At 43.8% G+C, this 70,942-nt stretch overlaps 3 protein-coding genes across 9 annotated transcripts in view; all 3 read left to right on the top strand.

The window, feature by feature from the left end:
• The window catches only part of LOC144098664 (fibroblast growth factor 9-like), an 83,939-nt gene extending 71,511 nt beyond the window's left edge, over positions 1-12,428 (top strand). The window contains exon 3 of the mRNA XM_077631473.1: positions 4,919-12,428. Within this exon, the coding sequence (XP_077487599.1) occupies positions 4,919-5,122 (204 nt within the window). The 3' untranslated portion in view covers positions 5,123-12,428. The remainder of the gene's footprint in view (positions 1-4,918) is intronic.
• Positions 12,429-17,739: 5,311 nt separating this feature from the next.
• MICU3 (Mitochondrial calcium uptake 3) lies at positions 17,740-40,432 on the top strand. 5 transcript variants are annotated; one of them, XM_077631467.1, is made up of 13 exons: positions 17,740-18,001; positions 18,070-18,214; positions 18,403-18,513; positions 18,619-18,666; positions 18,724-18,806; positions 22,101-22,181; positions 23,298-23,369; positions 25,744-25,773; positions 28,018-28,121; positions 30,443-30,620; positions 34,537-34,645; positions 36,879-37,036; positions 40,149-40,432. In XM_077631467.1, the coding sequence occupies exons 1-13, from the start codon at positions 17,768-17,770 to the stop codon at positions 40,218-40,220; spliced, it is 1,425 nt and encodes a 474-aa protein (XP_077487593.1). In that variant the 5' UTR covers positions 17,740-17,767; the 3' UTR covers positions 40,221-40,432. The 5 variants fall into 5 exon arrangements, with proteins under 5 accessions (XP_077487593.1, XP_077487595.1, XP_077487594.1 ...); XM_077631469.1 differs by lacking the exon at positions 22,101-22,181; XM_077631468.1 differs by lacking the exon at positions 25,744-25,773.
• A 4,125-nt stretch (positions 40,433-44,557) lies between these two features.
• LOC144098660 (uncharacterized) lies at positions 44,558-69,959 on the top strand. Of its 3 annotated transcripts, XM_077631464.1 has the most exons (12): positions 44,558-44,875; positions 45,478-45,580; positions 46,571-46,759; positions 49,665-49,987; positions 50,619-50,763; positions 50,963-51,129; positions 53,039-53,227; positions 59,122-59,224; positions 62,090-62,146; positions 63,977-64,222; positions 66,211-66,931; positions 69,614-69,959. In XM_077631464.1, exons 2-11 carry the CDS (start codon positions 45,502-45,504, stop codon positions 66,915-66,917), a joined length of 2,205 nt encoding a protein of 734 aa, XP_077487590.1. In that variant the 5' UTR covers positions 44,558-44,875; positions 45,478-45,501; the 3' UTR covers positions 66,918-66,931; positions 69,614-69,959. The 3 variants fall into 3 exon arrangements, with proteins under 3 accessions (XP_077487590.1, XP_077487591.1, XP_077487592.1); XM_077631465.1 differs by lacking the exon at positions 45,478-45,580 and having other exon boundaries at positions 44,632-44,875; XM_077631466.1 differs by lacking the exon at positions 44,558-44,875 and having other exon boundaries at positions 45,478-46,108; positions 46,152-46,759.
• Positions 69,960-70,942: the final 983 nt, after the last annotated feature.

Here is a 70,942-nt window from a genome sequence, read left to right as displayed (position 1 = left end):
TTACGACTGTTTGCTGCCATGATATGCGAGCGTTTCCATACAGTCTCGCGTCGGTTTATTTTCTGCTCGTGGCATGGTCGCATAAACACTGGAGTTGCTTTGGAGCGCTGTAGAGTTGCGTTGCGCAAAACTACGCAACCACCACCGCTGGCATCGCTACTTCAGTTTATGTCAACATAAGCATTTGCAAAGGAAACGAGTGTATACCCCGGTAGGCACTGAAACTCCCTTGGACGTCATGTGGACGTTTAGAACATTCATGGGACGTTCAAGGGAGTTTCAATTCCCATTGGCTAGGTAATAAAATCTTAGCGAGCTTTACTGGTTGGCCTTCATGCAGATATGATTACATGTCTTCGTATCACCACATTATCAGCTTAACCTTGGTTAATGAAGTCTCGGTGCGGTAAAAAGCCAGGCTTCTGCGCAATTGTCAGAAGGTCCCAGCTGGGTGTCAAGGTTATTGTCTCGCTTTGTCGTTTTCAAAAATGTGTTTTTATCTCGTAACTTGGATTTCTCTCACTACCGCTGGTACATTGGGTACGTCGTCCACAGCCGGTTCTTATACTTCCAAGTGGAATTTGTATGGAGGGCAATGTCCGTGGGAAGTCCACATATCCCTCACGTGCAAAACAGCCACCATGAGGGTATTCAGTGTGTTCCTTGCATCGGCGCAGTGCAAGGCGCAAGCCTTTAGCGATGCTCGCACTCGCGTGCTTTCCTGCTTCGTTCCTACTTTTTTTTAACTACGCGTAGTTCTTGGTAATGGTTCTCGGCTTTCCTGTTTTTGTCGACAACGGTGTTTTTCGCTTCGACGACGCTCGTGCCCTCATCCACCCCCCGTCGCGTATGTAATATACTGGGCGTGTCTACAGATCAGCGACCTTATTTTTTTTTTTTAGAGGCTGCGGTGGTCCATTGCCGTTCTGTGCCGCCGTCGTGCGCCGAGGCAGTCCTGGTGAATTAAATCGGTGTCAGATGCTTCGACGACGCGTGGCTTAAATGTGTGCTCTGACAGCACTTTCGCGACGTTATTAGTACGACCTTCCATTTGTTTATAACACAATAGTAAACAATATATAAGCAAACAAGAACAGACATAAAAGCAACAGCAGCGACAAGGGATTGTTCATTGTTGTTTCACCCAGTGTTGACCTGTCGCGAAAATGCATTTCGCATCGCCCTGTCAACATCAAGTTCGATGGAGCATGATCCTGGTTACGTAGTGTTTACGTCGTGTTGTCTGTCGTGAGGATACGGGCGTCACGCTGGCCGTCGGAACAAAAACTACGCGCTGTCGCTAGAACAGGCTTCACCTGCCTGCCAGCCGTCGTTATAAATAGGGACGCGCATCCTGCGAGTGCCGCTTCGCCTTCGCACAGCAAAGCATTGCCGCGCTGCCCATCTCGCGGGGGGACTACACCTCTCGAATCTCTGTCGCGTCTCTTCCGACAACAAACACCGCGGGGCGTTCTGCGCCACGCCGGCGCCGACGCGGACCACCTGTCTCGCCTCGCCTCACCCCTTTGCTTCCCGTCGGCGCCGAGCCCGGGTGCCGGCCCGCAGTTCTCCGCGACAGTGTGCGGGACGCGGAAGAACCGTCGCCGCCGACCACGTGTGTGTTTGTCGCGCGCTGCAGACATTGTTGTCTCGTCGCAGGGGGAGGGCCCCCCGCGTTGACATTGGCGGCTATGCCGCGCCGTCGAGCGCGCTCCCGACGGCGCTCCTGACGGCTGCGTGAAGGCAGTTGGCGCACACCAGCCGTCGTCGCTGCTGGTGCTGTAGGTAAACGGCCCTCGCCGTATGCAAACGGGCGAGAGATGGTTGCTGCGCTCCCGTGCCGCCTTTTTCCATCGCATTCAGTGCTTCCTGGTTGGGCCCTCGCTCGCTCTTATACTTTCCTCTTCTGCCGATGCGCGCGGCTGAAAGAAACAAAGCATTGAAAACGCAAGTTTTGAATTTCGAGCCGTTAGCCTGTCTCGGAATAAGGGCGGTTAACGTTAAGGAAATTTGTCCTGCAGTGCACTCAAGTGCAATGGTGATTCCGATGACCATGAATTTTAAGCCGTGCAGTTTCGTGCTTAGTGTAAGCAAACGCCGTGATTCGAAATGTCGGCTTCCTTTCTGAACGATATGTAAGCGTCAGTCACGTGTTTTAAACTTGTCATTCGTTACACGGAGCGATAGAGCCACGATATGCGATGGATTAGTGTTATAACGCTTAAGGTTGCGAAGGATGCCCTTCAGTAGACAAGCACAATTCAAAATACTTTCTGGAGCTACGGAGATGTTACGCAATGTAACGCCAGTGGCACTAAGGCAAGAAGGACGATTTCTTGCCCTAACACGTCCTAGATAATTAGTTTCCATAAAACTAACCCACATTCCAAATGAGCTTCTAAACGATGAACGGTGCTTTGTGAAGCGAATTACTTTCCACTCTGGTAATTGTCAACTAATTTATAATTACTATCGTTAATATACAGCTATTAATGGGGTTAATTAAGTGACATCGCCATTAGAGCCTATAGGCGGCCACCCTTTACTCGCAAATTTTTTAATCTCATCTCTCCGCTTAATTATCTTCACTTCGCTACGCCGTGGCAAGGTTTAAGGTAGTTAATATACAACGTTGCTAGTTCGGCTCCTTTGATTGTGTATAACAAGCCTCATGACCACATGTGTGTCGTAGGGGGAACACGGTTTTTATCATGCACCAAAAGGAACATAATCTTGACTTCTTAACCAAATGCACAAGCTCAAAGTAATCGATGAGATTTCAGAACACGCAGCCACAGAGAAGACGCTATAGTGACCTAGCGACCTATACCCACAGCATCGCCGCTTCATCAAGGAGAGAGTCGTGAGAGTATCTTGAGCCGCTATCTCCGGAAATCAGCGTTCGGTGGTAGCCAAAGGCATGAGCCGGTCGTTTATGTCCGGGTACGCGATTCAGAGAACCTGTTTGCGCACACTACAGGTCCGAAGCATTTGTAGCGAACAAAGCCGCCCACCAAAGCTCGTCGCGACAAATTAGAGATCGCTTGGATGGCGAAGGGAAATGTTCCATGTAATCCGCAGCAAACTGGTACGGCTACTTTCACGCGCAGACCCGCCTGACCAGCCTTTGACCCGCATTTGGTCGAACGAACTACCTGCCCGCGAAAACTGCGAAAAAGTGAAAAGAAAAAAGATACACGATCTTCTGCGGCATTTTGGCGGATGTGCATGTCGTTTCGTGGAGTTACGAAGGCCATGGGGCCGTACTACTAGCCTTAATTTTTTCTAACCTTTTTTTTTTCTTTTGTCGGCACTCTCTAAGAAAAGATGCCCTGGGAGATGTAGATGGTGCATGTTTCACTGTCTCAAACGAAGCTTGTATTTAAAAAAAAAAGGGGGGGGGGGGCTATAGAAAAAATTAAGCTTTGCAAACAACTTTATCCAAAGCCCCCCTCCCTCGATGGGTTCCGGGCAGGTTCCGGCGTGTCGCCGCTTGAAGACGTCTTTTTGTTATTCCTAACTCAACTAAACCACTACATGACTCGCTTCCGGCCTTTTGTTCCTGCATCAATTTTCTTGTTTTTGATGGTTTGAATGCACGGTTTACGCCGCAGTAAAAGCAAGGGCTGTCGAATTCGGCTGTTTTCCATGACGTCTGACTCGCATGTACAATAAGTAGCGGGGAGAGTGATAGAGTGGCAAGGACCTGTGTAGCCGGTGTGTTGGGTTGTAAACAAATGTTGTTTTGTTTTTGTTTTGGACACCATAAAAAGGGGGGGGGGGGGTGTAGACGGGAGGTGGCGCCGTAGACCTCTGGTTACATTGTTGCAACTGACACAGCAGGTACGATGAGTGATCAAGGCGCTATTGTTTCCATTCTGGACACACTTCCCATGTCACCAGTGCCACAGCCACGCCATTGTTCCAGCTTGCAGTGGGGACAACTGTTTGGAAAATCTTAAAACTCGAACATGTGTGCGCGCGCATATGTGTGTGTGAAGAGGGAGAGAGTATGTGCATGTGTGCGAGGGAGACGAGACTGGCTCGAACTGCTGAGAAATCTGTCCGAAGTGTGTGTCACTGAACTTGACAAATTCGTCGCGTGATGCTTTTGTTTAAAACGGCACGCTTAAACTAGTCAGCAAACTTTTCTGCATAGAATTTTCTTGGGAACTGATGTGGCCGCGTCGTAAAATCCCGAAAGTTAGCCCAGTATTGTTTTTGTCACGGTTTTTCCGTTTTTATTAGAACATCGAAAGGTAACACGCCGCCTTACAAAATATTTCTTTAGACAGTCTATAGACTGTCCATATACTTCTGTCAATAAAGTCTATAGGCTCTATATAGACCAACCCTAGGGAACAGTCTATAGGCAATAAAAAATCTATAGACAGTTCATAGAAAATCTATAGATTTATGGCCATACGCTTTTAGTAGACTTTTGTCTGTAGACTGTGAAAGACAAAAAGAAATATCTATAGGAAGGCAATAGAGCCTATAAGAAGTCTATACACTGTCTGTAGACCATTTTTGTAAGGGATAACTTGTAAGATATTGTCCGCAGTTTCAAATAAGTTTGCCTAACGGACGGCGGTCCTTCTCGGCAGATGGTATGAGGTAACGGCTGACGTAATCTTGGAATGGGCGCGACGGATGTGCGGTCTGCAGCTTCAGGTGATATCCGGCGCATGGCTGCCATCCTCAAAGCCGATAACATCTGCAGGGCTTATAAGTCGATAGGCCTGTGAGTGTGGGGTGTAGAGATAAAAACACACCAAACAAAACGTAATTTGAAGGCTGAATTCGCTGGACGAAAGTACAGTGTTCGTGCAAGGTCCGTGCTTAAAGAAAATATATTAAGAAGAGACAGACTTACTCACAGTTCTTTGCTCTTTCTTTTTTTTATCTCACCTCGCAGAAGCGGCGCTCGGAGAAGTGCATCTTCCAGCTGACCGAACTTCCAAACTCGTACACCACGCTCTCATCGATGCGTTACTCCCGCGGAACGCGCTGGCGCTGGTACCTGTCCATCGGCAAGAACGGACACGTCAAGAGGGGCCGCCGGCCCCGCCAGAAGGGCACCAACTTCTTGCCGCGCAGCGTCAAGGACTTCAAGCCCTGAGGCCCCACACCACGTGCTACGCAGTGCAGCATCAACCGTCGATAGAACCCAAATGAAGACCTTCCCGACGATGGGACTCCTCGATGTGACTGTTTTCCCGCGCGGCGTGCTTTCAGCCGCTTGTTTACGCCAGCGTATGCTTGCTAAAGAACGTTCAGCGCCACTCGGCGCCGACCGTGAAAGAAAACCGAGCGCACGGTCCTTCGCAATAACGTCGCATCCACAGTGCTCGAGCTTGGGGGCGTCAACTGGCGTCAACACTGCCCGCCGTCATGCCACTGTGCTCCGTGACACCAACTTGCCGGAGCCGACGGCAGGCTGCTGATTGATTGTCTTCAACGGCAGGTCGTCTAGCTAAGCCTAACCGCTTGTGCTCGCGTCGTCTGTAAACGTGCGCGACTTCTTCCAAAAAACGGCGCCGTACCTCAGCAGCGCTTTGTGCAAGATTCCTCTACACCTTCGTGCGCACTGCACCTCGCTACTGGCTTTGTTGCCTCTCGCTCTAGAGCCGCGCGTTTCACACACCTCGCTAGTTCTCTCGCTGAGCGCCGATTGGCGCCCGATTATACCGTTGACGAACGCCGAAACGCACGCACTGCTGTAGCTCCGGTTCTAGTGCGATGAAAGAAGTGAACTCGAGCGAACCTCTAGACATGACAAAAGCGGGGAGATGGCTCGTGGAAATGCTACTCTATCCGCATGAGGATGTGCATTGCGGCCACCCCAACTGCATCAGGTGCTGATTCGCTGATGGCACCCTGAAATGACGCAGGGCAAATCATATGTCGAGCCTTTCCTGACAATGACATTGTTTATGCACTATCCAGTTCTCGAAGCTGGTAATAGTTAACAAATTACTCACTTTTCTTCTGGGACAGGAGTCGTGCCGTCCCTAGTTGAATAGTTGGCTTATTGAGGCTCCGTAAGTAGCTCTGTTTCACAAACTAAGCAGGAAAAAGCAAACAAAAGCTATCAGTGCTTGCAGACTGACACTCGACTATTTCCATTTGCTGCCGTGCGTTAATTGCTTGTACTGAACGACTGAGGACTTTTGGTATGGACCGCGGTGTGGTGCCGAGACACCGAGACTGTGACTGCCTGGACATCGACTCACTGCTTGACGTCTGGACTGTACCCTTCTACGTCGCTCGAAGAACGTCGCAAAGTGAAGTGAACATGTAGTCTATATGCTGATGGTACGAACTAAGGCTGCGTTTTGTTGAATTGCTGCAGTGCCGCTTTTGTGCTTGTTTTATTTCTTTTATATTCTCTGTGAGACACGCAAAAGCTCCGCACTGTTTTGAAGGGGACTTTGGCGACCTCTCCTGGGCATGCATTGTTGCTCGACGAGTTGTGACAAGGCGCCGACGCGACACGGCGCCCCTTCGTAGCGAGCGTTTTGTGATGTTTCCACCGTTCCTTGCAACTCGGCTGTATGAAGCCTTACTTTCGTCACTGTAATGAAGGAGCCTTCACGTGACGTCAGGGTCAGCCGTGTGGTGGACCACACTCTTCCTATAACGAGACTCTCTCGCATTAAGGTTGTGCGAGGTTGTGGGGACTTTATGCAGAATACGTGCTCAGAGACGCGAGTGCGTTCGTGGGAGCTGGGTACGAGGCTATAAGTGATTCGGCGTGTTACGTCCGAGCCGACGCAGTGGTCTACCAGGCGCTTATCTTGGCCGTACTTGAGAGCTCCTTACAAGAGCGGGCGGTCTCAGTCGCGGTGTCACCGTTCCCGCTCTGTACTACTACTACTATTACTACTCACAATGCATTTTGACCTTTCTACTGCCATAGCTAGATGTCGTAGTCTTGAGCACAGTGCTGTGTTTTGTACATACAGGTTGAAAGGCACGCCACACGATGAGCAACGTAACGGCGGCTAAAGTGGGTTTCCTTGGTGTTCATTTTTTGTGTGTATGTGCGTTGCACGTTTGAACATTTCTAGCGTTCTGCTTTTTTTGTTTTAACCGCTCTTGCGCGTAACGAGGTGCAGGAGTTCTGGCGCTAGCAAATGTTCAAAAGATCTGAAAGTCGAAAGTACGCGAGCGCCAACGCGAAGTCTTAATCTTGTTTCTCTTTGTCTTGTTCTCATGTACTACAAATCAAGAGAGAAACCATCTCCTTGTAAGCGTCGTGTCAGTGTTGTAAGAGTTTATACTTGCGAGGCGCTTAAATGTGTAATTGTGTGTTACCGAGACCTTAATTTAACCTACAACGATCGATAGTGTTCATTTCATGAGTTCGGAGATGGAAGAACTTGTTTTTCTTCCTTCACACAATGTTATCCTCAACTGAATACAGGCTCACTTACTAAAAAAAAAAAGCAAATGTGCCTGGTCACGTGAACAGCACGTGCGCGCGACATGTATGGTATGTGAACTGTTCCAAGGATCCCAACTTCACGCGCCTTCAACACTTGCAAGAATTCGACGCTTGTATCATCCTATTTATTATTACCCAAACTTGTGCATTCAAAATCTGTACCGGGACGAGCTCTGATCCTCCCCAGTTCCAAAGGAAAGCTAACTTATTTGTTGCATAATTATGTCTTCCCCGAGTTTCACTCGCTGAACATCTGAATCGGTTGCAGCCTACGGCTCATCCGGCAAACCTTCACCCGCTTCATACACGAAGAAACTTGTTCAACTAAAAACGCTGCTGCAAATAACCTTTGTACTCGTTATTTATTAACATCATTTCATTGGTAGTGTCCTGCTTTAAAAAAATGAAAAGAAAGAAAAAAGCATCTCCTGTCGTCTGCCGCTATTTCCGTGTCGTTTCTCGTTAAGTGAAAATATCGCCTCGCTCGACGAAGCGAACATGTTCCTAACCAAAGGCCACGCAGAACCACACCGAGACGCTCATTTGAGATAGCACCCAACGTTCTTTAAACCATACACGTTACAAAGCAAGCGCCTACAGTACGAGCACCTCCTGCAACCGGTGTAAGGAAAGAGGTACTGGATTTATGGATAGAAGATACTAGCGTCCCCTTTGAAACGGGGTGGTGGCAGTTGCCACCATGATCGGCTTTTTTATTTTTGTTTGCGTTGCACTGACGATTTTGTCCAGCGCCAGCTATCGGCAGCGCCTGAAACTCTTGATCACCCTAAGCAGTCCATGTTACACACGTTACACTGCCACAGGTTCGCAGACGTCTAAAATTTCGACGAGTGGGTGTGCAGGATATTTAAGCATGATGTCTACTGGATGTTTCCCGACCGGTATGATTACAGAGCTCTGGCCGCACCAGCCGCTTGCCTGCCGCATAAACCACTAGAATGGCTGCTCGTTTACTCCGATGTAAAGCAGCCGAGCGACTATTCCCACAACTCCCTGTCGCCTCTTCTCTTTTGCTAGCCTTTCTATATACCTTTAGGCTAATTGCTCTGTCCATCTAGTATAAACGCGGGCACTAGCATCGACAAAGCTATCGCAAGAATAGAGGCATTTAGACAGTTCCTCAGTCAGGAACGTTGTACGCAGTCAATCGTTACCTACCTCACCAGCTTTTGTCGACCGCGTTGTTTCTGATCCCGTGTCCGATAAATGTCTTTCGCGGCGGGCGTTGTTTCCCACTCTCATATAGTCCTGCTTAGCGGCTTCTGCGGCATAGTTCTTCCAGTCCAGGCCCACCCTACTGCAATACGCTTACATGTATTTCCCTCGCCACTTGAGCCAGTAGTCGTAGGCCAACTTTTGACCAAACTTTGCTTTGGCCGTACTTTGTTGAACCACGAAAGTTTACAACGGAGGGTTTAGGCGCCGAGAAAGCAAGCGGTGGTGAGATGAGATCTCAGACGATTTAAGGTATGGCTGGAGTGCAGTCTCAACTGCAAGAGGGAGAGAGCTAAGCTAAGATAAAAAACGCCGCTGAAGGATGCTAGGGGAAGCCTCAAACTCTATCTGAGAGGATATGGGTGAGGTGGAACGATAAGGCCGATAAATAATAACCACGCCGTCTCCTTAGTGCTCAACGTAGAGCGGTTCAAGAAAATTTTCAAACTGGCTGTTGCACAGTCTCAATGTTTAGTAGGCACAGTAGAGCCGTACAATGCGGCCACTAGCATTTGCAGGCAGTCATCAAACTATCTGAAAAAATGTCTTCTCTTGTCCAATTGATCTTTACAAGAAAGGCAAGTTAGATGCACATTTTCCAGTGAAAGCAGCAGAAGAAAAAATACAGAACACCTTGGAGGCTTTTTGCGTCGCCTTTGAGTGTCATGTCATGGGTCCAGGGTTGAACGTGCAGAGATCGAGTGTTCGCAAAGATAATTTCTGTCTCAACAGGATGTACATGTTCTGCTTCTCATTAGCCCCTCTACAACACGCCTTCTGGCACTCCTTAATAATGTGCTTTTGCGTCTTAGGACGATTCATTTCCAAAAAAAAAAAGGCTGCAGCTACATTCTTCGCGTTTTTCGTCCCTGAGAAGCTGCTGTGACGTTATTGGCAGGGTTTGGCTGTACGCAATCGTAATGCCCCAAGTTGGAAAGAAAAATACGCAGATAATCAGCGAACAAATGTTGACATGACGCGTGACTGTCGCACTATTACTCTTTGAACATGACGTCATATCGACAAGCTGTACGCGCTTGTGCCATTTAGGGCTTTGTCGCTCACCCATTCAGTATTACTTTTCCAAAAAGGCTCAAACGCCGCGTTTGATTGCTAGTATTTAATTAACATGCTCGTGCCTTAACTTGGCTTGAGAGCAACAAATTGCCTAGTAGAAGACGCACTTTTGGCTTCTACGCATCTGCGAGCAATACTCAGGTAACGTCATCGCATCTTTGACACATTACACTTCATGTAAGCGTTTCGACGCGTATTTAATGCACTGATAATCGAGCTTGCATTCACTTAATAGCTATAAGCCTTCGAGGTCTTACTGCCATTTTGATAACTTTAGGCTTTTTTTTTTGTTTTGAGCAAATCCCGACCACGGTGGCAGCATTTCCATGATGATGAAATGCAAAATATCCCGTGTGTTGTGATCAAAACAAACCGGAGCCCTACATTACGGCGCCTCTCGCAGCCGATGTCCAGCTTTGGGGCGCTAAACCCCGCGTACAATAATCTTTTTGTAAATGCAACGACGCGTGCAGACTGTCTGAAAAACAACAACAAAAAGTTGCTGAGAAAACGTGGCAAAGTGCGTCCCGCAGAGTTCCCACTGCGAATGTATTAAAAGTACGTATTCTTTTTTTTTTTAATCAGAAATTTTGAGGACGGAAGCAGACCTCGACGCTGTGTAAGCTGCGAGTGCATTTGGGCGCCTGCTGAAAAGCCGTGCTCTCAGCAATAACAGTGCAAAGAGGTGTTAGAGACCCTGTTTTCTTACAGATCTGTCCAAAAATTCCACTAAGTCATTGCAGCTGCGTCAAAAGAGTAACGCTGGCACAGACGTCATGATGCCCGTGGTCATGGTTTCTCATGCCAAGCTGTTTTATGACCAGGACCTGAAACACGTTTCTGAGTGTCCTATTTCCGAAAGGGATCCTCGCAAGCAGTCCAATCGCGCATCTGACCTGCTGCTGCTGTTTTTACTGAGCGAACAGCAAAGCACGGATTAACTTGACGGAGCAAGCAAAATTAAATACTATTCAGGCTGACTCATAATGGCGAGTACAAATAAAGGCACGTAGGTCGAAGATAGTTGTCTAAAAGCTCGTAAAGCGAGCTTAGAGTGAAATTTTGGTGTCCGGATATGTATGAAGTGAGAGGAACGCTTGAGATGAATTTTGAGAGTTTTACATGTGAAAGGGCTTCCTGTGTGCAAGTGATAAACGTGTGAGTATGTGTGAGAGAGGCAAAGGTTCATTGCACTCTTGGCCACGCCCATCATGGTGCCTTTCCTTGCCAGAAGCAGTTAACAACGTTGCGATTTCAAACAACTCCGCCTCGTTTGATTTGATAATCCTGCCCACACGTTGAGCCGGAAAAGTCTAAGAACCCGTCTTTTTTTTCCCAAAGCGCACAAACTGTCAAGCTTGAAAAGCTGCACCATGATGCCGTCGTGACGAAGGCTGCAAGACTGCATTGTACAGCTACGCAGAGCGCTTAAAAAGATGGCTATGCAAGCTTACAGCGACGGTCTGTAAGCGGCGATGGATGTTTTCAGCGTGGTTTTTCACTTTTGTACTTTTATACTTTTTTACTGGCTGTTCAAGCCCGTTGCTGCTCGCTGTTGGTATTTACACAAGCCTATAGTGCTCGCACTGGATGTAGGCAGCTGAAAGTTCACCATGTAATTAAGCCGTTCCTTTAGCCAGACTTCGACTCCTTTAAGACTTCAGTGATACACAAGAGGAAACTGTTTCGGTACGGAGGTCTCCGACCGTGGGCGAATTTTCCGCTCCCACGGATGTATTGCAGTGTCACCATCGCGAAGCGATAATGTGTCTCATGTTTGTGAGCTCGTAAACGCAATAAACGCTCGTGTTCTTCGCTTGGAGACTGCCAAATTACCGGCTTCGACACAATTTCTTCTTGTGCATCTATATCTAGGCTCATAGCTTTAAGTGTAGATAGTCCACATATGCCAAGCTCGCTCATCGAATGTAAAGCATGCACATGTCTTGTACATATACTAGATATTGTTTCATACCGTACAGTTCTTTTTCCTTCCTTTTTCACGTTATGTGCTCAATCTTTCGAGCGCTGTGTAGATTCCTACGCTGTCTACACGTCATTTGTCTGAATGCGAAATTTCCTAGGGAAACAAATGCACAATAACAATGTGTACATTCGTGGAAACACGAACACCTGTCAAAAACAAGTTTTCCGCATAATAGAAAGGGGAATCGGATTTTACGGGTACGCATCGGACCTTCGCTTTCGATGTACTTGGCATTCGGCATGGAAATTGAATTGGGGTTACCAAATTTATTTCGTGAAATGTGGTCGCAAGTCACAGAAGGCCAAAGCGTTCTATAGATCACGCGAACTGCGGTAGAGGAAAAATTCATGGGTCAGAGACGCATGAAGCCGTCAGTTGAGTTGTCTCACGCATTCTGTCTTCTTCGCCATCTAGTTTATTTTATTTTTATTGTTCTTTCAAGCGCTGCCAGGTGTTGAAACTGCGTTTTGACCAGTGAAAGGGTCAAGCTGTTACTGTAGCATAGATGTGCATATAGTGATGCATCATTTTCCGTCGTTTTCACTTATACTGTGTTCACATTATGACATAATATTATTGTATTAAATCTGTGTTCTTCGTCCTATGTGTACAAGATGTGCTGTAGAACTCTCCAAAGCTTTGCAGTGAAAAATTCAACGAAATAAACACTTCTTTCGCAGCTCACTACGATTTGTCTTCGGCTTTTTAACAATAACAGCCACACACTAACACAACCGTGATTGGTTACCTGCATGCTGCGACAGATTGCCTTGACCGATACACGATTATCGCCGACTCACAAGCAGAGCAACAGATACGAAGCTCCTTGAAGGCGTCCCGTACCCAACACGTGGAACTATGAGTGATACAAAAGTCTGAGGCCTGAAATTTGTCGCGCCACCTGCGGAATTTAAAAAGAACTGTAAAACGTAGCTCAAAACAGATAGACTGACACCATCCGCTGATTCAAGAAATCACAGGCGGCGGCTACATCTGCGGGTATAGGCATAAGAGATGCCTGAACTTAGAAAGGACTGCTGTAGCAATGTCCTAGTGGTTTGTACATCCGCCTAGAATGTGGGAAGTACAGACGGACCCTTAGTGCCGCCGGGTAACCACCGGTTATCAGGTACATATACAAACCTTCCCCTGACCTGGCGCTGTTCTCTGGGTTCACGAAAGGCTGAGAAAACGGGCCTTTGTCCCTGCGTTGTGTAGACCAAGCAGACTTTAGCAGTGGTACTCTGATTATAAGCTGTCCTTGCACCATTTAAATCAAATAAAATCATCATATTCAACTTTGAAAGAGCTTTGCAACTAGCAATATTAAGAATTTGCATTGAGCGGATATATACCCGCATGGCAAACCTAAAGGCTCCCCTGAAGTGAAGTCACAGCGACGGCTGTACGTCACCACCGACCCTCCCCCAATCCTCATATATTGGTCCATATGCACTGGGTGTTTCAGTGGGTCCCACCACTAAAGTTTAAAGGTTTTATGAGGCACAGGGTGGCTTCCGCTGCGTAGTAATTCCTATGCTGCCGGTCATCAGAAAACGGGTGAATAGTTTTAATTATGGTAAGCTGGTTGACTAAATTCTAATAAACTTTTAACGTTTACGGTTAGGAGCCTGGTTCTCTGTTCTGCCAGCGTTGTGGTGCTCGCCGCTGTCCGCTGCACCAACCCACGAGGAAGGGAGAAGGTCACATGACATGTGCGCCGTGGAGTGACGTATAATTGTGGACGCTGCTGCACGTGGTTTTTGAAAGGAGCGCGGATGGCCAAAATTGGTTGAGCCACAGTGCCCAGGATATATTACCAAGTTCTCGAAACTCTAAAACTTATGTGGCTATTTATAACGGTCAGCTACAAACCTCTGATTGCAACGAAGCTCCTAACAGCAATAGTTAAAATTTTATCTATTAGAACTTAGTTGACCAGCTTATTAATGAACATGATTCAGCTGTTTCCTGTCCGGTAACATAGGAACTATACTGTGCCGCAGAAGCCATCTTTGTATCCGGTGTTGGTTCCCAAAGTGCCTTGTCATGGACGTATTGAACCTCCACACGCCACCCAGTCACCGCCACTATAGCTCTCAAGCAAATTCCTCCTCTCCCTCTTTCCCAGCTCTGGGAGAGCTGGACTGCTCCTGCAGCTACGCTCCGCCCAACACTGTGGCTGCTTCTGGTATCTCAAATCACCCACGTGTTGGGTAACTACACAACAACGCGCCGAGCTACCCACCTACTTCAACCATCAACGCAGACCTGGGACGCAGAAAAAAAAAAATTATCTATTTCTCTCCCCCTCCCCCTCCTCCTTGCCAACTATGAAGCCTACATGAGCCAGTGGCCTCACAAGTGAAAAGAGCGACATTTACACCGCAGGACCACACAAGAGATTAGAAAACAAGTATCCAGGATGCCCGCTTGCACAGCCCAATAACATGCTCTCGGGCTAACACGTGACCGAGATGGTTTCTTTCAAGTTACGACACTCAGCAATGCCGATGCCGTCTATCACCGTCGTCTTCGTCGTCGTCGTCGTCGTCGTCATCATCATCATCATCATCATAATCATCATCATCAGTTATTGAGCATTAAAGGTTTGGTTAGGGACATTACATAAAGGGATGAGAGGAAGTTGTGTTCAGCGATGCATCAAATGGCAAATAATTAACAGAACAAAAAGTAAGGTAAACAAGACTATAAAAAGAGATAGCAAATCCAAAACAATCATGTGAAAACAAAAAAGCAAACACACTTAGCAGTACAAACTAAACAGGAAGTAGTTCCGTAATACACGCTAATTACATTGCAGTGCACGGTAGTCGAGGAAAAAGCGGCTGTAAACGTTGCTGCTGGTGGTTGAAGTGTTCACTTAGTCACTGCCTCAATATGGAAGGGTCAGCCTCAGTGACAATGCATTCGGGAAGATTATTCTATACTTCTGTGGCACTACAGGAAGAAAAGATCTCGTGAAGGCATTGGTTGAACCATGCAAATGCTCTGTGCCCACGGAGGTAAAAAAACGGCAAGACGATCGTGAAGGGGAGTCTTGAAGGTTGTCACGACGTGCTGGAAAGCTAAAGAACAATTTGTGCAGGAGATGAAGCATTGATATTTTTGGGCGGAGCGCTAAATGTTTAGGACCCGAGAGATGGTTTCATGTTCGTAGCGCAGAGCCTAAATGTATACTGGGGCGTGATGAAACGTTCTGCCTGGCTCTGGATGGCTTCAAGAGATTGATTTCAATATAGGCTTGGTGAGGAGTTCGTACTGCTAAGGCCTTATTCTGGTTTAGCGCGAATGTAAATTTCATGTGTAGATGGAGGTAGGAAGTGATCTCCCGATAAAGCCAAGGGATCTGGAAGCAGTAGCACAACGCTTCACATCTGTTTGAGTCTTGTATGTGTATGAATTAGTTTGAGATAGCTGTATAAGGGAAATCAAGATCTGGAGCGTTTGCGTGAGATGTGCATAAATTTACATATCGGAATATTAAGCTGCGTGAAACAGTCTAAACACTATGTCTGGATTTGGTGCAGGTCATTCTGGGATATTTCCCGATCGAATTTATTGTTTATCATTGATGATGCGGCAATAAATGACGCAATTAATCTTCCGCAAAATAACACATGGATGGCGAAATACAGGACGACAGGTCACTGATAAAAATTAATAAGAACAACAGGAGTAAGAACAGGTACTAGTGGGTCTCCAAAGGTTACTGTGGTAGTTTCAGAAGCATAGCGTAGCTTCATAGCATATAGTTTCAGGTGCATAGCTGGCGATGACTATGAGCTGTGAGCGGTCATACAATTAAACAGGTATATCGAACCCGGATATTTCGAATTATTGGCTATATCGAACACACAGATTATCCACTTCAAAATCCCGCGCAAAAGTGTAGGAAAGCCGCACTGTATGTCGAATTCCGATCTTGCCGGTCGTCCAATACATCGAACGACGACCGCTCCCCTGCAAAAGGCGCCTCTCCTACCGGCGATCTTGAATCACTTTTCGCGCGCAACCCGCCGCGGTGGCTCAGTGATTAGGGCGCTCGGCTATTGCGCCGGAGTTCCCGGGTTCGAACCCGGCCGCGTTTCAATAGAGGCGAAACGCAAAGGCGCCCGTGTGCTGTGCGATGTCAGTGCATGTTAAAGATCCCCAGGTGGTCGAAATTATTCCGGAGCCCTCCACATCTTCCTTTCTTCTTTCACTCCCTCGTTCATACCTTCCCTTACGGCGCGGTTCGGGTGTCCGCCGAGATATGTGAGGAAATTACTGCGCCATTTCCGTTCCTCAAACACCAATTTTTATTTTCTTTTCGAAGCGCGGAGACGGGTGGGCTGCGTGACCTTGGGCACCTACTGGAAGCGCTAGCACTGTGAAACCGCGTGACGACATGGTGGGGTGTGCTTGCGGTTGCGGGTGGCCTTCGGTCTCGTGTGCTCATTACCCACGCTACGTTGCTGTCATGCGGTGAAGCCAGCCTAACTAACTAAAGTCCACCGGCGGCCCTCGCGTAGGGTGCTGCGATCGTTTTCTTCGCTGGCGAAAGCGTGGCGGGAACAGACTGTGCCTTAATTTTAATAGCATTCTTCTATGTTAACTTATGCGGTTATAATTCAGCAAAGGTTTGTCCTCGGCTAGTCGGAATATGCTAGCCCTGGACAAGTTAGTTCGCTTAGGGGCTTTAGGGGAAGCTATGCGCTGTGCGCGTAACGAGGTGCGTCGCTCTTTTTACATTTCTAACGCAATTTTTTGCGCGGTTATATGACGTGACCACCGCAGCGACTCTGCTGTGCGGAGGAATAGATGTGCTGTAACTATAGTACTATAGCTGTGGAAAATAAGCTTCGGACACAATTGTTGATTTACGCAGAAAAAAAAATGCAGAGTTAGTGCAAAGTATGAATCTGTCATCGATCATCTTTAAGACCATTCAAAAAGCTTCCAAAGTTGCCCTTGATAAGAAATTAGCGGCTTTCAAAAAGATGCGAGAGCTTCCCTTAAAAAGAATTCCGAGGCACTCGCTTGAAGATAGCTCATTTTTCACCATCCGTCAAATTGTGTGCGATGATGCAGAGCTAATTCATTTCCGTGGAGGCTGAATCATAAAACGCGCGATTACATAAAAACGCGCGTAAAGCACAAGGTCATCCCTGCGACCGAATAACGTGACGAGAAAGACGGTGGTTTGTGATTTGTATGGCTCACTTCCGGATCTCTTTTGCCGCCTTGAAGGATGATGAAACCTGTTTGGCGCGAAAACTCATTTCGTGAGTGATTGCTGAAATGGCGGCGAAACACATTTTCTCGTGCATAAACCGGATGCGGTAGCTCCGCAGCGTACGTTACTCGTGCCTTTATGTGAAACCTGTCAAAGTCCCGATAAACTCAAAATTACAAACTGAACGCGCTCATAATGCGTTGGAGGCTTGGGGCTTTTACTAAGCCTTACGTTGAAGCGCGTGCAATGAGAACGCAGTTCCTCGTTAGGCTTGTTTCACTTCACAGCACGAGGACAAGGGCAAAGTAAAAAAAAAAAAGAAACACCTGCTAGACCGACGGCTGCGCTCTTTTTTACTCTGTCATTATCTTTTGATGTAAGCGTCGTCATCATCATCACCATCATCCTGACTACGCCCACTGCAGGACAAAGTAGAAAGGCATTTCCTCCTTGTTTGCCAATCCGTTACCCTTAACGACCATCGGTTATCTCGCCGCATTACATGTTTCCTCTTCCTACTTCCTCTTCTTGTGAGGCCGTTTACATTGGCCCGCGAAGCGCTCTGCTCGGTTAGCTCGGTGATGTCAACACAGCATTCGCATTTTTACACATTATATTTTTACCAGCCACAGGAAAAAGGGCGAGATAGGACGGGACTGGAAAACACACAAATATTTTGAATGTGCGAAGTGTATTTCATACCGCCAATATTGACTGCAATGCAAAAAGCTGTCAATGCAGTCTGGCAACTTGATTCAAACCGAAACTTGTCGCAGGAATGGCGACGCCCATTTTGCGTAGTATTTCGCTACAGTTAATCGGACGAAGCGTAACGCGACAGCCGTCAAGATGTATCTCCCACAAGCGTTTAGTCGACAAAACCCTTCGCTTTGGCATCCCTGCCAGCATAGTTGCGTCCGCGTCGATGGCCGCCTACTTGCTGGTGCGCAAACGGCAGGTTACAGTGCTGGCGAAGAGACCAACCAAGGAGGTCAGGGATGCAGCGATTCGGGTACGCTACAGTCCATATTCCTCCGTGTCCTCTGTTCTGTCGGTCATGCAAGCATTCCTAACGTTCAGGAGGACCGGGAGGAAGCCGAACACACAATGCATTTGACGCAGCGCGAACGACGTTTCATCCGATTCGCCTCGGTCGAGTATGATGGCCAGCTGTACATGACGCCAGAAGATTTTCTTGAATCGCTGACAGAGTCGGAACCAAGGCGTGAGTATGCCGGTGTTACTCTAACGATTTAGAAGTAGATCGGCATCATGATTGTTGCTTTGTTTTTGTTTTAATGTCTCTATTCGATTCCATGCCACGAATATCTTTTTCACATCTATGAATATATGCGATGAGCAATGTTTTTATTGTGCCTGTGAATCCATTTTCTGCATCTTGCTCTCTCACAGCCCGACTGCATAGGCGTCAGCTTTCCAAAAAAGAGCTCGACCACATTGTGGATCAAACACCAGCGAGAAAATACGGATCCACAAAGCTGTTTAGAGACTTGAGGGAGCGCGGTGAGTTGCCATTCCCGAAAACATAACTCAACCTGCTGGAATGAAACAGGCTCGACATTCTTGAACGGTCATGAATGCTGTTTTTCATTTATTTGGGTTTTTCAGGAATTATATCGTACACAGAGTACCTGTTCCTGCTGTCTGTGCTGACAAGTAAGTGCATTATGTGTGTTCACATAGATAGACATAATCATGTCATCTTTCTTGCAGAACCTCAGTCAGGATTCAGAATCGCTTTCAACATGTTTGACACGGACGGTAACCAGAGAGTTGATAAGCAGGAGTTCTTAGTGGTAAGTGTATACATGAATAATGCTTGTACATATGTTCCTGACTGTCAGAAAGCACCTCTCTGCACATTTTTGTCTGAAAGGCTGCTGAAAATTTTGCGATAGTTTTGTTTTTTTGGACAGGTTAAACCCTGCAACCTGAATTTACAAGCCCGATAAAAAAAAGTAAGCTAAAATACACAGCTGTCGAAACCAGAATTTTAATTTTAGTGTAGGGTGTGTATTCATGAGCTTCCCAAATTATGGATCGCATAATGCGTAATTCGAATTTCTTTCAAAGGGATTGGCTTAATTCGGTACCTTTGGTAAGAAAAAATAAAATTTAAATATTCAGCTGCAAAAAATTTCATGTATATTAAAAAGGCACACAAACGGTGTACAGTATGTTCTAGACGTGCTAAAGGTCGTGGCATTGCATCTTCTTTTTTAGCTTCTTGGAAGATGATGTCCTCATTTTTATGTCGAGTACATTTACTGGATTTGCCTGTCTTGGCAACTGAAAGAAGTTCTCGTACCATTACAGTTTTACTAATTTTTCAATGAAAAAATGTAGTTTTTAATTTTTTATCCACAATGACACTTCCAGTTGCACACAGTTGATGTGATCAAGGAATGGAGGAGTAGTTTTCACAATAGTAGGATACAACTTAAACAAACAGCAGTTGTTAACACTGGGCCACGGTCCGCGGCGTACTGTATTACTCCGCTAGCCAGTCACAAAAGTGAACGAAATCAGCTTTTTAATATTTGACTTTATTAAACAAGCCAGGTATCAAAATTTTAGAGCTTATAACTTTTTTCTCATGGTTAGCTTCTTGTTTAGGTGACAAGAGAAGTTTTAACAACGGCCTATATTTTTGTCGTGGAGGAATTCTGTGCGCCGGTCCTGAATGTGGGCGGAGCTTCACTGCAGACTTAAGTTGTATCCGACTATAGGTTCCAGTTTTTCTGATATACCTGCTGCGTTGAGCTGCGTTGGAAAGGTCATCTTTACAGTCTCAGTTATACTTGTTTTAACTCGTTTATGTCATAAGAAGTCATTAATTGAATGAATCAGTAGGTTTTAGATTTTCTAAGGAACTCATAAACACAGCTCATAAAGGAACTCATAAAACAAGCAAACAAAAGCATACACTCTCTGGAGCACCCTTAAAATGTGGAGGCATTCATCTTGAGAATGACTTTCTGAATTAATTTCGAATGCCTGGCTTGAAATGGCACTGTGCTGCTTGTTGCATAAGGTTACAGATATAAGCTGCAGCTATTCGCAGCACATTACACCTTATGAGTAACGAGATCGAAAAACTGAACAAGTTACAGGTTCACATAGAGAGGCCAGGGCCCGAGGGGTTTATGGAACATGGATTATTCCAACCTATGTTTTCATTCATTTGTTGAAAAAAGAAAAGCCAATCCAGCAGTATTTCTTTCCATTAGCAAAGTGCCTATGAATGATGAATCTTCTTCCTCCGCTGCTAAGTATGTTTCCTAAATTTTCGAAGTGTCAGAAGAGTAAGTGCCTTACTTGCTACATTGACAGTATTGCCACCATGCTATACTGTAGCGCCCTCCTGCAGTGTATATAGTAGTTGCAATTCTGGCTAAAGTTGGTGTAACAAGCACTACAAGCAACCAACATCAATTCAGAACCCTTCGCTGCAACATTGTTTCTCCATAGGGCTCTTTGTTTGTGTGTGTCTGTTCACTTTCTGTAGAGCCCAAAGAGCTGGAAATATGGCAGTGTTCGTAAGTCCAATACTTAAGGTTTTCTTGAAAAATATATCAAAATTTAAGTGTTTCCATCAACTATTGACACCAATATTTTGCTTATGCGTTTTCTTCTTTTAAATGATGCGTTGGACATTAGCATACACAGATCACCCCATGATGTTTCCCCATGACCACTAAATAGTTTCTGATTCAATTTCTTCTTGATGTTCTTCAACTTCAACAACTGAATGATGGCTGTGACATGCAAGGAGTGTTTAGGTTATGTGAGTCATGAAAAAAACTAATATAATTGTAAGCCGGTCTGCTTCAAGAGCTGGAATGACAAAAAAACGGTGTATCAGCAGTTATATTGCAGTTTTTTTTGTCGCATGTGACCTAAACACTTCTTACACCTGGCAGCTATCTATCGTTCAGTTGATGAGGCCAGGACCGAAACAGCTGACAGAAGTAATTCAAGTATAAATTATTCAGCAGTCTTAGGCGAATACCATTTAGTGGTCCATGTATTTCATTGTGTTATGCATCATTACAGAGAAGACATGCAACTAAAATGAGGTGTCTATAGCCCTTTATATGTATTGGATTGAGGGCTAATAACAAAGGACCCCATTTATTTTTCTTAAGTTTCATTGGATTCTTGGGTTTCTCTTAACACATCTGTTACACCCATTTGTAGCATCTCTACACTCATTTGCTAGATCTGTAGACATATGTTAACTTATGCGCTAACCTCCTGATAGTGTTGCTTCATGTGGTAAACAACATTAGGCATCATTGGCTGTGCTAGACTAGGAAAGGTGGCATGTCACTCGTAATGCATGCCAGTTGTGAGCTCACATTGTTTGTGCGAGGTCAAAAATCTTTTGTGAGGAAAACACACGCCAGTTGAAGGGATGATATAACTGCGGATGCTATTGTAGGATCCCTGCCTTATACACAGTTGAATGATGAGGCCTTTAGCTGACAGCAGGCTTTTAAGCTGTTCGGTTCATTTTTGACCTTGTAGTGCTCAGTGTGTTTTGTTTCAGTGTGGGGCTTTACCTTCTGTGAAGATGCGGCAGTTAGTTATTCTGACAGTGCATCCTCACTGGGTAACATTAGCTTGAAGAATGAAAATTTTTACGAAGAAATTCTACACTTAGGTTTCACATAATTTTCTCGGAGAGCAAATGGCAGTGTAAAGTTTGATTCTACCTCAAACAAAGTGCCCTATTCATACGCCAGTTAAACTCTAGCTACAGGGATACGTTACATGGCGTTGTTTGTAGTGCTTTTGCACTGACATCATTTTATGGTGGGTTAACAATAAGTTAGGCCCTGTTGCTTGCACCGAATGCTTGTGTAAGCATGCAGCCAAGAAGTGATCAGGTTTAATTTTGAGTGTAGCAGATCTGCAGATGCTAGAAAATGAGTTGTGTAGTGATCACGTTTAATTTTGACTGTAGCAGATCTGCAGATGCTAGAAAATGAGTTGTTTGGATTTATTTTGGCTGTTTCACCCCGTTTGTTTTTTTTTTATTCATTACATTGCTTTTCTTTTGCACGTGTGCACACGCGCAATATTAGGTCCTGCAAATCCTTGTAGCAGCACTTTTTTTCAAAAAGTCTGGAAAACTTGGACTTTTTGATGATGTTCCTCCAGATGTTGTAAGTTTGTTTTGCTGTGTCTGGGTGCAGTGTTTTTTTGCTGGCTTGTGGAGGATTTTTCTTTGCATGAAAGTTATCTTTGGCTTTCTGCACGTGTGTACAATTTACTCGCGACATGCATGCGTTTGGTGTTAGTCATGTTTTTTGATTCCTGGCTACATGAATAGAAATAAAAAAAATTGTAGTGTGTTGTGTAATTAACATATCAAAGGTGACTGCTGTTGCATTTAAATAACCTTATCTTGTCTACTTAACGTCTAAATAGCTCTCTGAAGTTTAAATAAATGGAGGCATGCTGTGTTTGTAGTTCTCTGCAAAGAAAATTTGGTTGTGTTTTGGATATTTTGAATAAACCTCCGGTCTTCTTTTTATTAAAAAGCAGGTTTATATGCATGGATAATGCTGCAGTATCATGACAAAAAAGCCTCCTCAGTGACATAGACCTTTATTAGGTGCATTTAATAAATATTACATGACTGAAAATTATTTCTTTTTTACCTTAAGTAAATCAGTACTTTGTAGGGCAGATGAGTTTCTAAAATGAAATTCTTTTGTTCACTACCCAAGTAACTGTTTTGAGCTAAAAGCGACATGAGTAGATGTGATAGATGTTTCTGTTGTGGAGTAACAGAGTGTATATAGGTCACAAAAATTTATGCGACAATCCACTGCAATTTGTAGTCCTTAATTTTATCTCTTGCAGTTTTAAGTTTTACGTCGCGCTCTTGTTTAGCTGAGTAAGTAGGATTTGGTGGATGTCAGTGTTAACTACATGGGATGGTTGGGTACTAACCTTCTTTGTCATCCACTAGAACCTTCTTAATAAAAAATGTGCAAGACAAGTGAAATGTCTCTATCTTTGTGTGTTGCAGTCTGGCTACTGCCAACCAGTTATGTGTGTATGTTGCTTCAAGCACTAGCATCAGCGCGCACCTTTCTGTGCCCTCTGTGACCATGAGTGCAGTTGTCAAACACTGCATTCAATGCTGCCTATCCAGCGCTTACTTCGCTTTGGTGTCTGTACTTGTGATTAAGCAGCTTTTCGTTCCTGTCTTACCTGAGCTGTACACCCTACTATGATGCCCCTTCTCTTTTCTATTCCCTTCTTTCCCTCAGCTTGAAAAGATATTTAGCACTGTTGCACGACGAGGAAAGAAGCTTAAGACAAACGCAGACGTGCCCGAGCTGGTAAGAACACATATAAGCCTGGCAGGTAGCAAGCCCTCAGCGGAGCTATATCTAAAGAGTGAAGATTTTTTTTCCTGATTCATATGGTGTTTAATCATTCTCATAAATCATAATCATAATTTTTGTTAGTGAAATTTGGTTGAAATTCTAGGTACTGCACTCAATTACATGGCGTGCTCTAAATCAAATTTTACAAACATTTTATTTAAGCTGTGATAGCTGTAGGAATTTTCTGTTTCAAACTACCTGTTTGGTCGAGTAAGCACTATGTTCAGCATTAATTGTCATGAGAGCATGGCTCATGTCCATGTATTGAGTCGTATGATGCACCTTAAATGTGATGTTTGCAATGACAGCATAGTTTTGTTCAAAACATCTGTAAGGCTTGATTTTGAGCTTTTTTTGTTAATACAACTGTTATTATCAGTGCTGTCCCGCTTTTCACGATATTTTGTTGACTTTACTGCTGCAGAAGGCTGTACATTTCGAAATGGCTAACAAAACAGATTTGCAGGTCTTGGCAGCCTTGTGCTATGTTTTCATTTGCACTGTGGCTAGTCATTCACTGACAAGCACTCACGGATGGGTCGGCGATAGGCTATGAAGGAATTTGTTTTTAAGCCTGCCTACACTTTTTCTGTTTGCCATAACAGATCATCTATACAATAGGTTTAGTTGCCATCTTTTTTTGCTCGTCATGTTGCTGTCATCATCTGGTTTCAAAATTATTTTTACTTATATTTTTAAAATATGATCCACTTTAGTTCCTCTGTTTGTGGATTATAGAATAGTGGACCTCAAGACAGCTTATTCACTTAATCTGGATGAAGCCACCGCAATGGCTTAGTGGTTATGGTGCTCACCTGCTGACCCAAAAGACGCAGGTTCAGACCCAGCTGCAGTGATCACATTTTGATGGAAGCGCAAAATGCTAGAGGCCTATGTACTGTGTGATGTTGGTGCACGGTAAAGAACCTCAGATGTTAGAAATTATCAGGAGCCCTACACTACAGCGTTCCTCGTAGCTTGAGTCGCTTTGGGACGTTCAGCCCCATAGAACCATAAGACCTTAATATGGATGATGTGAAGCTTGTCCACTTCCTTAGTCTGGATGTCGTAAAAGACCATTTTTTGTGTCTTTACAAGGTCGCGACAAAGACACAGAAAATTTTTGAGCTGTGGGAGAAGGTGTTCATTAAATATGTACTCTAAGAAATGCTTAGGCATTTGCTTATCCATGATAAGCATTAGTATGTGTAAACATGCCAAGGGCTTAAGTGTTTTCCTGTGAGTGGCAGTAACAGCCATTGGGAAACAACGAGCACAAAAGTTTATTGGTGTATAATTAGCTGTAGGAGGCATTTTACAATGACTGTAATTGGAATTCCATAGAAATAAATGTAAGGCTAAAACTTCGTGCCTCCTAGAGCTGCAGAATGCGACTCTGTTGCTAGTCATCTAGCTGTTTCAGTCTTTCTATATCACATCTGCCTCATTTGCTTCAAGCTCGTACTACGTGAGCAGCTTACTGTATTTGTGAGAGCTGAGTTGTGCTTTGTGTTTGTGGCTTTAAAGCAACAGTGGTAGGACTGATGTCAGTTTGACAGCTTCTCAGCTTTTGTTCGCATTGCTGTGTCCATATGTTGCACTGTGTGTTCCGGTACCCACTCGAACCATTGAATTGTTGGTTGCAGCTGCTTATTTGTGTTATCATGTGTATCGTTTTCACTGTTGTCAACACCGCAGGATCATATCTGTGCATTTGAAACTACTGCTTAGTTGAAGCTTCATGTGAATGTCTGCACCTGTATATTTGATTGCGTGCAACTGTTGCAGGAAACTTTTGTTGAGATAACTGAAGGCCTCCATTGCTGTTTCATTGTTCTGTGCAGTATACCTATCTAAAACGGGACCTAGCATCAGGGATGAAATAAACACTTATAGATAAAATTCGTACAGAGTGACATTGCTGTGAGCGTAAGCATGTTAACTATTCTTGCTCACTGACGAAGGAATTCAATGTTTTTGAGGCAGACTAACTGTAATTGTGGTCCTGAAGGTCACATGATCCGCTACTTACGGTTGTTACCACAGGGGGAGGCTGTGATCAGGTGTTTTTGTTTGAAGTCATTTTTCTCATTCTTATAAGGCCATCTCCAGTTCTATATACCTCTAAATGCCAAGAGAAAGGAGGAGGTCTTGCTTCTGTGGAAATAATATTATATATTGAGGTTTTTCATTGCTGTGAGCACAACAAACCTCTTGTCTCAATGACAGTTGCCTGCAAAGCTGCACTTGTGGAAAAAAAAAATAGATGCTTGACATGTGTCCTTTGTGGAAATAACACCTGTGCCTCGTCTTTCCCTCTCACCAGAGATTATACTCAATTCCATCATCGCTTCCAGTAAGGCTCCTCCCTGTGCAAAACTCGTCTTTGTGACTTGGATGTCACTGACAGTTTCTTCCTTCCTGCTTTGCATGAGTCTCCCACAATTATTATTTTTTTTTCTTTGGTGCTCTTGCTTGCTTGGGGTTTTGAATGTGAAATTTGTTTTTAACAGGCGTGCAGTTTTGCATTAACTCAGATGGAGTTAAGAGACACAAGTGTATAGAATCACTTTGTTATGTAAAAAAAAGTGTTGTAAAGGTGACTGCCCCAACCTGCCCTACATTAGTACTTAAGATTTGCTAGATTTTAGCTGGCAGTGCATTGCTGAAACTTGTGTGCAGAAAAATTTTGGCTATTTGCTAACCTTTTTGTGGTTGAGTATTATCCACGATTTCTACTGCCACTGGATGCAGCCATCCAATAGTCGAATAGCTATCTATTACAAGGGCGTACGAACTGCATGTGCAGTTTTGGGTGACGAAAGTAATCATATCTAACCATTGTTTTTTGCTAGGTTGCATTAGGTTGGTTGTTATGTGTTTCTTTGCACTCGTAATGTCTTCAGCTGTGCTGAAAGATTGCAACAGAGTACAGGTAGCTTCGATGGCATTCAGTCACTGGTTCAGAAGCCTAAGTTTCCTGCTAAATTTCTGTGCCTATTCCTAAGCCCTGGGGAGTGAATGCATTGCTTCTAATTTTATTGTGCACTGCTGAATTTATTCAGAATTCTCAAGCAAGCAGGCTCCTTAAATTATTTCCTCCTAGGCTTATTTTATTTGGATGTGTGGAATTGCTGTTTGATCACCTCTTGTCACTGCATATTGAAAGCTTGAATTTTCTGATTAATGTGCTTCATTTCATATTGGCTTGAACGCATTTATATCTTTGTGCTCTTGCAAAATGGGCTTCATTGCATATTGGCTTGAACGCATGTATGTCTTTGCGCTCTTACATCATTTGCACCTGTATTCTGGGATTTCACTGGCATGCCTCACTGGCTGAAACATGGTTGCTAGCGCTAAAAAACACAATGGACAGTGAAAAGATACCGATGGGACACACTGGTATCATCTCATCATTATCTTTTCATTGTCCTTTGCTTTTAGTGCAAGTAACCGTGTTTCAGCCAGTAAATCAAAACCAACAACTAGCCCGTCTTTTCTTTAATCACTGTCATGCCATGACATGCTACAGATACCGAAAGGTAGTATTGCGTGTCAGCTGCAGTATCCATTGGCTGATGTGTCACATCATGCATGCTGCCATGTGTGTACTGTTTCATGCATTTCTCATGCTTACAAATAATATTGCGTTCAGAAGAACTTAATCACGCTGTCATATGGTAGTATTACCTAGATTCAAATTGGCATTTTTTGCACTGAATAAAACATGCACAATTACGACATCATACTGGCTCATGGCTGCAGCAAGTTGATAGGTGGCCCACTGATGTTTTAATCTTGTGGGGCTGCTGACGCCTGTGTAGATTTAGGTGCATTTGTCATGATGCCTTTTTTCGCACTCGCTTTTACTGCTTTATTGGCTAGTGCTTGTGGTGCACAGAATTATTGTTGTACATGCTCTTTTGATACAAAGTAGTGCTCTTTAGAGAATATTTCTTATTGTGAGTTGAGTCATGCTTTCATTCCTGCATTGCGGTATTGTCGTAGTTGTAGTTTTATGTGGCATAACTTGTGCATGTACATTTGTAAGATGCTTTGGTTAGCATATGTAATTTGTACGTAATGTTAACTGTGAGCATGAAGACTAGGAACATATAATACTAGTGTTAAATATTTGAAAATTCCCTGTCTAATATTTCAAATATGTAGTCAATAGCATGTAGTACAAAGCGACTAATCCAGCTACAGACATAGCATGCACCTTGTATCAGTGCCTCTAGCTCAGTATTAGTAACCATGGTACTATACATTTATGTAAATGTATCTTTTTTTTACTTGGATCTTTTTTTATTTCTTCACCTTCCCATGTAGCAAATGTAATCTTCGATCTATAGCCTGTCTCATAGAATATTCACTATTAGAGGCTAGAAATTACATATGTTAACTACACATATTTTACCTCTGCAATGCACTGAAAGGCAGTAATGTAGAATGCATGGTTCAGATTTACATTTTTTTTTTAATTGTTTGTCACAACTGAATTCACTTTTAATATTGTGTAGTTCTGAATATGCTGAGAGGGACCTGCTGCTTTGTTCTATATCATGTGTGTGTGACAAAGATGGAATTTCCCTAGGAGGAAAGTGAAAATAAGGATTTTAACCCTGTGGACACGACATTGCTTGTGCACCTGTTTGGGAAGAAAGGCTCAGACACACTCAGATATGATGACTTTCACAGGTACGTGGAGGTTGTCCATCATTTGCAGGAAATTCTCTTTGTACTTCTCAAGGGGGTAGTTTTTGAGAAGGACAGATTCAAGTATTACTGCCCATCAATCAGTTTTGACAGTTAAAAAAAAGTGTAATGAAAAGCTATAAAGTGTCTTTGCATCGTTCATTCTTTGTTTGCATTGCTTGTTCAGTTTGATGGAAAAACCTTTGTATCACTTTTATTGCATATGCATGCCTCTAAAATTAACCTGCTAGGGTAGCTTCACATAGCATGTAGCGTCTTTGTTTTATAAATTTTAAATACATTTTAGTAAATTTTTCTGTTCTTCATATCATTAAGTGATCAGCAATTGATATTCCTCGTGAACTAATCTGAAAGTTGTTTCTTTACCCTTTCTATGGGCTCTTTTTTTTTATGACACATATCAAGCATTGTTGATTCTGTTTGGGACTTTGTAATCGCCACATTTCTTAGTCTTCCCTACCTCTCAGAACTTTTTATTTGGAGTACCTTTAACCTTTATTTGGAGTACCTTTTACCCTGTAGGGTCTTTTGACATTTATTATTTGAGATGACGTCCTCTGCACGTTGTGCTTCTTCATTGCAGTAACCATTGGTATTCCCATACACCATAGGGTTGTTTATTTGCATTGAAAAATAACTAGAATAGACCCGCCGTGGTGACTCATTGGTTATGGTGCTCGGCTACTGACCTGAAAGACGCGGGTTCCATCCCGGCCATGGCAGCCGAATTTCCATGGAGGCGAAATTCTAGATGCTCATCTACTGTGTGATGTCTGTGCATGTTAAAGAACCCCAGGTTGTAGAAATTCTCAGAGCCCTTCTCTACAGCGTCCCTCATAGCCTGAGTCGCTTTGGGACATTAAACCTCTATAAACCAAACCATCCAAATAACTAGAATAATATCTTTTGCCTAAGTGCTTGCCTCTGATTAACAGGTCGTGCTAAAAGCTGTTTTGAGATTAATGCTGTTAGTGTTGACATATGTTTGTGTAGAAGTGCTCGCATAAGTTTTCAAAACACAGGAGGCATGATAAAGCTTCATTTCTTGGCGTGCTTTGCACTTCCCTGTGCAACCTGTACAGTGCATCCCTTAATGTCGGGCCACGTCTCCAAGTAGCAAGGGAATAAAGCGTTTCTGCGGATTCTGTTTTGCAAAAACTTCTGTGTGTTTTGCAAAAGCACCTGTACATGCAAGTGACGGAGTGAGGAAATACTTGTGCCAGGGATCCTGCACTGCTTTATGTTCAGGGTTTCCAAGTCTCACTGCGTATGTTGCAGTTCAGATCAAAATGCATTTATGTGCAGACATTTATTCGATGTCATTTATAGTGTCTCTTAAACATTTTACAGTTTAATCCAGTAATGCCCACGCATTGAAAACATCGGGTAAAAGCGGTAAACTTCCTTGATTTTATCGCTAATGGTTCCTTCCTTGGAGAAACTGAAAAAAACCAGGAGATGTGTTCAGAAAAATGTGATTGTAGCATAATTAAAATGAACTAATATTGCTGATTTTTTGTGTTTAAGAACAAAGAAAGCTGTACACAAACACATAGGCACATACAGTAAATCAAGAGTTAAGTTCAAGACTGCTCTATCAACTGCCAGTACAGCATTATGACCACAGAAGTTTTAAGCTGTTCTGCTGTTAGGTCTAGCTTTTGCATGAATTTGTCTTTTCACAGGGATCCTGCATATGTGGCAGCTGATGCTTTGATCTTATTTTATGGTTTATGGGGGTTTAACGTCCCAAAGCGACTCAGGCTATGAGGGACGCCGTAGTGAAGGGCTCCGGAAATTTCGACCACCTGGGGTTCTTTAAGGTGCACTGACATCGCACATTACCCGGGCCTCTAGAATTTCGCCTCCATCGAAATTCGACCGCCACGGCCGGGATCGAACCCGCGTCTTTCGGGCCAGCAGCCGAGCGCCATAACCACTCAGCCACCGCGGCGGCCCAATCTTACTTTAATAAAAATGCTGGAAAAGGCAGTTTCTCCTAGTATGTTAGCAATTTATATAGCTCTGTAAGCAGGAATGAAATTAACATTTTTGTGCTCCGTACCACAGGTAATATGCTGGAAATTACTGGTTTAATAACTTGAAGTTAGGTTACACCGTGAAGTTGTTATGTGTGCGAATAATAACATCGAAATGCTACTGCACTTTTTTCTTTTGCAAAAACTAATACATTACCTTCCATCGAATGTTGCTCAGACAGTGATACACTAGTAGGGATGTCTGCATTCCTTAGTAAGTACCTCTCATTCCATGAACTCTGGTCTTTTGCGATTACCGTGCAGGTTCATGGACAACCTGCAGACAGAAGTGCTAGAGCTAGAGTTCACAGAGTTCTCACGAGGAATGCCCACTATCTCGGAGGTAGACTTCGCACGCATCCTACTTCGTTACACATACATCCACAGTGCCAACTATGAAGCCTACATTGATAGGGTCAAGGACCGCATCCCAGAGGAGAAGGTCAGTGGCTCAACTGGTTTTGCATAGCTGGCTTTACAATTTCATGCTGCAACAATGCTGCCGCGACTTTAAACATTAGAAGAATATTGTTGCAGCTGCACCTTCTTCTAATGAGGACTTGGCTTCAATCCTTGCCTTGAGCAGTGGCATTATAAGAGTTAAGAAGTGTTAGAACATGCGTTCGTAGATATTTGAAGTCTTTTGAAGACCCTGATAATCCGAATCAACTGGCATTGCCAGCTGGAAAAACATGTAAAAAGAGAAAGTACATGAAGGAGGGCGCTCGTCACTTATCCTTCGCATCGCCCTTTATGTTGTCCTGTCTGGACATTCTCTTGTCCCGTGTTTTTTCAGCTGGCAGTTTCAGTTAAAATGAAGCAACCAATTCAGATCACCAGGTGATCTGAATCAGCATGGTACGTGCCTCTTCCTTTCTCACTCTGCTGACCTGTGTGGGCTGAAAGTACAAACATCTCCCAATGCAAAGGGCAGATTTAACAGGTGTTGTTTGAGCAGGGCAAAAGGTAAACTAAGTTTTGTCAGGTTAGGATTTTTCAGTTAGGTTAATGTAAATGCCAATGAGCCAGTGCTATTGAGTGTCTGGGTGGGCTGGGGGAATCCAAGTGAACTCTGCAGGTTAAAAGTGGTTTTCAAAAATTGCCTGTAGAGTAGTTGTAATAACAGTTATGGCAATGAAATTTGCTGGCAATCTTCTAAATGGATGTAGCTTGTGTTAGAGCTCTAAACTAGATTAACATTTTTTGTAGTATTGTTTGTTTTCATTTTTGTTCCTTTTATTATGGTAACTTTTTCTTGAAATTTGTTGAATGCAGAGTCCTGAAATTTTGTTTGAGAGTATAAATATTTATTCTACACAACTGAGTCAAAATTATGCGCTTCGAGCAGAAGACAGATTTACGTTGTTTTTTTTTCATTTCTTGGTACAGTAAAATTGCCACCTATGAATTTTTTTTAATAAAAATACAAATTGACTTAGGCTATTGATTCTAGTTGCAGTCATGTAAAAAGCAATAATTAAAACCTTGGAAAATTATGTTTGCTTACGCCTTATAGTCCCTGTGAAAAAGGTATAGTCTTTGGCGTAAGTAAGGAGGCAACAGGGTTTGCCTGCCATTAAGCTCTAAATCTGTATAAGTAAGGACAACTCTTGGCATCACCTTTTGATACCTCTTAGTGCTTAGAGCTCCCGTAAGGGCTCCATTATATGGCTGAGAAGCAAGCCCCATTGCCTGCTTACTTTTGGCAAAGACTGTGAATAAACATCCAAAATTGCTGCTTTGTGGTGTTTGCTTGTGGTGAATTGAGCGTCATCGTCCCCTTTTAGGCTCACATCACTTGAAGCACCAATTATAACCCCTTGAGGCACTGGTTAAATCTGTTGAGAGGAGAGATCATTTAATGCATAAAATATGACCAGAAGACTCCTTAAGTTCGTAGTAAAAAAAATTGTGTGATATTTTTGAGATCCGAGCTTATCTTTATTGCGTCCAAAATTGCGGACATCATGCCTTATACTTAAGGATTTGATAGTGTTAGGTTGTGTTCACAAATGGGAACACAGTGCCTGAAGGAGATAAATAGAAATTGTGGACCTTTTTAACATTAGCTTGAAATTATTGATACTGACGCAAGTTTGTTGCCTGACTGTAGCCGCATAGCTACAAATGAAAACTGCAGCTTTCTGAGATTTTTATTTAGCTGAGAGACTTGTCGTATTCAAGGGAAGAGTGCAGTCATTGTCCTAAGTGTCAGGCCTTAGTATTTTAAAGCGAAAGCTTTACTGGCCGTGAACTTGCGATTTCGCTGTGGCGGTGCTCCGAGGAGGCACAGAGACAGACTTTGAGCCGTTGCCTAGCAACTGCCGCAGCTGGGCGAGCGCCGCGGAGCCGAACCGGTCTGGCCGGGCCAGCGGCGGCTGGTGCGCTCGGTGCGAAATAGAGACATGCTCCAAGTCTCCGCCAGTGCGGTCAGAGTGTACCGAAGCCGCTAAACGCGTCGGTGGTCAAGCGCACGTTGCCGTGCAGCGCGCGCGCATTATGTCGGAGTATAAACGTGCCTTAACAGAGCCTGCGCTTATCACCTAACCAACGTATTCGGTGGTGGCATCTATGGGAGCCACTGAAACCCCTGCACACTCACTGAATAAAAAAAGAACCTGTGTCGAGGCAGGGAATCGAACCAGGGCCTTTGGCGTTTGAGGCCACTCCGCCACGACAGCTCAAGGTTTAGTCATGAATAAAGGCGCATCTAGTGAGTGCACTCTCCTGATGCAGAAGTCGCCGCGCCTTTGCTACGTATATCCTGGCCTAACAGAGCTAGGCTATCGCCAATTATGCTTTGAGCCTTGCTACTGACATATCATTGAAAGAGAGAGGCAAAGTTGGAATGAGGAATAGGAGACTGGCCACAGTTTTTGTGCCGCATTGCTGCGGTTACTCTGCTTTTCCTCCTTGGCCTTCTTATTTAGTAGTTGCATGTGGGACAACAGGTTAGTCTGACTCAGGCTGCTCTCACTAGGTTCATGTGAAGGCAGCTGAAGAAAAATAAACAAAAGGGATTCTCGGGCAGTTTATTGGGTTTGGGTACTTTCCATTAGTCAGATCTTGCATCTCTTACTATGCTCTATCCCTCCATTCTTATTGTGGGTCATGGTCTCCCATTTAGGTCAAGGGGAACATAGAAATGCTCTCATTAGGCAGCCAATACCTCGGCAGTGGCCTAGGGGTTTAAGCATCAGCCTCACGTACGGAAGGTGTGGTGTTTGATCCCCAGTGCCGCCTGGTACCCATGAATGATACAGTGGGTGCAAGGTTTCCCCTGGCCAGATGGCTGATTTAACTGGGGTGAAATGCTTAGAAAATTGGTCATTGACTCCACCTTGAGCAGTGCAAAACACCCTATGCCATGGCACTCCTTGACCAAGCTGCCCTTAAGCCACAAAAATTCATCATCGTTGTCATTAGGCAGTCAGTGTTTTACTTTGGGTGAAATGTACCATATTCCAAGGAAGAGGTTGTGCAGTGTCTAACAAAATAAGAAATCTTGTTTAGTTTTTCATTGTTTTTGTCAATGGTTGAAATTTGTAATGCTGATAACCTTTCATTGTTGCACCCGAGTAGTGTGGTGTTGCAAGCAGATATCAAAATTCTATAAAAAGATGTTCGAGTATTTGAAGCAGAAAAATTAGCATAATAAATTTTATTGTATGAGGCTCTTTGCCAGCAGGAGTTATCTGGAAGTCCTCTTATAAAGTAATGGCGCAATGTAAAGTAAAACTTAAATGCAGATTCTATGTAAAATTTTACCTTATGTTGTGCACAGGATGTTGTCATCTCTCTGTGATAATGGAGTGGGAGCATTATCAGAATGGAGCTTGAGAGTATCCAAATTTAGGGGCTTTGAGTAGTATATGTAAACAAAAATTGTGGTCCTAAACCAAAATTTCGCTTCTATTAGCCACTTGTTTGTGACTTTCATTTAAATGCAATTAATTTCATCGAAATTGGTTGAGCAGCTGCTGAGGAAAACTATTTCCTCATGCCAATGGTTTTAGCCTCAAGGAGACGAAACATCCTCTTATAAAGCTCGGTTAAGAAAAAGACATGCTCAACACAAGCCAGAAGCTATTTCTTGACCTTTAGCTTCCTGTTGAGCTCTCTAGCTCTCTAGATTTGAAAATGTAATATGGAAAGGTTGGTGGTGCTACATGTGATATTCCACATGAGTGATGTTAATGGCAAGTGAATAGCTGTTATACACCATGCGGCAGCGGTAGTTTATTTTTTTTTTCATTGATGTGAACAGGTGTTGGTAAACTCATCACAAGTAGCATTCAGTGGCTATCAATTCTGCTCACACTTACACTGGTGTTAACTTGCATTTTTCCTGCTTGCAGGGAATTACATTTGACCAGTTCAAAGCGTTCTGCCAGTTTCTGAACAACCTGGATGACTTCTCCATTGCCATGAGGATGTTCACATATGCCAATAAGCCAATATCACAAGGTACACTTTCTCGTCTCATTGTGCAGACTGCTGGACGATGGGTTCAAATTCTTCCAGCTTTGCTTCTGGCTTGTTAGGATACAAGTTTCACGTAGTGGCGGTGTTTGGTGGTTGGTTTTGCTTGTTATTACTATGCTTGGGCGAGGTACTACCTGTTTGATTTAGAATCATTTTGAAGTGTACTTTATCTGTGGCTATGTTAGACTGCAAAAAATTTACTTGCACAGTGGCAGTAGCAGCAATGCCACCTGCCAATACTATTCAGGATGAAACGCTAGCCATGAAGGCAGTGGAAAAGTTGCTGTAGGGTGGTATGCGAGTTTCACCTTCGCAGCTACAGATGACGCTGTAGACCTTTCTAACAATTCCAGTGATTCCAAAGTGGGACAAATCGCTGTGGGCTGCCTTGGAAGAGTGACAAATGAAGCCATGCAAGACCTCAGCTGGTCTAGTTTCGATGCCATAGAAGCCTCTAGCAAGCTGGCCTACCACAGTCTCTTCCCGCTTATGCAGATTTTTCTTTCTTTTTTTTTTACTGGCTGGGATAGATAGTGCATGTGCACGCATTACAAAGAGACTGGCCAATAAGTCATCATTATCATCATCACCTGACTGCCGCCATATTGCTCGCTGGACTGCCTTTTTCACCTGGTGCTACCAACCGCTTGCTGGGCAAGCTGCTGCTTGCTCCTGCCACAGGCATGGTGGATTAGTAGCCCCAGGTACAAAAGGCAGTCCAGCCAGTAGTATGGCAGCAATCAGGGTGGAAACGTCTATAGCAGCTATCAGTGCAAAAATTGTTTTCTAGCTCAGAACTGCTGCAAATTATGCACGCTTCTTATTCACCCTGTCTTGATGAACCATTATTTTTTCATTCATCATGTTGCTTGCTTTTTCTTTAACTCAAGAACATTTGCTACTGTGGAAAAATTGTCTTTGTTTGCAGTTTAGGAACAAAGGCAAAGGTTGATCCAGGGGCCGTATTCTAGAAAGTCCCTGCTAACTAGACATGTCTAAATAGGCATGCCTTAAGCTGGGCACGTTCCCTCTCTCCAAAAAGGCCTATTCTGCCACCATTGTCTCGGAATATGTTAGTAGCGTGGAAGCTCGTATCTCCTTTAAATCGTTCACAGACACTCCTTTCTGCTCTCGAATGCCTTAATATGAATCATTACTGCTTAACAATCATTTTTGTAATATTCACTTTCGCAATACTATCTCTGATGCTATGACAAGTGCTGCTTTGACTGAGGTGACGTATCAGGATAGACTTGCCTGTCATCATGCAGCCATCACCTCCACATTCAGGGCTCAAACCAATTAGAGTGAACTAAAGTGGACATGTCCACTTTATGAGAACTTTCACAATACAACTCCATGAGTTTTTTAGAGTGTCACGTTGCGAGGAATGGTTACCTTTCCGAAGGACTTTCAGTAAATTTTTTAGCCCTTTATTTTCACAATGTAGAATAACTATTCAGTGTGTTTCTTCGTCTTTCTCAGGCTTTACAGAATTGCCGTTCCACCGTTTAAGACACAAAAAGTTGGTATATTTGCACATTGTCATGCGTTAAGAAAAATATGTAATATGCTAGAAAGAGTGTCACCCTTCTCAAAAGTTGCCAGACTAGTGGGCTTGTTTCTGAGCCTTTCACTATAGCTGGCATAGCATACCCACTGCTCCAGATTTTTGGAGCATGAAATTAAGTTTCTTTCTTACTCCAGAGCTTTCAAGTGATTTGCTATGCATAAGTTGGGAGGAGACCTTCTGAAACCATGGTATCTGCCAGGTTCCAAATAAAAATTAACTCGGCTTTTTATATTAAGCTCTTTATATGCATGTCTGGTGAAAGATTTTTTAGTTGTAAATTTTAAGTATGCCATAATGTACACTGAAGACATTAATTGTTTAAATCATCAATTTTTTAAGTCAGCAGATACCTGAAACAACCGCTTTAGGAGTGTCACAAAGATGGTGGTCTTTTTGCATTGAAGTGCAACTACCTTGTGGTAAAAAACAGTGCTCTTATAATGGCACAGTAAATGCATATGCTGTCATAATGACATAGTAAATGCAATAAAGTAGCAAAAAGAGACAAAGCCCTTGCAGTGTAACATGTTGTTAAAGCACAGGAGTCACCTGGATGTATTTTCAGTGTGAGCAGCATGGGTATTCTTTTCGAACGTTGTTTTCAGTTCGGTCACATTAATTTGATCTTGCTTTTTTACGCAGAGGAGTTCCACAGAGCAGTAAAGATTTGCACCGGTCACAGCCTGGATCCCTACCTCGTGGACACAGTGTTCCAGATTTTTGACGCAGATGGAGACGGGTTCCTCTCATACAAAGAGTTCATTGCCATTATGCGAGACCGCCTGCATCGTGGGTTGAGGGTGAGGAAACTAAGTGCTAAACCTTGTCGCTTTGTAGCCAAAGACTGTGATATCACACCCAATATATATGGCCAATATTTTGAGAATGATTTTGAGGCATTTTTCTTGCTTTTAGTTTCTTCTATTGGGCAAGGTGTGTGAGCATGTGTTTGTGTGTATGCATGTGAACGTGCGCGCCTGTGACTCACCTCAAGCCAGTCTCACTGCCTTTGTTTGTTAACAACTAAAACCTTGTTTTTACGACAGAGACATGGAGTGATCAGGTTAAAAAAGGCACGCATCATTTATGGAGCACTAGGTGTTACACCTCCTCGAAGTTCTATGTTAGAGTTCATGCTTGTATTTGAGAGTGCTCTGTGTTATGTGTTGTCGTTCTGAAGTTATCCCAACGCCATATACGTATATAGTCAGTACATATGGCAGCATACAATGTTTGGGTGTGTGAATATGTGTTTTTCTCGGAGTGCATGATCAGTAGATCAGTGTTGCACCACATTTGTAATGCACAGCTGGGTTAGAATTTCACTAATTAAAGTTATATTTAATTACTTTGCAGTTATCTTATATCTGAATTCTTTAATTTTAGAGCACACCACAAATTGCATTGTTTTGTAGACTATTGTTACATACAATAAAAATTGCAAACAGGTCACATGAGAGAGATAAATTTCTTAATTTTGAAACTTGTTCTTGGCAGCACAGTGCTACAAGTATTTTAGTTGATGCAATGGCATGCCTCTGCTATGCAGCCGCCATGGAGTACGCTTGTACAAATTTCCTAGCATGTCGAGGGAAGGCATCACTGTGGGTTGGGCTTACCACATCCACCCGCTGTGCTATTTCGCGCGCAACGCAGGCCTTCTGCCAACACCTTTGCTGTTCACTTTGCTTACTTGCAAATAGCTTTAGTGCTTTCTTTGGCTGCAAAGAAAATATAAATGAGAAAGAAGAAAATAAAATAGGAAAGAGAAGGTGGAAATAAAAATACTAGTGAATAGTAGAATTGGGTGGATGCCATTGAGTGATTACTTCCTTATTACAAATCTACTCCACCTTGGGGGATTCCTCTAAGCATTGACCTGTAAAAAAAAAAAAGCGCATGAAACACTCTTGGTATCCACAAAGTTCCACACCACATCATGTAAGTTTGTGGCAAGAAACAGCATTTTACTCCCAGTGAGAGTAAGTGGTTGCACACTAACACAGTTGTCTTTGAATTTAGTTGTTTGAACATGGTGCTGCTCTGTTTGATAAAATTATGTCTCTGAAAGGTTGGTTGGCAGCAACGGGCACTGCATGCCGTGAATCCTGAGATGGCTAATGCTAACTTTTTGTGCATTGTACTGATCTCTGAACTGAAGCAACAGTTCATTGGAACAAAATGGAGCAAAATGGGTGGCTCACGCCACCCAGTCGTTGTGGCGGGAGCACTCCTTCTCTTGTCCTTTGTCTTTTGTGACTGTTTTTTTTTCAAAATGGACGACTCCTCAATGCTTGTGCTTAACCGCTCTTTTCCACTACACATTACAAAGGTTAGATAGTGTATTGGATACCGTCAACAATTAATGTCTGTGCTCGGGCATTACCCAATTTGTTTCAGAGGGCGGGAAAAATTGTTAATGTTATAGATTTTGGTCATTCCTCTCAATTTTCTATCTTTTTTTTGCACCATGTTGCATATTCATCTCTGTCCATAGACCATATTGCATTGCCGTATGAGAGGATAAGGGGCATAAATGATTTTTGCTTTCTTTTGTCTCTTGCTTTCACAAACCTTCATACTTTTGTGTATACCTTTCTTGTGTCCCAATTCACCTACGTGCTTTGACCACAGTGTATAGTGCAATTTGTATATACCTTGTGGTTCTTATGTTGGTTCACAAATATTTTGTGTTCATAATTGCTCTGCATTTCAGTACAAGACATTCACCTTTGTAAGTATACATATGCAGGCCTCTTCTGATACTGTGCAGGATTACCTAACTCTCCGCTCATTTTAAGAACCATGCATTTTGTTGCATTTATATTAACAGGTCTGTAGGGTGCAGTTTTCAGAATTTAGAGAGCTTTAAAGACCCAGAACCAAATTTTTTAGCAAAACAGAAGCTTGATCTGTTACCATGCAAGATATACATCTGAGGCTCCAACAATGCCTTCTGTGGAAGGTGGTAAAGAACAGTAAATGTGTGTGCGCGCACGTGTGTGTGTTCATCTGTGTGAACCATTTTATTTTTTCTCAGATGGGTCCTTACTACACACCTTTGGTCGATGGTTTGTCCCTTCATACTCAATTAAAAGGAAGGCTTGAAACCTACCTTTCAGCTAGAAGTGGAGCTAAAACTGAAATGGATGAGAACTACAATGGGAATCGGCATTCATCGTACACGTTTTACTTGCATGCCCAATGAAGCCATTATTGCCTTTATCAATGTGAAGTCCAAGCAATTTCTTCCTCCAACATGCACCTTTGTTTACAGTGAGGCACTCAGTCAGTTGTCCTATTGTGGGCAAGGAACTAGTGTTGTTCCCGAAACATTTTGTCATGGAACTAATCTGTCATTTACAAATTTAATTAGCTCAACTATGCTACCTATTCAGACAGTGTGCAGCCAAATCTTCGACTACAGCATGCATCTTGCATGATGCCAGCAGCGTCGCCTGTTTTGAGTGCGGGCTGCGATCAGTAGTACATTCTATACACAAGCTGCACTGTGCACTTGCAACGTGTTCTGGGGTACCGTGAAAAAAATTTCTGTTATTGTTCACTTAGTAGTTTGATTCTTCCCAGCTGGTTAAGCGGTGCGTAGCTTTTTTTTATTTATGTGATGACGAGTTGTGGACTGTGGGTAAGGCTGTGAGTCCTTAGTTGAAGTCTCGTTTACTCTAATTTTATGCTTTCATAACACAAATTAAAAAAAAACGAATACATATGAACGTATTGAGTGGAAGGTAGGTTTTCTTTGGTGTGACTTGCCTCAGGATAGTTCCTGCCTGTCACTTAAGTGAAAAATTTACTGCATGCTTTACATTACTTATACCATATGCTTTTGAGTTCATGCATTTAACTGCATGCATTTAAGACTAACAGTAATGTTCTTTTCTTTATTTGCAGTCTCATCTTATATCAAGTGAAGGATGGGATGCATTCAAGATTTGCATCAAAGAAGAGATTCGAAGCCATTAGAAACTTGTCCGGTGCTTCCTTTACAGATAGCACAAATTTTTATGTGTTAGCTGTATGGAATATATTTATGAGTTAAAGTTAAACGATATTTCCTTTTATTTCATGTTTGCTAGGCAATGTTAATAATGAAATTATTGCAGTGAGTATTTATTGTGTGTTGTTTACTAAGATTTGTTGTGTTATCAAACATAATAAATGAATATAAAAGCCTACTTGATGTATATGTGGTGCAACTTCTTTATCTTAATCTTATGACAAAAACAGCTAACTTGAATGCAAGCACATGTATCTCATAAGAAGTGCACATTATATTGTCATGTAGATGATGGCAGGATAAGAGTGAAGATAGGTTTAATCTGACAGTGAATTATTTACTGGACGGTCTTGTGCCTGGAAACAAATGAGTGTACTTGGTGGTGGCATAGATTCCAAGAACAGCTGATGATACTCAAAAATAAAACAGCTGTAACACTTGGCCAGGCACTAAATGGTGCCATTGCCCATTCTAGCTTGCATGGTAGTTATTGAAGCGGTTTGAAAACATGCTGTTGGTATCCAGCTGAGGATAATCTGATATTGTGAACATGTCTTGTACTAATTGTACTAAAGCAGGCATGTGGTAGGGAGTGCAGTCACGTGAAGAATTGCTGCTACGTTATATAAAGCGCATGGAAATGTTCTGTCATCTGCCATGGCTAAAGGAGTTGTTACTGACTGTTCCACATGACGGCGCATTTTCAGAAATGTGAAGCATGCATATGTCAAAGTAATTGATCTCCTTTATCCAGTTTCTTTAGCATTCTCGACATAAGATTTACTTGTAAAGGAGGCAGAGGCTACTTACTGCATGATGGTCGAGGGTGTATAGTGGAAGACCCTTTATTCACATTACGCAGAAATGAGAAACACTTGACTCTCTAGACTTAAGAACTGACAGTATGTAGGTCAACACTTGGCACGAAAAAGATGAAACGTTGAGAAAAGGGCAGACTCTGGTCAACACTTTGGGAAATGCACCTGCCATGACATGTTTAAAAATGGCACATCCTCTATAAACACATTGGTATAAAAGTTTTTGTGAAGTCTTGAAAGCCTGTATATTCCATTCGCAAAAAGGATGAATCGTGTAGTCGCGGTAATCATGTCATTAGTCAAAGAATTTTGCAACAAGTGAAGTAATTCTGTTTCTGTGTGCTTTGTACACTGGGTGGTTTTGCATAGTTTCATTTTATTTTGGTTGTTTAAGATCTTTATCTTCATTTGTTTGGCCAGAAAACATCAGCTGAGAGTGTGGTATTTGTCTTTTACTCCCCTCAATGTTTTGTCTTGCTTGAGCTAGGTGTCTTCCATAAACCAATACCAATGCCCCCACTTCTTCGTTCTCAATCACACTTTATGACCTGAAGTCAGTTAAGAGTGACTTCAGGCTCGTTAGTGAGCAGTTTTGATAGCCATTGTTGTTGTTTGTCATGCATAGTTAACTTTATTCACACTTGCTACTGATGTTGTATGAGCCATTGTGTGACTAGTGATAATTTAGTTAAGGGGGGACACTTGTCTTTGGGACCAAAAATGACCCAAAAATCAATTTTTTAAAAATGACATTTTTGGAGCCTATAGCTATTATTCTTCAACTCTACCAGTTTTCTCCTCCAGGAAATCGGTATTTTGACCATAATATTAAATTTAGATCACTGTGTGGGCTCAGTTTGTTCAAGAGCAGGCGATTTAACACCGTGAAAATTTTGGACACCTGGCTGTCTTAGTAAGTCAATATCTCAACGTCTAGGACAGATAGACATATCATATTGTTTGCTAAGGGAAGCTGAAAGCACAATGTATGCAATAATCAAAGCACAATCGTTCAATCACGCTTCAAGAATTTGTAATTTTGCAAAGTTTATCGATGCACGATATTCACACTTTGAATGCTGCTATTCTAAGTGCTGTAAAATTACTAATGAGGGTAAAATGGAAAAACTGCTTTAATTATTGCACTCTTTACTCACCATACTATGTAGCCATGGGTTAAATATTATTTTTTATTGAGCCATTTTTTTGTACTGAGGTACTAATAAATGACTAATTAAAATTATATTAGGAACTAACGAATTAACTAAGAAAGCAATTTCATATTTGAAATCAGTGTAAAAAACTTAGCAAATTAGCAAGGAAAATAGGTCTAAGGCCAGTGTACCCACTTAATTGCACTGCTAGTGTACAAATGGTGAACAGGACCTGCACACAGGGCAAACCAAGCAAGGCACTATTCTGTGAATGTTTTTTAGACGGTGAACCACTAACTTGCCTGCTCACTGAAGCACTCACTATAGCGAGTGTCCTCAGTAAAACATCTTGTTTACCAACTCAGAATGCAGTTTTCCTTTTTATCATTTGTGATGTATAGAAGTCGGTCAAAAAGTAGCACATGCAAAAATTCTGACAGAGATTCCTATAGATTCCTTAGGTTTTTCTAGTACATATTTTTTTACCCATAGACATACATATTTCTGTAATCCACTCTAGTTTGGTAATAGCATGCACTAGGAAAATGATATTTTGTTGGCAGAACCAGTAGTCCTTTGAAAATGTCGCTCAAGATATGATCCATTTGATTCATTGCACCGCAGCCATCTTCGTTTCCATGACACAAATGCTCTTGGTCATGACATCACTTTCCACTCGCAATGAGCTCGTCATCTGAGAACTTTCCCACACAGACAAGCCTTCAGTCCAAACAGAAATCTGATGGCACTAGTTCAGAACTGCATGGAGGTTGTAGCACGACTGTCCCTTCCAGATGGCTAATCTTCTGAACTATCATCTACATCATGCGGTCTTGTGCTATCATGATGCAACTTGATTCCTCTTGCATGTAACTCTGGCCTCTTTGTTTGTAAGATACGCTGCACCTTGTCCAAAGACAAATAATATTGTTTTTGGTAATGGTCGTTCCACGTCCTAGAATGTAGATGAAAATCGCCCTCCCGTTATTCCAAAAGAATGTTGCTATCAATTTGCTGCATGACCTAGCCAGTCGCAGCTTCTTTCAATGTTACTGCCTTTCACTCCCAGGATTTAAATGAAACAGCCAGGTTTTATCACACATGTTGATGCCATGAAAGCATCCTGGACAATCCTCAGAGAAGCTTTGCAGATCATCGCACAAATTCTTCCAGATCTGTATCATCTTCTTTGTCAAGAGCTGTGGAACCGAGCAAGCACAAATTTTTGGGTATTCAAAATGTTCGATTCGGGTTAATACTGCTTCTTTTGCATACCTGTATGCTTCTTGATTTGTCTCGTGGTGCGCATCTGTAATTTTGGATGAGTTTGACTGATGCATTTTCAATTTTTCTTCAGTTGTGACGGTTAATGTACATGAACATGGCTAGTTCTGGATGTTGCAGTCACCATTCCGAAACCTCTGAAGCCATCAAAACAACACATTATTCAGATTTGTTGTGTTGTCACCATAGACTGGCAACAACTTACTATGAATGATGTTGCTGAGTTATCCCTGGATATGTTGAAGAATTAGATCACTGCATGTTGGCATAAAAGGACACCGCATTGATCATCCATTATGGCTTACTTGAAATGACAGGAAATGAAAATTAGGTATCGGTTGGGTGGTAAGAGGCCAAATGCTTCTACCTGCAAAATTTCATCTCCCTAGCGCTTGCCATTACTGAACTACAGTGTATTGTGTATTACTTTCTGATCTACCTCTTTAGATTCTGCATTCTCAATGAGATACTTTTATGATGCTTGCTAGATTTGAAATGATTAATTCCGACAGCATTGCCTTATCAATGATGACGTGCCTAGTAAGCCATCTGCATTGGTTGCAAAATTTGTTTTTGGTAGTGGATAAGACATGCACCTTCATTTAGAGGATTGGTTGATGTGATTGAAGGAAATCAATTTCTGTACTGTGCAGCATCTGAGGGGCAGGGCAGACTGCATCCTGGCAACCTCATACAATCAACCTCTTGTCTTTGGGCAGTTATGTTTTGGAGCATTCTCACAGATACGTGGAACTTTCCAGTAAGGGCTCCCTGGGCGTCCCCATATTGCTCACTCGACTGTTATGTGCGCCTGGTGCCGGCCCAGTGGAAGCGTCAGTGGAGCCGTTTTGCAACAGCCCAGAGAGGAGGCGTTTCGACATCTTCCTCGTGGGAGAAAGCCCAGGACAAATTTTTGGTTTTCAGCCTGGTTCAGGGCAACACCCTCGAAAGCCTAATTTTTCGAATAAACAGCAGAAACTGCGAATGAAGCTATACGATTCCTGGCAAAAAATTTTTGCGAGTAACTTCACAGCATCGCTACCTGTCGCTACTAAGTCCACCGCTAGCCCACGGCGGTCCCTCAAATATCATCATCATCATTGCTTGTAATTCGCATACTCTTTATTCTCGGTTTATGCGCCATTTTGTAAGCCTGAAGAAATGTGCTAGTCTGCGTCTTCTTTACTTCTTTGCCGCTTTTGGTAACAGAAGAGATGTTGTATTTGTGGACCGAAGCGTGTATCACAGAATCGTCATATACTGGCCATTTGTGAAAATCTCCTTTCGGATCGTCAACCGTCGTTGCTGCGGCGGCGTCGGAGCACCGCAGTGCAGCGAAACTGTGACCGCAGTCGATCACTCGAGGTAAATTTCTTTTCGTTACCACTCGAACCGCGGGCAGGACGTTCAAGTGTCGTCCACGGACAGCATATTGGAACAAACTAGCGAAGCCTTCAGTGGCGCTGTGGAAGAACAATAAAGCATTTTAGTCCGAATGTGCTACCGATGTTGGCGTGGCATTCATGAACGTTTTTGAAAGCACAGATCCGGTTTTTGTACATGTCTGCTGAAGATCACATGATTGTGCTTGGCGTAAAATGCGCATGAAGAAAGTTTTCGAGGGTGAGCATGGAGACCTGTAAAAGCTTTTAGGTAGCTAGACGAATGTCATTGGGTGTTCCGTGTAGGATCTTTCAGACGCATTTTACACCTGCCGTGTTGCTTGTAATCGAAGCCGCTATAAACCATGTTCATCATTTAAACAGATATTTAGCGTTGAACATCAGGCCCTGAAAGTCTACAGATCATGTCTGCTTGAGTCGAATTTTTGATTGTTATAGGCGATTGTGAACCTGCGCACCGTTAACGCCGCATGAACCCTTGCGCGCTACTTGTGATGCATGCCTCAATGCACTTCTTTCTTAGCAGCCGTGAAAGAGACTGCAAGTTGCCTGTTTTTTCTTCAGTGTAAAAAATCGCTGTAAATAGAAATGTGGTCCGGACCCGCTGGACCGTGGAATCAGTGGCCGATTCATGCCTCCATGTATCAAAACGTGCCTCATGAACAAGGTGAGAACCTTTAATACGCGCGCTGATATTTTTTTCTTAGTGCATTGCACACTTCAATATAGTAATGTGACCTTAATGTTGAGAGTTCAGGTCGTCTTAACGAAAGTACGAGTATTGTTGCCGCGGCTGATATCATTTGCCGCGGCTCATATCATTTTGAGATAGTGCTGAAAACGAATCGAGAAAGAATCCTAGTGCAGACATTTGACCTGTGAGCATTTCAATATTGTTTTTGCTCGAAAGTGGGATATGTCGCTTCAGCTGTATTTAGAGACTGCATGGCATGAGCAGACTTGTTGCGTTGTTTTGTTGTATTAATAAATTTAGTTTGTATTCGTAAATACAGTTTATGCTGGTAATGTAGTGAGTGCCTAAAGAGCATTACCAGGGTAGTTGGAATGTACCATTGATATGTGTGCACTTTTAATGTTTGAAGCTTGGCAGTACTGTCATTGCTACGTGTTTACACCATTGCCTTCAGCATTGCAGAGCTGCACCCTCTAGTAACGAGAAAGGGCTCAAGTGCGCGTGTTTTAGCCAGAGAACTGTTTTCGGATATGCGTATTTTGAGGAAAGGTTGCTTGCAACAGTGTTGTGAAGGTGACATAGTTTAGTCTGGATTTTTTGGTTCAAGGATAATTTAACTTCACTGTTAATGGCAAATGTTTTTCTAGTATTAATGTTACTATATAGGTGTTCAAACATAAAAGAGGGATATCTTTCCACGTCACAGAGTTTTTCATGAAGCATGTAACCTGTTGCCATAAACATAATGGCAGTTGCGGGCAGAAACTTTTGGACACATTTCTTCCACACCTCTTCTGGTTGTCAGGTCCCCCAGCCCCCTAATCTCAAATATGGTGGTTGTCTTGTCCACTGCGCCTTAATCTTCATAGAGGTTTCTGTTCATTTATTTGGTTGGTGATGTTGGCACCCACCAATCGTGCGCGTCACCCACACCCAACCAAAGTGTTTCACCCTCTTTCTCAGTGGACTGGGCCCAACTTGCCAAGCAATGGATCCAAATGCAGCAGGCACCCTCCGGCTCCGAGCCGGCGATTTCAGCACCACACATGGCCCCTCCCATGGCCCCCAGAGTGCCTGCACCCTCCTTGCATCCACCACAGGCACCCCTTGCTGTGCCTTCAACAGTGGCACACAAACCTATGCCACCACTCGGTATGAAATCTTATGCATGCACCAATGACCACTGTGCTATCCCTCATATTGAACATGCTTGCTTATTAAGAATTCTGAATGGGACAATAGCACAGACTATTACAATCAGTGTTCTACAGTGCCAGTCGTAGTAGCCTCATTCCCCCAGCTTCACACTGACATTTTCAATGTTGCCATCACATCCATGTTCCCCCAAGCTTAGGAGTGTGCCAGCAAAAGAAGTCTCGGAGCAAAAATAGTTTCCTCCTGGTCTCCACCACGTGCCGAAGGCCAGCTTGTGCAACCGAATTTGAACTGGAGGCCCTAACCTAGACCGTGATGCAGAGTATCACTTATCCTCTGCAACGATCCCACCCAGTCATTTATAGGCGACTGAGGCTGTTTGTGCTTGATCAGTGGCAGTTCAGCTGCACTCACCATAACATAAATGCAATTGCTGCAGCGTCATATGTGGCATCATCATTGTGTTAATCATGAACTTTCTGGCGCCGACCACTTCTATGCTAAGGGTAAGCTGCTGTAATTTTTGTCTGAGCACATTATTGAAAATAAAGTCGCAGAAAAAAAAAAACACATTTATATGCCTGGCATCACTCTAATGAAGAAGGGCTGGGACAAACAATGAGACTATGCAAAAGGCACATTGTGCATGTGCTTGAAAAATAGAAAAAGCAAATGCGTGGTGTAACTTTACACACATATGAGGTGATTTCTATGAGTACGCAATGCTGGGTGGATAAAAATTTTGCAGTGCCTGCATGTTGCACAAGTAAGTGGCGGGACAAAGGGGCCAAAAGATGTGCTGACACAAAAGTGGACAGTCTCTCAGAGCAAATACATAGAATCAGAATCAGAAATCAGAATATATTTATTTAACATCATGGCGATGTTGGGTGCACCGGCAAAAAGCCAGTGGCAAGGCTTGACGAGGCCGGCGCACCCTACAGAAGCTTGGCAGTGATATACTTGTTCACGTTAATAAAACAAACGAAAGAAACAATACGAGGGCACTTTCAACAAAAAAAATGTACAAACATACAGGACATATAACAGTTTTTGGCATTATTTAGCTATATATTTATAAGGATTTCTTATTTAATAAATGTGGGAGAGTGAAGTTCAACATTTGATACCCGTAATTTGTGCGGGTCTTAGGTACAAACCAATTCAAAACTATTCGAGTAGAGTATTTAGACTCTTTGTATTTCAGTCCAGACAGCTGTAACATAAAGCAATTGTTTTTAACAACACTTGTTTCATACCGTCTTAAGAGCAACGTTTCATACAACTGGGGAAGGGGGGTGATGCCGAGTGCCTGAAATATCGGGCCACTATGCTCTAGTCGCGGAGCATTCACAATGCTACGAACAGCTTTTTTTTGAAGAAGGTGCAAACGATTAATGTTGGTAAAAGACGTAGTGCCCCAGACCAAAAAGCAGTAGTTAAGAACAGAAGAAAAAAGTGCGTTATACAGCATTTGCTTAATACGCTTCGGCATAAAGTACCTTAGTCGACATAAAATACCGACAACCTTGGACTGTTTGTTTATTACCATTTCGACATGATCATTCCATAATAAGTTCTCATGAAAAATCACACCTAAACTTTTGATGACTGGAACAATCTGGATGAGTGACGAGCCCAATCTTAAAGAAAGTGGCGATCCGTTAATAGGCTTACTGCGAGGTCTGAAGAGCACAGCTTTTGTTTTCTGGGTATTAATGCTTAACAAATTGCATTTAGACCATTCTAAAAGCGAGTGTAGACAATGTGATGCTTGTTGCTGAAGATCTTGTAAATGTGAGGCTCTAAAAAATAAGTTGGTGTCATCTGCGTAAATAATGAAAGTTGGCAGCTTACTAATGCAGACGACATCATTAACATAAAGGAGGAATAGGAGTGGTCCCAAGATACTGCCTTGCGGAACGCCTGAAGTGATATGCCTAAAATCTGAGGAGTCATTGTGTATGTTTACCTGTTGTACTCGAGAACCTAAATAAGACTGAATTATTTGAAGAAACTTTCCGCGAAAACCATAGTGCTCGAGCTTAGCTATCATTATTCTGTGATTCATGCGGTCAAATGCTTTGGAAAAATCAATGAAAATGCCAAGAGTGAGAAGTTTCTGTTCAAAGGACTCTAAGATTAGTTCTTTCTGAGTTAGAAGCGCGGTTTCCGTCGAGAAGTGTTTTCTGAAACCATGCTGACTGGGCGTTATTATGTTATGTTTGTCACAGAAACCAGATATTCGTCTAAACAGGATTTTTTCAAAACACTTTGAAAAAACAGGAAGAATGGATATTGGTCGATAATTTGACAGAATGTTTTTGTCTCCGCCTTTGTGTATAACCGTGACTCTGGCAATCTGCATTCTTTTGGGGAATACTGCATGTTCAATGCAACAATTAAAGATATATTCTAACACTGGGCTAATTACATTGGCTACATACTTTACTGGGGAAATTCTGAAACCATCCTTTCTCCTTTCTCCAGCGTAGCCTAAGGACAAGTGCCCCCTAACACTTGCTGTGTCTTTTGCAATACTTATGCTTGCCATAGTTGTTTACAATACCAATTCTTGCTACAGTTGTTTACATAACTTTTCTGCACTTGAAAGCGTGCGTGTTGGTCCATTTAGCTCTAAATCCTGCAACATAGCACAGTGTGGAAAGGTTGCATTTTGTGCAGCTGGTGCGTGCAGCACCGTAATCTTCTTTTGCTTTTTGGGGTGTTACCTTGTTGCTTGCTTGTGCCAGTGGGAAAGTTTTCAGTGCTGTGTTTTCTTTTCTTTGTGTGTTCATCCCCACAGGCCTCTACATTGTACAATTAGGGCTCCAGTCTTGTGCAGGCCACCATGGCCTTATCTCACAATGTGCCCTTGCCATTTGCCTTTGCTTTTGCTCAGGAGGCATGCCACCATCAGGGCCACCTGCACCAGCGGGTGGCTACTGGGCAGCACCATCATCGTCCACTTGGGTGGTCGGGGAAGGAAAACCCTGGCACTCATCAGTGGGGCCTCCACCCCCCCAAGGGGTTCCTCCGGGAGGAATGGGCCCTCCTCCACACGCAGTGGCTCCCATGCCCCCGATGGGCGTCTCAGAAAAGGAGACCTTCGACTATGGGCACGTCTCCTCAGCCCAGCCACTCGCTTCCCAGAGCTACGACTACAACCACGGCGGCGGAGCTGAACAGTACGCCCAGTACGCACCCCCACCACCACTCATGGACGTAGGTGCTGCTCAGACATTGCTCCAGCCGAGTGAGGCAGGCAACCCATGGCATTTGTGTACGAATGTGGAGTATCCTCCGCCGAATCCGCTGCATTTGTTTGGGAGGAGTGCCTTTGGCACTGCAGTGGAGTCTTGGTGCATTGCTAGCACCTGTCCTTAGCCTCATGTAGTGCAGTTCATTGCTGCAGTCTGTTAAACATGCAAGGAAGAGGAGGCCATTGCTTATGTGCAGGGGCACTACACTGATGTGCCACATGCACTGGCTGTAGGAGGAGTGTCATGGGCACCATAAAAGTGCAAGCTGCAATTGGCTTACTCTTGGTGGCTTGAACTGTCACCAGTGGAAATATTGTGTGAGGCATGCTTGAAGCACATGTGTGACTACTCTGATAACTGTGGAAAAGAGAATGAGGTATATGGTATTGCTAGGCAAGCATAGAAAGGGCAAGTACGTATAGAAGCATTTTCGTGCATTGCTGTGTTAACATCCATACCTTGCAAAAGGTACAACACTGGAAGTCGAGAAATCTTTGTGGGGCTCAAATAAGTAAGGTTCTCCCATCAGCTTATCTTCTCAGGCACAGGTAGCCGAACATTTCCTGAGGGAGTGCACTGCTCTTCTTTGACAGAGCTACCCAAACACGGGGGACCCTTACCACCAGTACTGGGGCATGGGACCGAACTCGTGCCCGCCGCCGTTCCTGAGGAAGGAGAGGTGCGATGACAGGGAGGAGGCCCAGATGCCCTTCTTCGAGGAAGAGGTGCAGCAGATAGGTGAGGGCTTTTATTCTTGTCGGCCCGTTCGAGCTCCAGCGTTTTGCAGACAGTATTGTCTGCTGTGCCAGTGTTTCTTTAAGAGTTCATTATAGAGTTTTGCCAAGTTTCATTTCAGGGCTCGAGTTCAGAAGTATTTTTTCGAAGTGCAGAAACTTGCCATGTAATCTGCAAGTTCCAGTGTTCATTTCCATTTTAGATGCCGCCAAGCGCAAGACTTTGCCCGGCTGGATTCGGGAAGGCCTCGAGAAAATGGAGAGGGAGAAGATGCGCAGGCTGGAGCGCGAGAGAGCAGAAGCAGAGCGGCATGCAAAGCTCAATAAACATTCTGATGAAGATGATCCATCAAACACCAAGTCTAAATTTGTAAGTCTTCGTAGTGTGCTGCTTTGGCTGCTTTTCAAATAGGTGGTCATCCATCATTTTTGGTGTGAAAAATGCGGGAAGCTTCTGGGCAAGCTTTGTTTTGGAGAGAAGGGGAGGGGGTGTGGAGCAAATGTTCTTGAGTTGTTCAGACATCATAAAGTGCTGTTGCCATGAGGCTAAAAGGTACTCTCAGTGGTCTTCTTCGAGCAACCGAACTTTCTTATGCTGTTGCTAGCAATGACTCTTTGTTGAGTGGTGTAAAAGCCCTGCAGATGATCAGTGCCGCATTTGGGAAAATATTTGGCCACGAAAATTGTGCGTAGTTAGAAACAAAACAACAGTAAACAGCTGCTGATGTTCCAGGCTGACTTGCTGTATAGTTGCTATTATAACTTATATCAGACTATGCATTCTAGTTTTCTCAGCTGCAGCTAAAACATTACCACAGGAATTTTGCTTGAATTGCAAATGGAAGGTTTTTTTTTTTTTACAGGAGCTGTCATGCTCAGTTAACGTGCTGCGATAACTGGGCTCACGTTACAGTCATTGTGCTGTGATGACAAATTTGTAGCGTTCTTCACAGAAGCAAAACTGAAACTGTAATTACCTTCCTGGAAGTGTCCAGTGTTTTATCTGGGACACCTTCAGAAAAATGTCTGAGAAAAAAAAAAACTAAATTGATGGCCAGCTGAAAGTGTTTTCAGCCATCACTTTACCATAACTGACAGTTAAGTGTCATCTCCTGGCTCGCTGCTGGAACTCTGGTAATAGAAATGAAATATTGCGGTGTAATCTTAGCTGATATTGTCGTGTGTGTTATAGTTCTCATAACAGTGATGAGCAGTGCCCTCAAGACAGAAATACAAGTTCTGCAGGCAATGTTCCGCAGTCCAGCCGTTGTGGCGGGCCACGCATTCTTAGTGTTGAAGCCAATCGTCGATGTCTTCGGAGGCTTCGCCACGAAATGGGAGAGCGGAATGAGGAGCGACGGGGAGGTAAACCACGGCAGGTGCAGGCGAAGAATCGGTCTGCTGGCCTTGGCTCACGGTGGATTGAGCCATGTGCAGTGCTGGCACGGATCTCGTGGTAATGTGCGGCAAGAGGCCGAACTCAGGGCTGAGTCTTTGAGGTCGCCGGCTGGCACGGATCTCGTCCTCCTCAGCAGAGGGGCGGCGGCCCGGGCTGGGAATGGGACTCTGCAAAGTGGGAGGTAGGGGATGACGTTGCATAAGATGGTACCTCCACCAGAATGTCACGGGTCGTTCAGGCGACGCGGGCCGAAGGCACAATGGGGGACCAGGACCACAGGAGCAGGCGCCAGAGACAGGCCAAGCGGTCGCAGCCGGGCTCACGAGCGAGTTTTGCCGAGCTTCTACCTCTTCACCGTCGATCGGCACCCCGCTGTTTGAAGATGACGTTAAGTGCAAAATCAAGGGAGAGCTATAACACACACGACAATATCTGCTATTTTTTTTTTGTAAATTGGGGTTTTTGTGAATTTACATTTTTCTTTTTTCAAAGAAAACCCTCATTGACAGTTATGCCCGGTTTCCCCATGGCACTCAGAGTCGCTGCAAAATTCAGTCACCTTTTCACCACCGGTATAGAACTGCAGTAATTTCTGAAAATGCATTTCATTGGTTTGCACTTTTGAAAAAATGCCTACGTATACAAAAAAATTGATGTTGGAATCATTATGATGGCAGCTGATTTGAATAGGTAGGGCAGTAAATAAAGAGCTTCAGAAACATAGACTACAATCCTTCGAAGCTGGCAGATATTCATGCACTGCTGTAGTGTTTTGCTTTGAAGTGTATAGGTAGCCAACTTCGATTACCATTTTATTTGATTTGATATTTCATGTGAAAAACATGCTTAATTTGTTGCTATGTCTTCTCTGTTTTTAAAGGATTCAGATTCTGATGAGGACAAAGAGGACGTGGTTGACATGTTTAGTGATGGTGGCCATGCAAGGCTGTCACCCAAGCGGAATGGGGCTCCAGCCACTCACGAGCCTTCCCCTGATGACGCAGAGCCTGTACGAGTCAAGGAGGAAGATTTCAAATTCCAAACACCCGAAGAACGGCATCAGGAGTTGGTGAGCGTGCCAAAAAGTGTTTAGTGCATAGTGCTAACTAGTGGTTCATTCAAGCCTGAATTTTTTTTATAGTAACAGCTGTTAAGGGCATGTTTCCCAGTCCTGTTTTCTGTTCTCTTGTTTCCCATTTATGGGCACAGTATCCCAGGATACCGTTTTTGCTGAACGGTGACCGATAAGAGCACATCGACACTGCGTGTGGATGCGAGGGCGCCGAGTTTTCATGCACAGAAAGTGTTCCATGCCATCCTATGCTTAGTCTTAGCAAGAGTTATTTTCAGCCAAATAAAGGGCAAGTTTGGCAAGTTTAGCACAGGCACAGAGTTCGAGAAAGTGTCTAGTGGGATGTGGCTGATGCTGTGGCAGTGAGTGAAAAAAGTGGTCACGCGGTGGAACCGCCCATCGTGCAAGCATGCAGATATGGGGAAGTAGCCCCCCATGCTTATTCAGCTTGTAACATTTAATCTGGCTCTGAAGGTTTTGGTGATAGATGCATATGGCGCAGGTGAAATTGGTGCGACCGACGATTGTACCCCAGAGTAGGATGAGATTGAGTCACTTCCCAGCCATGGTTCATTTCAGGTGCAATATCTTCATGGCCCGCCATAAAAAGAGTCTTAGAGTGGTCCCACATTTGAGGGCAGATTAGTAGGGTTCACAACCCATGAGCATGCCACTCGCCTTCCTGACCACGGGGTCATTCCCTAATCGAACAAGCCTCATGTTGGCTTCGAGGCTCGCCGAAGGCACAACGTTGCGCTTGCATGGCTGACTTTAGCCAAAGATGCCTGAGCAAAGCGCGTTTTTTGCGGTTGCTAAAAAGTACCTGTGCAGCTGAGCATCACCAGAAAAAGGGGGTGCAGCCATGTGACAACCCCATGCACATGGTCTGTGCCTTGTGTTAACTCTCAAAACATACAGAGCGAATGGTCCCAGGATGGGCATGTTTGTGTTCGTAGTCATTTCGCAATCGTGCAGCCGAGTGGGGGGAGGGAGGCAAGGACCTGGCAGGGGCATTCCGCATGGGCTGCATCTTTCTGTGTATAACCATTGTTGCATTGCAGTTGGCGCTGATTTTCTGCATTACTGGTTGTGTAATCGCCATTCAACCTTTTCTCCTCTTTTCTTCACCTTTGTGTAACTGGCGTCCTTCTCAGTTTTCATGTGAAAAATGAAAGCCATCAAGGTTTTGATGCTTATGTACGCCCCCGATGAGAACTCCGGCCACGCAGCATGCTCCACGTGCACGTGCAAGTTCGTGCTGCCTGTGTGTTTGTTATGACCTGGCTCCGTTTCCATGGATGTTTGTGTAGGCTAAGGATCGGTGCCCCAGCCGTAATGCGCATCACGACCGTTAGTTTCTTTTCATTCTACTAAGCGAGTGTTCATTATAATCCTATGAAATGAAGAAGCAGTCACTGACCACGGCTAGAAAGAAAAGACATTTTGAAACCTATAGTAAAAGCTCGTTAATTCGAACTTCACGGGACCGGGAAAAAAGTTTGAATTATCTGACGTTCGAATTATCGAATGGCCTCGAAAAAACTGACAAGAACCATTTGCACTACGGTATATGTACCGTATTTACTAGCGTAATGAACCCACCCACCCCCAATTTTTGCTAAGGATTTGCAAAACAAAAACAAAAAACGTTAACATTTCCTTTGTTTCGCACCATCACGGCCCACAGCGCATTTCTTGGCAGTGCGCCAAGATGCTGCGCAGCGATAACACCACGGTGTGTTTACCTTTTGACATTAGCTCTAGCAAGTGAGGGAAGCGAACTTAGCAGAGTGCCAGCGCTTGTCCGGTTGTGCAAGCCTTTTTGAGCGCGGCGCAACGGAACGCCGACGCACCGCAGCTGTGCAGCACCACAAGCGGCGGAAAACAGGCGGCTGCCGCCAGATCGCTGCTGCCAGGATTTAGAAACGGCATGATTCCATATGCTTAGTGAAATGCTGAAAAGAACAGCTGTGCAATCACAATTAAGCTTTTATTTATTCAATGACGACAAAGAGGACGAATTATTCTTCGTGGCCCCTTTCTGAACCAAAATAGTTAACCTGTTTGAACCTCCCGCACTTCTTGATGTCAACCGACACGTAGTGGCAAAGCCTAGCAGCCTTGAAATTCTAGAAGCATTTTGAAAATCTGGCGTGTTTCATCGCTAAAACTTTGTGCTGCGGGCATCTTCAGACAAAGCGAAAGCTTCGTGCGACTTTTGTTTGCTGTGAACAGGAGGCACAATGTAGCGGCAACGACGAGTTCGTGGTGAAGCGAGAGGCCGCTTCGGCAGGCGCAGCCATGTTTTAGAAGCGGGTGGAAGTCGGAGGCGGTCGCGCCCTGATTGGTCCGCGCTGATAGTCGATGTTGACCGCTTCCACGGTTTTATCTGGTTCCATCTTCTGTCCCCGTTTAGGACGTGCGCAACCTCTAACTATGCGGAGGTGCTTTTTTTCTTTTTTGGCCACGTGTTGTGTGCCAGGCCGCCCAGACGCGGCAGCGCGTAATTCGAATTATCCGTAGCGGAATCGACTCACTTTCGAATTAACGGGCTTTTTTATACGCAGATCTCTATGGAGCTTGGCCGAATCAAATAGTGTAGTTCGAATTATCCGAAAATTTGAATTATCCAGGTTCGAATTAACGAGCCTTCACTGTACTAATTGTACAGTCAAGCCAATTTATAATAACCCCGCTTGTAGCGAACATATAGTCATGAGTTCAACGGAAATAATTCTGGTCAGGCACTGTGTTATGATGAAATCAAGCATTCACTGCTCACAGTCGAAAAGAAAAATCGTGTCAAAACCCGTATGGGTTTCTTGTGCACAATGAGCAGGACAGGAGCGGCGTCAAATTATTTGCCAGGCATCTACACCCATCATTATGTCACATTCTACGCATATTAATTTCGCCACCGCTCCTTTCTTGCCATTGTGAACAAGAAACCCATATGGGTTTCGAAATGTTTTTTTATTTCCTGCTGTGAGCAGTGACTGCTTGATTTCGTCGAATCACACTGCCTGACCAGACTGATTTCCGTTGAACTCTCGACTACATGTTTGCTATAAGTGGGGTCATTATAAATTGGTTTGACTGTAATACAATTAGTATTGCTATATTTACTCACGTAATGAGCATGCTGACACAGTAAATGCACTTATTACTTTGGCTGTGAGGGCAGGTAGTGACAGCTGATCCGGATCACGAGAGAGAGATAAATAGAAGGATAAGAATGGAGTGGAGCTCATATGGCAGGTTCTCTTAGATCATGAATGGCAGTTTACCAATATCCCTCAAGAGGAAAGTATACAACAGCTGTATCTTATCTGTACTCCCCTATGGGACAGAAACGTGGAGGCTAACGAAAAGGGTTCAGCTTTAGTTAAGGACAACGCAGTGAGGCATGGAAAGAAAAATGATAGGTATAACATTGAGACCAGAAACGTGCAGAGTGGGTGAGGGAACAAACGCAGGTCAATGACATCCTAGTCGAAATCAGGAGGAAGAAATGGGCTTGGGCAGGGCATGTGATGCAAAGGCAACATGACCGCTGGTCTTTAAAGGGGCTCTGAATCACCTTCCGAGGAGAGCACATCAACTCGCTCAATCTTTACATTGTGTTGTCATAAAAATCTGAGCCAAATAATACACTTCTACATGAAGCAGAGTACCCACAATCACGCACGAAACTTGGCGAGCCCTTTCCGGCGATTTTTTCATGGTTGCACCCTCCTCCGTCGCTCGCACCTACGTATACAAGTTGAGAGGTGGCAATTGGTTAGATTCCTTCAGACGTTAGGCAGCCACCAAGGCCACTGCCAATAAGCCGAGTAGCTCCGGCAGGTCAGGAAGCTCCACTCCCGGATGTGGAGCCGGTGGAGGAGCATCGAGCTTCCAGCATGCAAAAAAATGACGAGAGAAGAGGAAAAGGCGGGAAGACGCTGATGTTCAAATTTTGACTACAGATAACTGAGCTTCTACAAAGCCATTAGAAAAAATTCTTGCTGGACAATATACGTGAAGCGACACGCTTTAGCATCCCAGGCATGCCATAACTTTATTAGGGCCTTTTCAGAGCCCCTTTAAGGGTAACGGAGTGGATTCCAAGAGAAGGCAAGCGTAGCAGAGGGCAGCAGAAGGTTAGGTGGGTAGATGAGAAGTTTGCGGGCATAGGGTGGGCGCAGCTGGCAAAGGACAGAGTTAATTGGAGAGACATAGGAGAGGCCTTTGCCCTGCAGTGGGCGTATTCAGGCTGATGATGATGATGCTGTTGCATTACAGATGCACCCCCATTTATGTTCTGGGAGTAGTCATGTGGAAATTGTGCTGCCATGCAGAATTCTGGTGTTTGCACTGCACGTGACCATACGAGTGCATTTTAGAATATGATTTGGACCATCTGATGTATTGGATGACAAGCTAAACTTAATGGCTGCTCCAAAAGCTCAAAAAACACAGTTTGACAAAGCTGAAAGTGAAGCACTATTGCATTCAGACACCTCATAGGAGTGTATCATGTTAAAAAGACTCACCTCTCAGGGTGGACTTAGTATTTGTACCAGACAGGGCTAAACAACCAATACCGCAACACTAACATAACAGTCACAATCATCTTTCATTGTTGCTGTGTGGCTGCAAGTGGAAATTTTCATGTCTGGCTGACTGGCTGCACGCATAGAGAGCATGCAGCTTTTAGTCGTCAGCCAAACTTGTTGCAGCTGGTCCCATATGCCAAATCTCACTATTGAAACCTCGTTGATAGTTTTTAAAAAATTGCGGAAAAAAACATTTCTTGGCAATTCCACTTCATAAATATGTCTATTAGCATTTCTTGGCGCAAGACCTGAACAAAACCTTTTATAATGCTCTCAGAATTCAGTCCGTATTTCCGCTGTCTTAAGCGCATGAGGGAACTTCGTAACGTATCCACTCCGTTGACAGCAACGACGAAAGTAACAAAAATCTTTTCCTCCTCGTTTTCAAATGCTTTGCCCCCTTTGCACCTAAGTACGGTGGTAAAGCCACTGCGGTGGCTGATGCAGCGTTTCTGCGCCTGGCCCACTCGTATGTAGGCGCATCGCTGTAGTTTATGGATGCTTTGCCCCCTTGCCCTTATGCACCAGGAAGAAACCTTGGCATTTCTTCTCTACATGCGGTGGTGGTGGTGGTGGTGGTGGTGGTGGTGGTAGTGCTTTGCCTCCCTTCACCAAACCACTGCAGAGAAGCCACCACGGCAGGTGACTGCCGTTGCATTTCAGCTCTTCATGTCGCGTGCCCTCACATTCGGCCCACTTGTTTGTCTCTGCATGTGCGATTGGTCAACAAACGTATTATGTGACCACAATTTGTCTAAATTTTAAACTTAACAGCTGGGAAATCATGTTATCCAGGAACATATCAATCGGGAAAATTGTAGTATAACTCTATGGGACATTTTCAATGTCCGCGATTTTCAGCTTGCAAACTGGAAAGTTGTATGAACCGGGAAAGTATCAACGAGGTTTTACTGTGCCTTACGCGCCTGTCACCATCTTTATTCCAATTTAGAATAATGTGCAGTGACATGAGGTGTGCCAAAGATGCACAGCTTATTCACATGTTCAGAACACATTCTTTTTAATTCCAAAGTGACTCATGCTAGGTGTGATTTCTATTCTTCCAGCCTTGAACTTCAGATTTTTACTAAGTATGTTACCCCAGGTAAAGGGCCTACCTTCTAATTTTTCTTTCTGGGGGAAAAAATAAAGTGCTCTCATTTTGCAGGTAAACGTATGTTGGGATGCAGAGCCAGCGTGGCCAAATGGTCTCGACTTTCTGAGCATTGCCCAAAAATTATCCGCATTCGCATTGTGCTGCATATTAAGTACTACGACTTTGTCTGTTTACAGATGCTGAAAGTTCGGAGAATGCTCACAGAGCTGTTGCTCGAAGTGACCAATGAAGAGATTCATTCTCAAGCCCAGGAAGTTTTCCAGAAAGCAGTTCAGAAAGGTAGCCTCGTTATAACATCATTGTTATGTGTAGTCATTATGTTGCATTATTGCAGTCTTCAGTCTTGTCATTACAGAAACTGTTGTGCGTACAATAAACATATAGATCTTGTCATGCTTGATTATGAGCTTGGGAATGTGGCGCAATATCTTGGGAACTCCGGTTGATTTAAAATTTGTACAGATTGTGTGAAGTTTGAACATCACGATGCCCTCCAAATATGAGGGCTGCCAGTTCGCAGTGTAGGTTGACATTCAGTAACTTCTGTGAAGATGCCCAGTCAAGTGCTAGTGTGGGCCCTGCTACACATTTTTAATAGAGCTGCAATCTGAAGAAGCAATTTTTTGACTAAGGGGCTCTGGCCAGACATATTCCAGAAATGCGATAAGGTAGGAAACGAATTCAGCTCTATCAAACCTCTTCTCATCTGTCCTGTAGTCTGTGCAGCTCTTTTAAACGTGTTGCCATTGTGATTAAAAAGTAGTGTGGCCCGTCCTCACCTTCTTCAAGCTGCAAAGTTGAAATGGTTGCATACATCTTTTTGCGGGAATCATCCCCGGCTCTGAGAGAAACTTGACATTGGAAACAGCCTTCTGCTGTCATTGCATCACTGGCAGGACACTCAGCCCAAGCATTCTAAACTTTACAGCGTTGGCTGTTGATAAATCTTACCTCAGTTTGACAGCATAGATCACCTGAAAATAAACAGACCCTTCACCTCTTTCTGGAAGCGTCTATGTTCATTCCTCTGATATACGGCCCCCAAAACCTATGCAAAACCAACCAGGTCATAGCCAAGCTACATATGAGCACCTTGACACAGATGGGAGGTAGTGGGCCGGATGTGGTAACCGAGGTTGCCAAAAAAAATCAAACACTTAACCCCTCTCCCAAACTCAACCTTGTTTTTTGAAATTCCTCTTCCCTCACCAGCTCACATGACATTGGCATTACAGGCTCATAACTGTTGGTCATGTTATGCCTCCCCCATCTTTTTGTTTGTGTGTTATGCTCTGATAGCTGGAAACGCCTCGGACACTGTTTTCTGTGAAAGGCAGCCTGCATGTATGCCTCTGGTGTTTTGTTCTAACTAAATGTATGCTCGGGAACCCTCCTTCAAGTTCATAGTGCCTTTAAAGAATTCAACATTTCGCACCCAATTTCAAGTTGAGAACTCTAATCCTGATTTCATTGCGTTGCACAGGGTATTACCAATTTCCTGACGATTCAGGGGTGGTCCCCCTCTCCCAAGCAAAAATTTTTTCATAGGAGAACCATGCAGAACCCTATTTTTCAGCCAAATAAGTCGAAGAAATATATGGCTTGGTTGAGAGTGCTCGCCCCAACCACCGCTGACTTGAACCTTGTTTACTGTAGTTTGTGCATTCATCAAAGCACGGTTCCATTTAGTTGCTGCCCGAAGGCTTGGTTTGTAATTTTAATGCTGTATTTGCTAAAGGAGGAATACATCTGTTTGTCATTAGTAAGGTTCCACTCTAGGGCTTTTTGCAGTGCTAGGTGTATGTGATGCTTTCTCCAGGGGTGAACTGTCGTATCTTGGAACGAGAGACCATTATTTGCTTTGTGACCAAAGAGATATAGAGAGGGTGGGCCGTAAGTTGGGGTTGACTTTTCGATTTGTATTTGAAAATTTGGCGGACTTGTTTAGGTAATTATTTCAGAATGCAAGTTTTTTTTTTTTGGCGAATATCAACAAATTAATTACTGACTTTTTTCGATGATTTAATGTGGAACACCTATGTGGTCAAAAGTCACTCACCTATGTGGCAGAAACATGGAGGCTAACGAAAAGAGTTCAGCTTAAATTAAGGACAATGCATCAAGCCACGGAAAGAAAGGTGTAACGTTAAGAGACTGGAAGCGGGCAGAGTGGGTGAGGAAACAAACTCGGGTTAATGACACCTTAGTCAAAATCAAGAGGAAGAAATGGGCTTGGGCAGGGCATGTAATGCAAAGGCAATATGACTGCTCCTCCTTAAGGGTAACGGAGTGGATTCCAAGAGAAGGCAAGCGCAGCAGGGGGCGGCAGAAGGTTAGGTGGGCAGTTGAGATTAAGAAGTTTGCAGGGATAGGGTAAGCACAGCTGGCAATGGACAGGGTTAATTGGAGAGACATGGGAGAGGCCTTTGCCCTGCAGTGGGTGTAGTCAGGTTGATGACAAGGACGACGACGAAGGTGAAAATGGTAGTACTTGGAGCTGTGCTTGTAGGAGGAGTTGCTGTGGTCATCAAAACAGTAATGCATATTAGTTTACTTCTAAGAATGACATTATCATTGGGTTGTTGTGCTGGGTTGAGTGAGTGTGGTCTGCATGCTGACGGCAGCGATGGAACTGCTGCTAAGCCAAAACCTGATACATTTTTGTCACACTTGTATTGAGTACTGGTGCAGAAAGGGCTGCTCACTATATGTACAAAAAGGAATATAGAACACTGGAAGGAGAATCAGTGAGAGTTGTTCTCATGATTCACCAGGAGTGAAGATACAGCGGGGAAAGGTTTCTTATCCTGACTTTGCAGTACCTACAATTTTTGCGCTTTATGTGGAAAGGTCTGTTTAGCTGTAATGCTGGAATAGCGGGCTAGTTATGAAATCAGTTTACCACATTAGTAAGGGTGGCACTTTGTTATCACTATAGAAGTAACACTTTCTTGTGGCTGACTTTCTGCTATCTGAAGAAAATGTCCGGATAGGCGTTAAAGGTCCAGCTGCCCCAGTAGACTTGTGTATGAGTCTGTGCTTCTGTTGAGTCTGTGAACCAAAGGCTTGATGTTCCCGTATGCGTAGGTTGGGTTCTCTGTGTAGTGCACTAAAATGGTTCCCTCTGCTGATTTGCTGCAAAAGCTCCCGCCCGCCAGCTCAGATCCTCCTCAGCTTTGGCAAATATTACCGGTGGATTGGGTAAGTCCTCTCTTAATTGTTCCTCGAACAATGTAGTTAAGGAAGCATTGGCCTGTTCACAAGGTCAGCACAAATGATCTTGATTTAATTGAACTTTCTTGGGGGAACTTTATCTTGACAGTGGCTCAAAAAGATTCACCCTGAAGCTTCAAGTGCAGTCTTTTCTCGTCGTGTTCTCTAAGAAATGCGACATTTAGCGCTTGATAAAGCATTTATCTTAACGACAATCACATTTCTATGCCCAAATCACTGCATACCTTGACGACCATGGTGGCCATGATGGTGGTGGCTGGTGCAAGCAGTCAAATCAGAAGTGCAGGTTTTTTGCGCTGCTATTGGCTCTTGTCAGCCGTTACTTCCGGCCGGTCTCACCGGATGCTGCGCATCGATACGTGGTCAGCTGGGCGTCAAGCGAGCGCTGCTGGGTGATTTTTGCCGAGCTGCCGCTGTAAAATATCTCGCAAGTATCTGGGACTTTAGTGCACTTCGTTTTTTCTTTTGTCGCCAGAAAAAATAAATGCTTTTAAAACGCTAAGTTGTCTCTTATGCAACCTCTATTTATGTACTAAAAGCAGTATTTGGACCGTTGGCTCCGAAATTGTATGAAAAAAATGTCTGCTTCAAATTTACTCAGAGCTGAAAGGCTAAATTCAATATTTGCGCATTCCTAAAAACAGTGCTCTGCTTTTCTAAAGGTAGTGTAGTCACACTTCAGTATTTAGCTGAGCCACCATTACGTGAATGATTGTTCTTCATATTAACTTGTGTTGCATAACAAATGCTTTGCAATGTGAAGCATTTATGGCTTCATCTCTGATTTTGGTGGTCTTTACATTCTTTGTTGCTCAGCTTTTAGGGGTGAATAATATAGTAGGATGAGGCCCAGAAAATCATTTGTGCTAACCTTGTTATTGGTACACATGGTGGTCATCATGCTTTGAGCGAGAGTCTTGTACAGGTGTGGACACAAGTAAACAGAGCACACCCTAGTCTGTTCTGAATACCCTGATTTCTTGCACAGCATAAGTCTAGAAACGGTGTTTGTCCGTGACAAAGTGCACGTGCCATACTGCGCCATTTCCACTAAGCAGTGCACGAGTAGTTAAAGAAACTAATAGCGTTTTGCTGCTTTTGCTTCTGTTCACACCACCACCTTGCATTGTGCACATGTGTTAAACTGCATCAGACTAGTGCAGCTTAGTCAGCGAGGTCCAACTGTGGCACTTTGTTGGAAATTCTTTGGATTCTGTAAATAGCAGGTGCTGATTCAAATTTCTTGGGCTGGCATCAAGTCTTACATGATCATGTTTTATTACTGGCACTTGAGAAGACTGAAATAGATTTACTTTGTTATCCAGGCATAAACCTTTTTGGGCAGTGAATTCACCCTGCCACTCACAGAAGGGGTGTAAAGGTCCTGGAAATGAATTTTTCTTGGGCATTTGAAGAACAAGCAAGCTGGGCAGTGTAGCGCTGTGCGTATAATTTATTAAAATGGTCGTTCCCAGAGGTAGGACAGGTGACCAGTGTGGTGTCACACCTAGAAAGATGCTATACAGCTGTGGCAATTAACCCAGCCTGGGTTCTACTTTGCTACCTTTGTTTCATCCTCTGTCCTAGACTTAGAACTCTCCTGACTAAATGGAATGTTTTGACATTCCATTAGCTGTACTATCAAATGCTAGCTTTGTCGGAACAGGCAGGCGTGATGCTTTTCTGCATGCATCATCTCCGCTCTGTGCTTTCTTTTGTCTCATGTCAGTCCCTCATTGTTTGTGCGAGCTGTGGAGACAGTTTAACGGCAGAGTCTTTGGGCATGGCCATTTTCAGGTGGTCTGAGTGGCTACGGCAGCGACAGCGAGTCGAGCAGCGGTGGGGAGAGCGGAGAGGACTCGGACGAGGAACTGGAGCGCTCCATTCGCGACAAGCGGGCTGCGTTTGCCGAGTGGGAGCACCAGGTGACCGAGGAGCTGGACGAAGAAGACCGCCGTCACGAACGGCGGCTGCAGCAGCAACAGCTGCAGGCAGCCCAGAAGGTAACGGAAGACGGGGGCGTGCGTAGCACCAACAGGCCTGGTGAGTGGACGGTTTACTGCTTCCTCATGCTTGGTGGGGGTGGGGGAGGCGCTGTGAAGATGCTTCTGACAAAGCCGCAGACTGAGAGGAAGTGGAGGGTAGGGGAGCGAGTCTGGGTGAACAATCACTTGTCACCCTACAGTGTGAAAAGGGACCACAAGGGATAGAAAAGAGACAGACGTGATAGGCACAGAAAGATGGGGTGCAGTCAAGGTTGTGCAGATAGGCTGATCTTCTTGAGACTCGTATAACAGCTTCTTCAGGGCACCACTTCGTTTCTGAAGAAAAGGGGGAGGAGGGGGAATAAAGTCTAGTGAGCCAACAGGGGCTTGGTGCTAAAAAAAATTGTTTGCCCAGACATTGGCCATTTGTGTGCGTTGATGTCTGACTGCCTCCGGACTGTATGTTGATTGTTGGCAAAGAACTTGATGCAAGGTCCCTTTGCCACTGCAGGCATTGCAGCAGGAGTGCAAGCTAGTTAAACCATGTAGAAGGTACTGTAAAGTAAGAGACAAAAGCTGTGCCAAAAGTGTAGGATGCATTCAATCTACCATGTCTATATCCTGCATGGGAATGCAGACGTCATGTCAAAATACTTTTGCAAGATTTTGGATATTTTACCTGCTATTTTAAAGCTCCTGTTCAGGCACTAGAGTGCCTTCTTACTGGAGCGCCATGATGAAAAAACAATGGATGTGCGCTTCACTCATGTGCTAGTACAATACTACCAGAGTGAAATTCATGATAACATAGTCAATCTAAGAATCATAAGTGTGCAAGCATAGAGGGCAAAACATGAAATGGTATACTACTGCACGGGCACAGTATTAAAGTGCACATCACCTAGTGCCACACTGTAGAGTACCTGTTAATAGCATTGTTCTTTTTCTTTTGTGGCTGGGTCATCATTTAAAAACTGATTGGTGCAATGTTCTCTGCACGTCATTTTGCATGCAGTCATTCTGCTACAGTCAAGTATATTTCTGGTTTCCCATACAGTATAAAAGTGGAATTTCATTTCAACGATGGTCTTGCGATGTATAGCTGGTCTCAAGGAATTTATTTTTGCTTAAAAGCAGCCGCCAAAGTCAGTAAGCACGTTAATGGCGGTGCTGGCATTCCTCGTGGTTTGGCACATGGTGATCACATTGTGAGCACGTGGCCATACGTTTGTAATTATCGCTGCCGTGTGTACTTAGCTATGCAAACCTGAGTGGCAGCTACACTTGAAAATACTCTCTTGAGGCAAGTTCCATTGTCCGTAGCACACAAACAGGAAGCAGCAAAGCACATTGAAGGCATGTGGCTACATCGAGACCATGAATGGAATGGCAATGCTTTTTTAAAGTGAGCAATATGCATTCAAGGTAGAATGGTTCGTGGCCACGAATATTTCCTCACCAGCATCAACAAGAACTGATGTTTGACTTCTCATCTAATCTTAGTTGCAAAGTGTAAGCAGTAAGGGATCGCCAGCTTCAAGACTGTACTTTATGTATAATTAATACCCGAAAGCCGAACTGCAGAAGAAAACGCTGTCCTGAGTATAGAAGCCACGCCCCAGTGCGGCATGTTCTTTTCTATGTGAGCTCTGCCTGGTCATGTAAATATTATTCTTGTGCTGTCTGGTCCCACCTGGCACGCTTCTGGACCGATTTCGTAGCAACGTTCCATAGCAACAGTGTTTCCTTCGCAGCAAAATTTTTTGTTCGTGCCTTCAATTTCGTTCTAACAGGGTTTGGCTGCATTGCAATGCTGTATGCTCGCAGTAACACTGATACTGAAGACCATGTGGCTATGGTGACATCAGGCACCTGCCACGTTTAATAGTGGAAGGACAAAATATGTTAGTGCAGCAAATCTCAGGTGTAACAAGTATATTAGGGTAGCCTGTGTTGTTTCTGTGCATGCTGCTTGGCACGTAGAGAGACTTGTGCAGCGTGCATGTGCAAAAACTATTTTGAGTGCCTGTACCATTGTGTTTGTAGCGGAGAAGAGTTCACCTGGCACTTTAGACCACGAGTCTCCTAGACAAGCAAGCTACGAGGAGCCAGACTTGGCTGATGTCCAGGAGAGTCAAGATGGCACAACCGACACACCACAAGATAGCTGGTTGGGTCCACCAGCGGTGCTGGCTTCAGATGATAAGACAAATGATAAGAGCAGCAGAAGCAGCAGCACATCCCCTGAGAACAATTCTTCGGAGACCGATGACCGTCGCCGTGAGGAAAGCTCATCAAGGAGAGATCGGGAGAAAAGTTCAAGACGTGAAACGGCAAAATCGTCGTCGGAGAAGACTAGTTCAAGCAAGAAACGACACAACAGAAGGAGCCGTAGCACCTCGCGTAAAAGGAAAAGCCGGAGTCGCTCGCGGGACAGGAAGGACAAACGGCGCTCGCGACACCACCACAGCAGCAGCAGCTCCAGCCGCAGTCGCAGCACTAGTCGGAGGCGCACCAAACGACGGAGTCGGTCTAGAGACAGGAAGGACAGGCACAAGCGTCACAGAAGTAGCAGCAGCAGCTACTCGAGGAGCCGAAGCCGAAGTCACGGGCGACGAAGGAGTCGCTCAAGAAGTGCCAAACGTACAAGCCGGAGAAAAGACCGGAGTCAGAGCCGAAGTCGGCGGCGCCGACACAGTTCTGAAAGCGCAGGGTCGGGTAAGAGGTCCAGTCGCAAAAACAGAGACCGATGAGACACCCATTACAGGTGCAGTATACCTTTTCCTCAATATTGCCGCCCACGCCTTTGTCGCTGTGAAACCCTGATTTTGCAGCTTATGCTTACTTTGTGACTAGTAATGGGCGATTGAAGTTGCGAGGCAAGTTGGAAGCATCTAACACAAGCCTAGAAGAGCCGGATCCCTCTTGATAACTGTTGCATGTTAGTAGTGTGACAGTAAGAAAACCTATTTGTCGCCCTTGCCAACTTACGCTTAGCCTCTGCAAACAAGCCTGTGCTATAAAACTTTGACATTTGTGCTTCAGAATTTTCAGAAATTTTCTAAATCCCACAGATAAATGTGCTGGCAAATTTAACCTCACTTGTCATGTAACATAAGTATATAACATAAGTACTAAAAGAGCACAAACATGGTGTTGAACTGACGGCTTTTAATTTCAACATCATGTGTATAGCTAGTGCCAGTTTTAAGCAAACTGTTTAGTGATGTGCCAGCTAGTCCACTTCATCCACTTTCATCACATCATTATGTTCATCATGCTCTGCATGAGCCCATTGCCTAAATAGTCAGGCAAGTAGTTAAGTTGAGGGCCTGAAAATTGTGAAAAAAAAATCTATTTTTTTTGAAAGTGGCATTTTCGAAACCTGCTCCCCATCTGATATCTACAAATTTTTTCATCCCCTGGGTCAGTATTTTTGCTGTAAATCCACTTCATTAGGCACGGACGAGGTGATCTCTGTTTTTTATTGTTTGCTCAAAACACAAATTTTCGACTGTTTGCTAGCTTGCAAGGAGGATATCTTTGCATCTAGGGCTGATAAAGCAATAATTTTTATTGCAGCATGCTGCTAAATGATTAAAGTATACGATGTGGGGAACTGATTTCTTGTGCTTGCTAATTTTTTTATGCCACTCTATTTAAACTGCTCCTCAACCAGTCCTCCCTACATTTAACTTCAACAAGTTGTAAAATAACTAATATCATCGTAATCAAATAAGTACTTCCTACATGGTATTGCTTGTACTGTATACCATCTAGTCAGATTTTATTAATAGTTTTCTGATCAGTGTTTTTATTCTATTGTTTTCGCAAACAAAGTAGCAAAAATGTCTAATATTTTTTAGAAGTAATTGGTATATCGGAAAAGCGGTTACTTATTTAAAACCAGCTTAAGAAACTGATTAAGACTGCGCATTTCCGTTGCATTTAGTCCAGAAATGAAGAAAAAATTCCCAAGACCCCCGTCTGCCCTTCAGCACTGCTATGGGTTCTAGAAGGTAGCACTAGGTGGTGCCACATACAAAAGGTAAAAGTTAGCTTAGCTGAAAGTGCGTGCTAGGCCAACAGTTAGGTATATGCAGAAAGAAAGCAAGATGTCCTTAGTTCTCAATATACTGTTACAGCTACAGCTGAAAGGGACCAAGTGTTGAGATATGGTAGCAGCAAGAATAAAGAATGCTGACTATTTTGGGAAAATCTACAAAAGTTGTGCTTTTCGGTAGTTGCAACAAAGATTAGACTTGTTCTAGTTATGAATTATGCTGTTCATTTTGTACTCCTCAGAAAGCCAGGGTGTCACATGAGTTAAGCCATAGTGCTGCTTTCCTAAATGAACTTTACAGTTCAACTGTGTTGATGCAGAACTGTGACCCGGCTTTGCATAGAGCCAGGTAGATTGCACTTGGCGCACCGTGACTAGCAATTTTTATATCAAGGCCATTGCAAACTGCTGAATTGGTCAAGGCGACATGCTTTGCTTGTGGTGCACTTGCAGAATGCTTAAAGAAACTTGTTTTTTGGGGGCATATTGAGATAAACTGAAAGCATGCACTCTGTTCTCGCATTTGTAAACATGGAACCAGTACGCAAAGCACCAGGCGAGAAAGAATAAGGTCTGTTCCAATGGAGTGTTGGTGGCAGTCAGTGCGCACAGCTCTCAGTTAATACGCTTGTTAGTCTGTGCCTTTATTAGAGGTAGGAGAAAATTCTATGAGGAGTTGACAGAGCATCAACAGGAACACCTGGTGGAAAAGCCTTCACAATTATGTTATTAAAGCAGTTTTACCTAACATAATTAGCACATTTGAAGGAACAGTAACCATCGATTCGAAGAATTAAGATTATCGATACTTTGTACTCTTCCAATTTAGCCTATATTCTCTATCACAGCCTAGGATGCATTTCAAGAGCATGTTTATAACTGGCATGGTTCAGTATTTTTTTATAGGTTTTTGTAATTAATGACCTCCTCTGCTCATCAAAAGGTGTGTTAGGTACTTGTTTATAAATACTGCTAGCAGCATTATTTGGTTGCCTTCACCACGTGCTGCTTCTACTTATGTGCTTGACTTGCACAGGATGCCATGCAAGTCAGTATGCAGAACATTCTTGCCATTTTCTACAACTTTGCTGCTTCCATACACATGTGATGTGGCTTTTTCCAGCTCTATCTCCCATTAGTGACAATAGCAAGTGCAGTATGTAAAAAGCCTCATGCATTATGTCTCTGTGAAAACCACCTAGACACGAGCAGCTACTCAAATTTCGCCCAAGGGTGGTGTAGGGTACAGTATTTTTTTTTATGCGGCTACGGCAAAACTTTCATGCTTATTGGTTAAGCATCCTCTGTCGGGGTCAGTCTGCCAGCGCGTTGCTCGTGCTGTCTTTGCTCTGGAGGTTGAGAATGTGCTCTGTGCTTCGCTTTCAGGTGCAGAAACACGGAACGCAACACATCGTCTCACTCAAGTGGTCAGCATTTGAGCACTGGTCAAGTATAATTTGTTTTTGTGAATGGGCAGGGCATTGTGTACAGAGGCTGCAGTGTGCGGGACTGCAGCCAATTGTTCTTTTCATTCTATTCTGTTGAATGCTCAGAGAAGAACCTGTGCCCACCAACCTCCCACCCTGCACTGTGTTAATGTGTAAATAGTGAGGCTTCTTTTTCGAAACCCTCTCCCATCACTCACCACTCAATCAAGTTACCTCGCACCTTCCCATTTACCCAACCCTGTTCTTTGCGCCAAATAAAATTGCATTTGTCATTTTTGATTTCATGTTGTGGTCTTTTTGTTGTGGAAGTCATAAAAAGTGGAACTGTGCTACTTTGTGTAGTAGCAAACATCGTAGGTAGAGAGTAGAATTGGAAGTTCTTGTACCTGTGCAAAATGCCCATGTTGATCAGTTCATGGGTGTGGATGCCATCAGTCTCAAATGAAATGTGAACATCAAAACGAGAGCATCTCGTTTGATTGAGACTGAATGCAATAGTTTGATACAACTCAAGAATGAAGCGGCAAATGCCCCTCGAACGAGGCCCTCCTTAGCGACTAATCTGGTCAATCCGTGGTTAATCACGTACCAGCCCCTGGGATGTCTTGCTAGCCGGTGTATGGGGATTAACCACGATGTCATGATAATTGACACTATTGGCTGGAGAGCCTCCTTTAAGGGGGTGTTTGCTGTTTGTTCTCGAGTAGTAACAGAATATAACAGTATAATTTTACTTCTAGGGTGTAGTGACCACTCTGTGAAAGTGTTTATACAACCTGCCTGTATTGAAGCTAATATTTGTCTTCTTGTATTCACATTTCGGTTGTCCTTTTAGCATTTCCACTTCATTTAACACTAATGGTACATGCAGCAAATCAACAGAGCATTGTGCACTATAGTGTTTCTGTCGGTGGTACCAAAGGAACTTCAACGGAAATGTACTATAGTCGGTCACAACTTAAGTCTGTTGTGTCCCACACCCACATTCTGGACTGCCACATGCAATTCCTCCATGATAGAAAAATAGCCCACTGCTAAAAGGGGTGGAGACACCAAAACTTGTAGTGTATATTTGCTTTCGAATGATGCGCAAAAGGTAGTACAGCGAAACCTCGTAGAGAACAGAGAGAACAGGTAAATTGTAGTACAGTTCGATATAGCCGAAATTCATAATAAAAAAATTCCCCAGAAATGCACGCAATAGCGGCGAAATTCAGTCAGTGAAGGGACTGCAATTCAGGCGATCTTTACTAAAGAAACAGAGCCG

This window comes from Amblyomma americanum, chromosome 7 (genome assembly GCF_052857255.1).
Source record: "Amblyomma americanum isolate KBUSLIRL-KWMA chromosome 7, ASM5285725v1, whole genome shotgun sequence".
NCBI lineage: Eukaryota > Metazoa > Arthropoda > Arachnida > Ixodida > Ixodidae > Amblyomma > Amblyomma americanum.
The sequence above is the reverse complement of the archived record's forward strand: the minus strand, read 5'-3'. Positions and strand labels throughout refer to the sequence as shown.

Bases quoted from the DNA above. Each gene is read 5' to 3' on its own strand.
- MICU3 (XM_077631467.1), top strand. From the start codon at position 17,768: ATGGCGACGCCCATTTTGCGTAGTATTTCGCTACAGTTAATCGGACGA. The intron at 23,370-25,743 runs GTAAGAACACAT...CCCTCTCACCAG, and splicing joins ACGCAGACGTGCCCGAGCTG to AGATTATACTCAATTCCATC. The intron at 30,621-34,536 runs GTCAGTGGCTCA...TCCTGCTTGCAG, and splicing joins ACCGCATCCCAGAGGAGAAG to GGAATTACATTTGACCAGTT.
- LOC144098660 (XM_077631464.1), top strand. From the start codon at position 45,502: ATGTGGTCCGGACCCGCTGGACCGTGGAATCAGTGGCCGATTCATGCC. The intron at 50,764-50,962 runs GTGAGGGCTTTT...TTTCCATTTTAG, and splicing joins GGAAGAGGTGCAGCAGATAG to ATGCCGCCAAGCGCAAGACT. The intron at 53,228-59,121 runs GTGAGCGTGCCA...GTCTGTTTACAG, and splicing joins AAGAACGGCATCAGGAGTTG to ATGCTGAAAGTTCGGAGAAT.